This window comes from Puma concolor, chromosome D4, assembly GCF_028749965.1.
Source record: "Puma concolor isolate L17-30 chromosome D4, mPumCon1.1.hap2, whole genome shotgun sequence".
In the NCBI taxonomy this organism is placed as follows: Eukaryota; Metazoa; Chordata; class Mammalia; order Carnivora; family Felidae; genus Puma; species Puma concolor.
The window spans coordinates 94411086-94477581 of NC_141679.1; the positions used below are offsets into that span (position 1 = coordinate 94411086).

The 66496-nt window shown below is 58.7% G+C and overlaps 5 protein-coding genes across 9 annotated transcripts; 1 reads left to right on the plus strand and 4 right to left on the minus strand.

Moving 5' to 3' along the window:
- Positions 1-9760: 9760 nt before the first annotated feature.
- Positions 9761-11612, minus strand: LCN9 (lipocalin 9). Its single transcript, XM_086684728.1, has 6 exons — positions 11517-11612; positions 10952-11088; positions 10769-10842; positions 10356-10466; positions 9924-10025; positions 9761-9786 (listed from the first exon to the last, which is right to left on the minus strand). Exons 1-6 carry the CDS (start codon positions 11610-11612, stop codon positions 9761-9763), a joined length of 546 nt encoding a protein of 181 aa, XP_086540854.1.
- A 2697-nt stretch (positions 11613-14309) lies between these two features.
- Positions 14310-24562, plus strand: GLT6D1 (glycosyltransferase 6 domain containing 1). Of its 2 annotated transcripts, XM_025924364.2 has the most exons (5): positions 14312-14551; positions 15735-15814; positions 18627-18671; positions 23137-23274; positions 23719-24562. In XM_025924364.2, the coding sequence occupies exons 2-5, from the start codon at positions 15741-15743 to the stop codon at positions 24380-24382; spliced, it is 921 nt and encodes a 306-aa protein (XP_025780149.2). In that variant the 5' UTR covers positions 14312-14551; positions 15735-15740; the 3' UTR covers positions 24383-24562. The 2 variants fall into 2 exon arrangements, with proteins under 2 accessions (XP_086540665.1, XP_025780149.2); XM_086684539.1 differs by lacking the exon at positions 23137-23274 and having other exon boundaries at positions 14310-14551.
- LOC112860398 (lipocalin 1-like) lies at positions 22594-31398 on the minus strand. Of its 4 annotated transcripts, XR_015243242.1 has the most exons (8): positions 31173-31398; positions 30557-30690; positions 29626-29699; positions 29314-29427; positions 28546-28641; positions 27293-27882; positions 23245-23304; positions 22594-23126 (listed from the first exon to the last, which is right to left on the minus strand). XR_015243242.1 is itself a non-coding variant. In XM_025923723.2 (6 exons), exons 1-6 carry the CDS (start codon positions 31323-31325, stop codon positions 27857-27859), a joined length of 597 nt encoding a protein of 198 aa, XP_025779508.2. In that variant the 5' UTR covers positions 31326-31398; the 3' UTR covers positions 23315-27856. The 4 variants fall into 4 exon arrangements, 2 of the variants coding, with proteins under 2 accessions (XP_025779508.2, XP_086540666.1); XR_015243241.1 differs by having other exon boundaries at positions 22594-23304; XM_025923723.2 differs by lacking the exons at positions 22594-23126; positions 23245-23304 and having other exon boundaries at positions 23315-27882.
- Positions 31399-42339: 10941 nt separating this feature from the next.
- On the minus strand, positions 42340-45749 carry LOC147575173 (beta-lactoglobulin-3-like). The gene is given in 6 exon segments (XM_086684732.1): positions 42340-42501; positions 42729-42833; positions 43414-43524; positions 44506-44579; positions 45128-45267; positions 45651-45749. Coding segments are annotated over 6 exon segments (543 nt in total). The 5' UTR covers positions 45747-45749; the 3' UTR covers positions 42340-42484.
- Positions 45750-54844: 9095 nt separating this feature from the next.
- On the minus strand, positions 54845-58279 carry LOC147575174 (beta-lactoglobulin-2). The gene is made up of 5 exons (XM_086683961.1): positions 58181-58279; positions 57607-57746; positions 56921-56994; positions 55491-55604; positions 54845-54954 (listed from the first exon to the last, which is right to left on the minus strand). The coding sequence occupies exons 1-5, from the start codon at positions 58274-58276 to the stop codon at positions 54845-54847; spliced, it is 534 nt and encodes a 177-aa protein (XP_086540087.1). The 5' UTR covers positions 58277-58279.
- Positions 58280-66496: the final 8217 nt, after the last annotated feature.

Sequence of the window (66496 nt, forward strand, 5' to 3'; positions counted from 1 at the left end):
CGGCCCCCGTATCCTTTGCTGTCTCACCTTTGACAGGTCCTTCTGGGACCTCTCATGGCTCTCCTCCTGAGCCTGCAGGCCACACGCCTGCACCAGCCCCACGGTCAGCAGCAGGAGGCGCATCTCCACGGCACTATCTGTCTGGGTTTGGTGACAGCTGGGAACTCGCGGGCTCTGGTCCTGTCTACACAGCTGGGCCCCGTGGCCCGTCTATACAGCTGCATGGTTGGGGGCGAGGTCACACGGCAAGGGCTCTGCCCTGTCCCCGCAGGCCGGCGGGGACTCTTCACGCTAATGTCTTAACCTTGATCTTAATGTTGGTGAGCTCTTGTGCATTCTCTGTGGCTTTGGCACCAAAAATGTCATGTTCCCACGCAACCAGTCTCCAAAACTGAGTCCTCACTCTCAGAAGCTCAGAACGTGACCTGATTTGGGAACGAGGTCTTCGAAGATGTCCTGGAGATGGGGCCATGCTGGCCACGGGCGGGCCAGGTGTCCTTGCAGGCAGAGGGGAGGTGATGCGTCTGTAAGCCCAGGACACCCCGGATCGCCCGCCTCCCCAGAGGCTCGGGGAGGCGGGGATGGGTCCTCCAGGAGGGCGGCCAGGGCCGCAAGAACACGCCTCTGATGCGCTAAGCCGCCCGGCCCGTGGGAGCTCGGTTCGGCCACGCCGGACCTGAGCCCAGAGGGGACAGCGGGGCCACACGTGGAGCGGGAGTGGCCGCAGAGGCTGGGCCGCAGCGCAGCGCTGACCCCACACGACCCGGCGGAGCGGACGGCCCGTCCGCGGGCGCCGCCACACGCGTGGAGGGGAGCCCACCCGAGCCCACGCGCTCCTCTGTGGCCAGGTCTCCCGCTCGTGGTGCGCATCGGCGGTGCTGGCAGAGAGTTGTAGGCTCGCTCGGCCTTCGTGAATTCCCGGAACCGTGGCTGCTCATTTCCTTGCTTGAGCCATATACGTCCAGCACCCGTGTGACCCCAGGAGACCCCGCAGGAATGGCGGGGACTGGACACTGCCCCTGCAGTTTGGGTCAGAGAAGTCCGGACACTTTGGGGCCCCTTACAAATGCCGAGGTCCACGGAGGAAAGGATATGGTTTGTTTGCCGGGACAGAAAGGTCCGCTCCTTCCCTGTGGGCCAGGCCGGGTGCACATTCTGTCCCAGGAGCCCGCAGAGAGATGAGCGGGGCACACATGCAGATTCAGGGCTCCCCCTCCTTTCTGGGACTCCCCTGCCCTGGCCAGTTCCCCAGGCTGCCTCCAACATTGTTCTCTGGGTCCTCCAGCCGGTAAGATCGAAGGTTTCTATGTGAGTGTTAGCCACCCAGCCTCAGTTGGATGGGGCCTGGGCTCAGGCAGAAAGCTGGGGGGGAGGGGGAGGGGAGAATGGGGGGAGAGGGAGGGAAGGGGGTAGGGAGGGAGAGGGGGAGGGGAGAGGAAGGGGGGAGGGAGAGAGTCAGGGAGAGGAAGAGAGGGAGAGGTGGAGGGGGAGAGGAGGAGGGAGAATGGGAGGGGAGGAGTTGGGGGAGAGGGAGAGGAGGAGGGAGGAGGAGGGGGAAAGGGAGAGGAGGGAGAGAGGGAGGGGAGGAGTAGGGGAAGGGGAGGGGGAGGGAAGGGGGAGGGGGGAGGAGGAGGGAGGGGGAGGCAGAGAGGGGGAGGGAAAGGGAGAGAAGGAGGGGGAGGGAGGGAGAGGGGGAGGAAGAGAAGGGGAGAGGGGGAGGGAAAGGAGGAGGGAGAGAGGGAGGGGAGGGAGGGAGAGGGAAAGGGGGAGGGGGAGAGGGGGGAAGGGGGGGAGAGGGAAGGGGAGGGAGGGAGAGGGGGAGGGGGAGAGGGGAGGAAGAGGGGGAGGGGGAGGGAAAGGAGGAGGGAGAGAGGGAAGGGGAGGGGGAGGGAGAGGGAGGGGGGAGGAAGAGGGGGAGGGGGAGGGAAAGGGAGAGAGGGAGGAGGAGAGAGGGAGGGAGAGTGAGGGAGGGAGAGGGGGAGGAAGAGAGGGGGAGAGGGGGAGGAGGAGAGGGGGAGGGAAAGGAGGAGGGAGGGAGGGAGGGAGAGGGGGAGGAAGAGGGGGGAGGGAGAGAGGGGGAGGGAAAGAGGGGAGAGGGAGGGGGGAGGGAAAGGGAGAGAGGGAGGAGGAGGGAGGGAGAGGGAGAGAGGGGGAGAGGGGGAGGGGAGGGGGAGGAGGGACAATGGCAGCTGACCCGGGGCTGCTGCTTCCAGTGTCAGCTGTGTTCCGTTCCGCCGTCTCGTGGTCCCTCTCCTGTCTCCTCTCCTGTCCCTTCAGATGGCCGTCTGTCTCTTCCCTGGCTCGTCGGTCGGCTCGTTTCCCTCTCCACGCGCCCCGTTGCCGCCCCTCCGCGTCGTCGCTGGAAGCAGAACGCGGACCCACGGTTTAGGGGGACGTGGTAGCCGGCGGGTGCGGAGGACATACGGGGTGGCCCGCTGGGGGGTCGGCTGGGGGCTCTGGGCGCGGAGCCCGGGGGTGATTCGGAGCCGTCGGCCCGAGCACCTGGACGGTAGGAGGCCGGCCGCAGCCAGGAGTCCGTCCCGGACGCCCCGAGCGGAAGGAGCGCTTCTCCAGCAGCCTGGGCCTGGGTCCCAGCACCAGGTCGCGCAGGAGGCCCCGGAGAAGCCAGTGCGGGGCTCTGGGTCTCAGGGCGCCCCCGGGAGGAGAGCGGAGCGCCACAGCCCCCTCGTGGGGCTGTCGGAGAGAGAAGGGGAGCCAGGCCCCTCCGCCTCCCCACGGCTCAGGTGGCCCCTGACACCCCGCCCCCGTGACCGGGGTTGGGAGGAGTCACGGGCAGGCCCCGCCCAGCCTGGCCCTGCTCTGGAGCCCGGGGAACCTGCTGCTGGCCCGCCCCCCTCCTCCTGCCGGAAGGCAAGGCGGGCGCCCGTGAGTTCGGGCCCTCTGGGGGCAGTCGTGAGAGACAGACCTGCGGTGGCCTGTGTCAGGGAAGGCTGTGCCGCGAGAAGCGTCCTGGGTTCACGCCCTGGCGCACCCAGCAGCCCCGGCCTCATTTCGGGGGGGGGGGGGGGGGGGCGGGGTCTGAGCGGTGCAGCCAGGAGCCCGTGTTCCGGGGGCCCCCCCAGGGTCCCTCTAGATGGTAGTGCTGACTGGATCTGCCACCGCGCTGACTTGGATCCATGACCAAGTGCCACGAGCTTGGCTGCCAGGGGCGGGGGCCACCCAGAAGGACCTGGAGCCTCTTGTCTGAGGACAGAAGGGAGCGGGGAACGTCCCCAGGCCCGTGCCTCCGGCCGGGGGTCTGCTCGCTGGACACCGAGCTCGGTTTCCTCCCCGGGGCTGGAGCCAAGTATGCCCAGGGCGGCTCCAGTCGCACGCGTGTCCCCGGTGGGGCGCAGAGGGGCCCCTCGCCGTGGCCTCCCTGCCCGAGGCCTTGCAGCGCCCCGGTTAAACCCCAGTGTCAGGCAGAGCAGGACTTGGAGCACGCACGGCCCGCTGTCAGGGCGTCCGTGCTGTCGCCTGCGAATCTGCCGTCCGTCCCAGGGGCCTGAGCCCTGAACTCCTTCCCGTCCGTCATCCCCACGTGCCCCGAGGGACCCTCCCACACAAGGGTCCGTGTCTGTCGTCTTTCTCTTCTGGGCCCAGCTTGGCTGCACCTGTCAGCCGGCCCTCAGCCCAAGGGCTTTCAGGTGGCCCCCACCAGCCCTCTGGGGGGACCGGTGCCACGTGCGAGACCACCCACCCTCGTTCGCCAGACCCTTCGCGTTACCTTCCGGGGCCTGTGACGGGCGTGGGGCTGGCAACGTGGATGACGAGGAGGCCGCATACGTGCCTCTGGGGACTTGGGTCTGTGGGTGAGGTGGACGGACCACGGTTAATGCCTCTGCCCACCCTTCTCCCTGTGTCACGGCCTTGACCCTGCCGTGAAGGATCTCTGCGGCAGGGCTCCTCTCTGGCCCCCTCCCACCTGGCCCCTGCTGGCCATGTTCACTCTGGAAGCTGAGCTAGACCCTGCTCACAAAACTGAATTCAGTGGTTGCAGGTCGACCTCTGGGAGCAAGTTATCGAGAGGCTGTGGCCGGGCCTGTGGCTTGGGGGCTGTGGGTCCTGCGTTCGGCTGACCGGGATCCTGACAATGCGGCCTCTGCTGGTGGGCGTTGCTGGGGGACTGTGAATACTGGGGGCCAGGGGACAAAGGTGTTGTCCTTGACCAGACTCTAGGCGGCTGCTCTGAGCCGTTTCCCAGCTGGGCCTCAACCTTGGCCTCTACAGACGTGAACAAGCACCGAGAGGCCCCGCCCCTGGGGGACCCCGGCCCCTAAGCGCCTCTCTGGCCGTGTGTCCTGGCCAGGACCCCAGATGTCCCCCAAGGGCCGGGTGAGAGGGAGGGAGAGGTCCCAGTGCCCCCCCCCCCCCCCCCCGGGGAGGTGCGCGTCCGTGTGTCAGAGCTACGGGGACCTGCCTGGGACTCTGCCTCCAACGTGGCCGTGAGAGGTTTGCCCCGGGGAAGGCGGTGCTCACAGACATCTGGGCTCTAACCTGAGGCGGCCCTGCCCATCCCAATGCTCTTTATAGGATGTCCATCTGGAAACTTCCCTGTGGCCTCTGGGCGCAGTAGACTGCTTTCCCGACACCACCTCTGGGTTTGCCGCATGTTTGCACAGCCCAGGGGGGCTCGGCCGTCCACACTGCGGCCCCCCGGGTCCGTCTTCCCTGTGTGCCGTCCGCCCGGCCTGGCCCTGGTCCCCACAGCCCGGCGTTTGCCGGGAGCGCTAAGCGGGGGCCAGTGCCATCCGCCACCGCCTCCAGCTCCCGCCCCAAGTGCTCAGCGGCGCCCTGACCTCTCTGGACGGCCCCACGTGGCAGCCGTGGCTCACTGAGGGAGGGGGTGATTCCAGGCACCTTCCTTGGGAACACCTGAAAAAGTCCAGGCTTGGGAGGGCTTCAAAGGCAGGATATCAGGCCGCTGGAGGTGCATGAGGTCACGGGCCAGTGTCCCCCCCCCCCCACCCCGTGGCAGGGGCTCAGGGAGGCGTGGCCTGAGCTGCAGGTCCCAGCAGACACTCCTACTTGAGCCATCCCAGCCCTGCAGCCAGGGGAGGGTCTGGCTGCTGCATGAGGGAGCGGTGCCAGGCCTGGGGGTGGCACTGATTGGTACAGGATGGGGACCTTTGCTCCAGTGAGCTGTCCCTCGCCCGCCCTCTCCCATCCCCCAAACAAGCACCTGATTTAGTTGGACAGAACCGGCCGTCTCTTCGCCTAGCGTGGGAGGTTACCTGTTCGCCGGATGTTACTTGTTCCAAAACCCCCTTTGTCCTGGACGTGCGCGTGTTGACCTGTCAGGTCCGTGTCTGGCCCTCCTCCTTGGCCCTCTTCCCAGCAGAAGTGTCCCCAGCCCAGACCCAGCAGCCCACACGAGGCTCTGTTCCTGGAAAGGAAAGAGTGAGCATTCGATGGGCTGCCTGCCTGGCTCGGGGTCTCCTCTGCCCTCAGCCTCACCCGAGCAGGGACCGGGGTCCCCGTGCCCAGCGTCCCCTCTGCCGGGGCCTCCACCCCTCCGGGGTCTCTGGGGAAGCAGGAATGAGGCGGTGGGTCCTCATTATGCACATCAGTGTTCTGGATAAAACCCACCAGGAGACCGACCTCCTGCCTTCTCTCCTCCGAAGCCGAGAGAGGAGGATGCAGCCTTCCGGAAAACCGTGGGGGCAATCAAAGTTGAAAGAAGACCGCTCCGTGCCTGCAAGCTCTGCCCACCCCGTGCACCACTGTGGGGCGGGAGGGGGGGCAGCCCTTCCTTCCTGTCCTCCCCCCGCAGGGCCGTGCGGTCTGATCCCTCTGTCCTTAGGTCGCAGGACCGTAGAGCTGTCCTGGGGCTTCCCATGCACACGCTGGGCTGGCACAGGCTGCTCCAGTGGGGATCCGTGCCGCCGTGGGGAGCGGTGTCCCGGGACACCCCGCTGGTGTCCTGACCGATGCCACTGGGCGCCCCGCCCCGCCTTGGCTCTGCAGCCAGCCGCTAGAAGCGCGACGGGACCGGTGCGGTCGGCGGGCAGGTGTCGTCATGGTTATGGACGGCCTTTCCCCTGGAAGTAAAGTCGTTTTGGGTCAAGCACGTTCCCCTTAGCATCACACTGGCATTCTAGGGGTGACGGGGTGACTTTTCTACTCACCCTCCTGGAACAAGCCTGCTTAATTTTGATCATGCCAGACTCACCCCTCAGGTCCCACTCACTCACTGCAGGTGGACCTCAGCTGCCCCAAATCCTGTGGCAATGACGGTTTCTTGGTGGTTCCTTCATGCCCCGCTGAGTCCTGCTTTCCCCCCAACCCCGAGACCATGGGCCCGGCTTCCCTGCCCACTGCGCCTGGGCTCTGTGCTCCTCTGGACCTTCTTCTGGGGTGGGCGGGGCTCCGTGGTGGCCCTGGGGTCTCTTCAAGCCCTATTATCTGCCACGTCCTAGCATCCATCCCGGGAAGCCCCCGTTCTGATCCCCAAATGCGACTTCCCACGTGAGCGGGCAGCTTCCTCCTCCTCCAGGCCCCGCAGGCTGGACTGAGGTTCTGGGCAAGGAGCCGGAAGGCCGGGCGGGCCGTGGGAGTGTTGGGTGCGTCTGGCGCCTTTGGAAGGGGCACAAAGCTCTCCGTCAGCCGCCTGGAGCGCCTGAGCCCTGGTCCTAAAGCAGCCGACTCAGCTGTTATGAACAGACACTGCTCCCCCGGGGACCCCGGAGAACGGGCCCCCTGAGGGTGGCCGCTGGCTTTCGACCTGTCCTGCTGACCCCAGCCAGGGCCATCCAGCCCGTGTCTCCATCCTGGAGATTTCTGGATCAGTGGGCTGTGGGGAGATGTCAGGCTGTGCTCACCTGTGGACAATTGGGGTGCTGAGGGGCCAAGAGAGCCCCCTCCTTGCCCTGTCCGGCTGCCCTCCCTGGGGCTGTGTGGCAGCCGGCTAAGCGTCTGCAGAGCACGCGTGGGGAGTTTGGTCTCTGCTCTGAGGGGCGGCAGGGGAGGTGGGGGAAGCCCGGTGGGCAGCGAGGGGGCAGCGAGGGTGGTGGGGCCTGGGGCTGGGCCCCAGGGTTGGGGACCGTGCAGAAGGAGCCTGTTAGCATTTTCTAGGCTGACTTGGAAAGAAAGACAGACACTTTCTCTTTTTCACCTTGTATTTGGAGTGAACTGTAGGCTCACAGGCACCTGTGAGAACAGATTCAAGAGACCCCCGGCGCCCGTCCCCTGTCCTCCTGATGCTACCGTCCTGCACTCCGTCCCCTCCGCGCCCTGCCCCCGCAGACTTGCTCGTGCGCGTGGAGTGTGGGTTGTGCGCTCAGTTCTGTGCTTTTCCCTGGCAGGGAAAGCCACACGCCCTACCGCAGTCCGGATTCGGGGGGACCCCCTCCTGTGGCCCCTTTAAGCCACACCTCCCCACCCCTAACCCCTGGAGGTCACGGAGGGTTCCCTGTTGCTGTGGATTTGACATTTTGAGACCGTTCTACACACGGATTCCTTCTGGGGCTGCCTGCCTTCCCCGACCCCACGGCCTTGAGGCCGTCCAGCTTGCGCCTGTTCACGCGGAGCTGTGGCCCGTGGCACGTTCAGTCACCCTTCTCCCGAGGGTGGCTGCTGGGCCGATTCCAGGCGGGGGACGTGGACAGGGCTGCCACGGACGTCTGTGTCCAGGTCTCGTGTGCGAGCCTCCCTAGCTCTGAGGTGAATACCCGCTGGGCCATCGCTTGGAGTCCCCAGAATAACCACGGAATAGTGGGGACTCTCCACGTATCCGCCGTACACGGGGTGCGTGTCCCAGCTGCGCAACTAATGATCTCTGAGGGATGACGGGTCACCACCTGTCCCTCTCTGCTGGGGAACCGCCTTCCATCCGACTCCCCTACCGGAGGTGCCCCAGGCCCTCGCTCCCCAGATGAGGCACTCTGGGGGGACCAGTCCCTGGGAAGGTAGGGGGCGATCTGCAGTGGGACACGGCTGGCCCTGGAAAAGGACAGTTCAGAGAAGGAAACTGTGGGTCCCCCATGTATGTCCGTGTTCCAATCCTAGTGTCCAGAACCTGTGAGTGTGACCTTATTTGGAAAAAGGGTCTTTGCGATGTGATTACAGTAAGAATCTTGAAATGAGATCATCCAGGATTGTCCAGGGGGCTCTAAATGCAATGAGGGGCGCCTGGGTGGCTCAGTCGGTTGAGCGTCCGACTTGAGCTCGGGTCATGATCTCACAGTCTGTGAGTTCGAGCCCCGCGTCGGGCTCTGTGCTGACAGCTCAGAGCCCGGAGCCTGTTTCAGATTCTGTGTCTCCCTCTCTCTCTGACCCTCCCCCATTCATGCTCTGTCTCTTTCTGTCTCAAAAATAAATAAACGTTAGAAAAAAATTAAAAAAAGAAGTCACAGCTACTGTTAAAAAAGAAAGAAAGAAAGAAAAAAAATAAATGCAATGACAAATGACCTTATCAGAGACAGAAGAGGAGAGACACAGACACAGAGGAGAAGCCCTGTGAATATGGAGGCACGGGGTGCCTGGGGGGCTCAGTTGGGTGTCTGACTCATGATTTTGGCTCAGGTCATGATCCCAGGGTTGTGAGATCAAGCCTTGTGTCAGGCTCTGCATTGACAGCTCGAAGCCTGCTTGGGATTTTCTCTCCTTCTCTCTCTGTCCCTCCTCTGCTCTCTCTCTCTGTCTCTGTCAAAATAAATAAATAAACATTAAAACAATTTTTTTAATGTTTATTTATTTTTGAGAGAGACAGAATGCGAGTGGGTTAGGGGCAGAGAGAGAGGGAGGCATGGAATCTGAAGCAGGCTCCAGGCTCCGAGCTGTCAGCACAGAGCCCGACGTGGGGCTCAAACCCACAAACCATGAGATCATGATCTGAGCCAAAGTTGGTTGCTCAACCGACTGAGCCACCACCCAGGTGCCCCTTAAATTTTTTTTATTAAAAAAAATTTTTTTTAACATTTATTTATTGTTGAGAGATAGAGACAGAGTATGAGCAGGGAAGGGGCAGAGAGAGGGAGAGACATAGCATCCGAAGTAAGTTCCAGGCTCTGAGACGTCAGCACAGAGCCTGATGTGGGGCTCAAACTCACAAACTGTGAGATCATAACCTGAGCTGAAGTCAGACGCTCAACCGACTGAGCCACCCAGGTGCCCCATATGTATTTTTTTAATGTTTATTTGTTTTTGAGAGAGAGAGACAAAGCGTGAACAGGGAGGGGCAGAGAGAGAGGGAGACACGGACTCTGAAGCAGGCTCCGGGCTCCGAGCTGTCAGCGCAGAGCCCGACGCGGGGCTCGAACTCACGAACTGCGAGATCATGACCTGAGCAAAGTCGGACGCTCAACCGCCTGAGCCACCCAGATGCCCCTCAAAATAAATAAATAAACTTTAAAAAAATGAACATGGAGACAGAGGCCTGAGGGACACCTGGAGCCCCAGAGGCTGGAAGAGGCAGGAAGGACCCCCCCCCCCCCAGTGGAGCCTCCGCAGGAGCGTGGCCCTGCCTGGCCTGGACCTCGGACCTCTGGCCTCCACTCTGGGAAGAATGAGTTCTGTGGCTCTGCGCCCCCAGTCTGTGGTCACCGGCTAGAGCGGCCTCGGGACACTGACACAGGGTGGGCTTCTCCCCACAAGGCTCCCCGCCACTCGGCGGGGAAACCCTGCAGACAGGGTGAGGGGTGGGTTTGGGGAAGCGGGCCCCCTCCTGCCCCCGGCCTCCTCCACGGCGCCCAGTGCTGCCTCAGCCCCCACGCCCGCCCTGAGGCCAAGCTCACGCACCGTCAGGCCTGGGTGGGCGTCTCTACCTCCTGTATTTGAAACAGGCATCTGGGGAGACAGAGCCGGGGGTGGGGGGGGGTCTCAGATGGAGCCTCTCTGGGGCCTCCACCCCCAGCCCTGAGGCCCCGGGACTCTCCGGAACACTCCTGGCCCAGGGCTGCTGGCGCAGGAGGCGGGAGGCTCGCCTTGGTTGCCGAGCCTGATGATGTTCTGCGGACCCAGTCCGTACTTTCTGCAGACTTTTTCAAATCTGTCCAGGAAGCTGGGACCCAGGTCCGGCACCCGTCCTGAGGACGCAGCAGCAGGGGCCAGGGTCCCTCACCGCTCCCCTGGGACGGTGTGTGGAGAAGGTCTCGGGAGGGGGGTAGGGGGACTCAGGCAGTGCTGAGGCCGAAGGGGGGGGGGGCGCCTTGAGCAGACGGGGCGTGCAAGGTGGGGGCCCAGACGCGGCTCGGAAGCCTGGACCTGGGAGCCCCAACCCCACCCTATGATGTGATTGACTGTGGGTGCTCTGGCAGGTGGGGACCTCGGGACGTGGCCAGACCCCCACCGGCCTAGGGCCTGTCTTCAGAGGAGGGGGACCCTGAGGCCCGACGGGAGGGGTCAGGAGGCGGTACCATAGAGTGCCAGCACGGTGGTCTGTGTCCCGTTCCTGATGTTCCGGAGGTGGAAGATGATGTACTGTCTGTAGTCGGTCTCCGAGAGCAGCACCGTATTGTCCCCCTCATCTGTGTGGACACTCGGCTCAGAGCGACCCCTGCCGGCCGCCGGCACCCAGCACCCACGGCTCGTGGGCCGGGCGTGCTGAGCGGCCGTGGGTGCGGACGGTGGGCCGGTGGGCCTCGGCGGGGGGAGCGGTGTCACTCCGGGCGGGGGTCCCCGGGCAGCGTGGGTGGCAGCGGCGTGCGCCCCCTCCCCCGGCCCCGGGCTGGCGCACCTGCCCCCCTAGGGCCCCGGGCGGGGGCCGAGGGCCCGAGGAGACGCGGCGCTTTGCCGCCAGACGGACGGGGCAGCGCCCGCCTCCGCTTACGGCTGATGCTGTGCTCCCCGTCCCTCTCCGCCTTCTCGCAGACCATGGCCACGTGTTCGCACTCCCCGTGCACCCTGCGAACCAGCGGGGCGTGAGCTGGGCGGCCTCCCTCAGCCCCCACCCGGCCCCGGGCGCGGCCTTCTCTCCCGCGATACGGGTGCGGCCGGTTCGGTCAGCACGCACATGGTGCGGAAATGGAATCTCAGACGCCCGTCCTCCAAGCTCTCGATGTTCCGGATGAAGACCCTCAGGTCCCCGTTTTCCTCGATCCGCTTTATGTCGTCGGAGGCCATGGACACCGGATACCAGATCCCTGAAACCTGCAGGCGAGGCCCCACAGACGCACGAGGAGCCCGTGTGGTATGGCCCTGGGGCTTCTTGGCAACTCTTTCCTGCAGGCCCTGGGTGTATGGCCTCCCCCTCTGCCCTCCCAGAGCCCCCCCCATCCTCTCAGGGACTCCCTCTGCCCTCCCAGGAACGCCCCCATCCTCCCAAGGACCCCTCTGCCCTCCTGGGGACAGCCCCTGTCCTCCGAGGTCCCCCTCTGCCTTTCCAGGGACACGTCCGTCCTCCCAGAGACCCGCCCCTCTCCTCCCAGAGACCTCCCCCTGCCCTCTCAGCTGGGGGAGGAGAAGCAGGCCCCCAGGAGCAGCGGCCCGGTCACAGGTCAAAGACCCTGGATGGAGGGAGGACAGACGCCCCGCAGCCCAGCCCCCGGGAAAGGCCCAGACTCGGACCGCAGACCCACCTTGGCCATGTTATAGTTCTTCTGCACAATGGCCTGGGGGTTGAGCTCCTGGGCGGAGACGAGGCTCAGCCCCAGGGTCAGCAGGAAGAGAGCCATGGCCTCTGGTGGGGGCCTCACCTGCGGCCCACTGCCTTTATACCCCTTTCTGCTCCACGGTTGCCACCCCTCTGTGCCCAGCACAGCCTGTCCTCCCCACCCTTCCTCCGAGTGCCGGGAACACAGCCAAAGGCCGCCTCCGCTGCCACCCACCCCCGCCCCTCATGCATGTCCTTGAGCCTATGACGGGAGCACCCTGGAGTCCGCCTGGACGGAGTGTCCAGCCAGGTCAGAGGCCGCAGAGGGAGGTCGGGTCGGGCAGGGTGGGCGATAGGCACCCTGGGCCGGAGCCCCCGCGGGCTGCAGAGGCCCCGATGGTGCTGGGGCCTCGCTGGCCTCTCTGCGCCCCGGGGGGCTGGGCAGCAGACGGCCCTGCAGTTCCCATCCCCGCCCGGCCTACGTGTCTGGGCCCGAGAGCATCGTCGTGCCCGTGCAGCTAAGCACGCAGGGCGCCGTGCGGCCGTCCCGGCCGTGACGATGCGGCCGTGGACTCGGAGTGAAGGTCCACGGAGCCCAGGAAGTGCCGACTCCCAGGAGAGGGGCCGGAACGAGACAGAGGTTTTGAGGTTTGGGGTCTGGAGAACAGAGAGGGGGGTTCGGACGGATGTGGGCCTGACCCCTACCCTGCCCCCTCCTGGCCAGGGTCCAGAGCAGTGGTGGAAGGCCCCCCGTCTCCCTGTGCTGCGTGCGGGCACAAGGCTGGCTGGTGGTCGGGGGCCGGGGCTGAGCAGGACGTGGGACCCCCGATCCTGTGTAAAACACCAGGTCTCAGCGTATGCACTGATGGGCTACTTTTGTTTCACTGAGCACCTGCCGGGTCTCCTGGCAGAGGGGGAGGCAGACCAGGCAGGTGGTGGTGGTGGCGACCGGGGCCTGCCTGCCCTCGTGGGGAAGGGCCCCCTCCCTGGCCGTCCCCCGTTACGGCCGGTTCCGTCTCCACGCTTCTGTCCTGTTCAGGTGTGTGGCTTCTGGAACACGGCACCCGAAGTAACGGGTCCCCGCCCCGCCCCCCATTCCGCTTCGTTGTTCGTTATCGGGCTCCGGTTCCCAGGGGTGCCCTTCCCTGTCTGATTCACCCCCGAGGCGGCGACTTCTCCCTCCGACCAAACCCGGCCTCCCTCGGTCCCTCGGCAGGTACAAAGTGATCTAAAGGATGTTAAGTCCGGCTGTCGTCGGAGGAGGGGCTTAGTCGGGATTCCCTAAACCGGGTGAGTCCCGCAGCCACAGTCTCAGGGACTCCTCTGAGAAGGTGCTGCCCCCACGGCGTGGTCTCAGGTACGAGTCCTTCCATCACTGAGCAAAGGCCAGGCGGGGACACGAGGCAGTGCGAGGGCGGGGCGGGTGCGTTCGGTTCATGACGGCGACTCCCTCTGACCCTTGGCTCGGGGACCTGTAGCCCCCTTGAAGATGGGGGGGACGCTGGCGGGTGGAATGTGCCGGGTTCCCCTCTACGAGAGAAGCCTCCCCTCACCCAGACCCGGCCCCCTGCGGCCTCAGCCTCTGCCTGACCCGGCCCCCCGCGGCCTCAGCCTCTGCCCACTGCCCTTGTCTTCCCGGGCCGCCTCCGCCTCTGGACACGGCCATCGACATTCCGCTCCGCAGACACTGGACGGTCACGGGCACAGACGTGCTCACACACACACACGCACGCACACACCATCACACACGTGCACACCCACATACCCGCACTCACACACGAGCGCACGCCCTCAAGTGCAGCTCGGTCTCCTGCTTTTCTTCGCAGTCAAATTTCTCTTAGCACAGAACTCAGCACCTGCTCGAACGGAAAAATTGGGAGAAAACATAAAACGAGCCAAAGCTGGTCTTGACTTTCAGGTGAAGGCAGTGTCACGGGGGCCGGTGGAGGGAGAGGGGGGATCCGTGTTCTAGGCCAGCCGGGGCTGCTGGGAGAAGCAGGCTCACCCAGGTCAGGCTCTCCGGGGACGGGCGCCGGACGGCGCCTCTCCTGGGGGACGGGCAGGCCCCTGCCCCGGGTCTTCTGAGAACGCCAGGCTGGCCGCCCAGAGGCAGAGTGCGCAGAGACAGGCGTGAGCAGTCGGGGGTGCCACGGGGAAGCTCGGGCACACGGGAGAAGCTTCCACGGGAGGGCGGAGTCAGGAGCCTGTGAGTGGGGCGGGGGGGGGGGCGCCGGGGACCCCCACCTGCACCGAGGCCGGAGAGCACGCCGTGCCCACATCTGCTTCCCGCACTTCGGGCCCCCTCTGCTGTGCGGGCACACGACTCTGCGGTGACGAGTTGTTACGCAGCCCCGGGGAGTGGAGACGCCACACATACGTGCTACTTTCCCAGTAATAACAACGCCTTTATTTCCAAAGGGGAGGGTAAAGGAAGACGCATGTTACGACCACAGATCAGGACGCAGGGGTCACGCGTGACTGTGATTTCGTTGTTCGCTAGTGGACCTGACCGGCCGCACGGCACAGGAACGTGTCACCTCTGTGGTCGGAGAGGGGAGTCCTGCATAGGCTTGCTGGGGAGCACAAGGGACGCGCTCCTGGGCTGGGGTGGACGTCACCTGCAGGACGAAGAAAGAGAAGCGGGCACGCTCTTTCTGCCGTGTGGGTGAGCACACGCACCATTCAGGACACCCCGCGGTGGGTAAGGGTTGGTCCCTAGAGAATGAGGAGGGAAAACGGAGGAAGCAAAAGGCAAAGGAGCACTCAGAAATATCCTCTGCCTTTCGGATGGGACAAGGTCCCGTCGTCTGGCAACCGTGAGAAGCCCCCGCTGGCAGGTGCGTCATTATGACTGTGACTTCCTGACGTCCGCATCATCAAAGGGTCCGCCGACGTCACCATCCACGGCAGGCTGACCATCCCCGAGAGCAGGGCACAGGGTCCCGCCTGTGATTTCACAAAGACCCGGAGACAGAATGCTTGGGAAACACCCACCTGGGCTCTTCCATCCTCCTGGCCGAGGTACAGGGACCCTTTTGGGGGGGGTGTGGAAAAACTCGAGGGGTTGTGGTAACAGTGGCACCTGCTTGGAGCGGTGTCACCGGGGCACATGCTAGAGAGACCCCTCCGTCCCCCTCTACCTGGCATCTCTGACGCCCTTGAATTCGAGCGGTGGCCCGTTGCCCGTCACGGGCGTGAAAGCCGTGTCCAGGGCGGTGCTGTCCAAGCGGACCGTCTGGCGGAAGAACAGCATTTGCAGCATCCACTTTTCTAGTGGCCACGTTGTCAAAGGTAAAAGGAACAAGTGGATTAATTTTCACAGCATATCGGCACTTAGTTCGGTAGAGCCAGCCTATTATAATTTCAAGATCGTACCAATGTGACATTATTAAGGAGATCCCTTACTTCCTTTCTTTCCCCCTGCGTCTGCCTTCAGTGTGTTTTGTGCACTCGGGGGACAGCTGAGGTCAGAGCAGCCGCACGTGGCTGGTGGCGACTGAGCTGCTCAGCGCGGATCGAGAGCCTCTTGCCCGTTAACTGAGCGCTCAGAAGTGAGGCATCAGAGGCCTCCGCTCTGCTTCGGCCACGTAACCCTCCAGACGTGTGAACAGAAACCCCGCGTAAACCTTCCAGTGTGAGCTCGGGGGGCTGGCTGGAGCCGAGCTCCGTGTTTCAATGTAGGGCCTACGCTTTGGGCTTTAATCCCTGTCTACAAGCACCGACCTTCGCGGGAGCTCGTAGTTTTTGTTTAAACCCCCATTTAGTCTTGGGACAAATGAGCCATCCTACTATCTGTGCGAGAAAAAAGAACAAGAGTTCTACTCCGGGGACACACCACGCCTCCTAGTTCAGGAAGACTTCCTCTCGTGACCTTGCTTTACTTTCCCAGCCGTGACGTGGGGGAGATTTCACGCGTCTCTTTTCTGCCACGCGGGTGGCATTCGCTGAGCAATCGAGGAGGACCACGGCCGCTGCACTCGGTCCCGGGGGGGGGCACCCGGCGCCCCGAGGAGCTGCGAGAGGACAGAGCCCCCCGCCCCCACCCCGGCCGGCCTGGTGCTGCTGGCCGAGCGTTCTGGAAGCAGGGGCTGTGGTTGGTGTCCCCATGTCTGCAGATTAGACGTTGTAAACCATGGTTGCACGTGGCAAAGGCGTGTGAATGTTGACTATCTGACATCTCCTCCTCTTCTCCTTTTTCGCCCAGGAGACGATGAATTTGAAGAGAAAGATTGTGGTGCTGGTTTCATGTGTGTTTTCCTTCCTGCTGCTGGAGCATCGTCTCAGGTAAATAGATGCCAGGGAATCACAACCCGTAGTGACTGGCACAGATGGGGTGGGGTGCTGGGTTTTGGCCAGACGTTGACAACACTCTGGAAAGTTCCCTTCCCTCCGTGGGACGAAGCACCGTGAGATGGCTAAGGGTTGTTTCTGAGGGAGCAGCGTTGACCCCAAGCACCTGCTCCCGGGAGCTTTTCCATTCTTGACGGAGGGGAGGCAGACGGTCCAGAGGCTTGAGGCAGACGCCCATCGGGAGTTTGCACAATAAAAGTCATGATGGAAAAGGGAAGCAAGGCCGACGATAGCACGGGGCTGCTCTTCCAGACAAAGAGTCCCAGCCTGTGTCCACGATGATCGGCGTCCGAGCCACAGCGGCAGGCGTGGCCCAGGGGGCGCCTCTCTCCCGATCCTCGACCCCTCCCCACTCCTCACGACGGCCTCAGGAGCAGGGCTCTCTCCCCACGAGCTATTGGAAAGGCATCATATTGTGAGAAAGAACATGTTTAAACATGAAGCCCTCACAAAACGCACATCTGATAAAAGGCTTGTGTCCAAAATATGCAAAGAACTCTTACAGCTCAACAACAAGGAAACAACTAATTAAAACGGCAAATCCGAAAGGACAGCTCACCCAAGAAGCTACACAGGGAGCAGACGGGCACATCGTGTGTCACGACACAATTGCAGATCAAACAAGGAGCCCCCGCCACACGCCCGTGAGAACGACCCGAATCCCGAACCCAGCAACACATGCACCGGCGAGGACGCGGGGCAGCGGGATTCTCGTTCACGGCAGGGGCCACGCAACACGGGGCAGCCACACTGAGGACCGTCTGGCGGCTTCTTCCAGACCTAAACACAGTCTCTCCAATTACCTAGCAATCATGCTCCTGAGAATTTATCCAAGTGGTCTCAACACTGTGTCCACAAACAACCGACACAAGGTGTTTATAGCAGCTTTATTCGCAGTTACTGAGAATTAAAGCGACCGAGATGCCCTGCAGGGGTGAGCGGATAAAGTGCGGTGCATCCAGACCAGGCGATGTTATGCGACACTAAAAAGAGATGAGCCACGGAGCCACGAACACACGGGTGAGCCTTAAATGAGGGTCACAAAGAACAGGAAGCCAATCTGAAAAGGCCATGCAGTGTATGTTAAACTCACATGGCGGGGGTGGGGGGGGTGGTCCTGTATCTTGTCTGGAAAACCTCCCTCCAGAAGGGGCATCTCGTGGCCAGAAGCTTTGTTGTATAAAGACCCACAGGCGCCTGGGGGCTCAGTCGGTGAAGCGTCCGACTCTTGATTTAGGCTCAGGTCATGATCTCATGGTTCGTGGGTTCGAGCACTACGTTGGGCTCTGCACTGACCGTGTGGATCCTGCTTGGGATTCTGTCTCGCTCGCTTGCTCTCTGCCCCTCCCCTGCGCACACTCACTCTTTCTCACCAAAAAAAAAAAAAAAAAAAAAAAAGACCCTGCAGATTAATAGCCAGGCGGTTCCAGTGGTGATCAAGCCAGAAGGGATGGAAAACCAGAGACAGAAAGGTCCCAGAGGCATCCAGAAAGTCAGCTTTCTTGCCTACCAGCTCGGGAATATTCTGCACAGGGTGCGTCTCCGTTAGGCGTGTGTGTGTGTGTGTGTGTGTGTGTGTGTATGTGTGTGTGTGGTGGGGGCAGGTCCAAGGAGAGGGGTGTTCAGGGAGCAGGACAGAGATGACAGTCCCGCATCGCAAGCTTTGTTGTCCCTGGAGCCCGTGGGGAAGCCAGGAGGACCACACGTCCGTGTGACAGTTTGCTGCTCGGTGATTAGAAGACGCCAGTGCAGGTTTGTGGGGTCCGTAAAGTCGGCCGCATTGCAATCAGCTGGGTGTGTAGGCACACAGCGTGGGTGGTCGGGCCAGACCGGGCGGGGACGGGGGGCGGCAGGGAGCCAGGCGCCCTTCCCTGCGTCCCGTGGGCTCAGGCCCTCCCCCGCCCACCGGGGACGAGGCCGGCTCCGCCGTGCGTTGGCCCCTCTCTCCGGGGTGGTGGTGTCTTTAGGTCAGGACCCCCTCCTCAACCAACCGCGTCTTCCACTCCTCCAACGCTCGGTACGACCCCAGGAGCCCGTGACACCGACATTCTAAAAGAAAGGCCACTTTGTAGTGAGTTGGCCGTTTGTCGCTTTGTGGTTTTAGTGCAGCTCGGCACTGGCCGTCTGGATTTTGACAGTCTGATCCTGGAGAGTCCGATAATGAAATTGGGGTGCCCTCTCGAGCTTCTTCCCTTACGGACAGCACGTCCCAGCACTACGGGAGCAAGCCACCTAATGTGCTCGTTAAAACACCACAGAACTCGAGGTGAATCACGTACTTAGATCAAAACCAAAGACAACAACTGATTCCTTCTCCAGCCCGTTCACACTAACACGGCAAAGCCACTCCGCGGGGGACGAGGGCGCTGAATCCGCACAAGGCAGCAACACACGGACAAGCCCTTTCTTGCCTTCCCACTGTGGCCATCGCCTCCTCGCCCTGCCCCTCTTCCTGACCACGTGTCCCCTTCCAGACGCGCGGAGATAACTCCTCTCTGCGTGGCTCACCTGACCCCCAAATCGGGTCGGATGGACCACTTACATACCCAGAGCCTGTCCCCACCGGCAGCCCCTAAGCCTGGGGGCCACTGGTCGCCTCCTCAGCTCCCCCAGGGCAGTGTGAAGGCTGTAGGGCCACAGCCGTGGAACCAGTGCCGGACGGCACCCACCACGCCACAGGAGCTCCGTAAATATTTGCTGAACAGATGGGTGACTTATAATAACTCGGTTTTCCCTTCGCTCGCAGGCCTCCCGCAGAAGAACTCAGGCTCTCAGACTGGTTTCATCCTGGGTAAGAATGAACACGCCCACCCCCGCACGAGGATAATAGTGCCTAGTTTGGAGCCATAGGCCTCTCCCGGTCACCCAATCATAGCTGCCCCGGGAGGCTTCCTGCGGCCGGAGTTGCAATTTTTAAGGCCGTCGATATGGGCACGTGGTACTTGGTTTAACCGTCTTGGCGTAGTGAGTGACAGACTGTCTTTGGGGGTGGCTTGAAGGTGCCGTGATGGCCCCTCTCTATTTTGGCACCCGCGCTGGGGAGCCCCGTCCCCGTCTGTAATGGCCAAGGGGTGTTGGACTTCAGGGCCATGCACCGTCAGGCACTCAAAGCGTCCAACTCAAATTAAAAAAAAAAAAAAAAAAAGAGGTGACTCTCAGTAAGAAAAGTAAGTGTTCCGGCATTATAACTCGCCCTGGACTGGGTGCTCTCTCTGGCTCTGCAACAATCTTGAGCCAGACCTCCCTCCCCCCACCCTGGGTATGTTTCCTGTTTCTCGTTATGTCGTTACGGTCCTTTGTTTAATGACTTTTATAAAGTCTGTATTTTTTTTTTTTTTTATTTTAGGGAGAGAGAGAGCACAAGTGGGGGAGAGGGGCAGAGGGAGACAGAAAGAGAGAATCTTAAGCAGTCTCCGTGCTCAGCGTGGAGCCCGACTCGGGGCTCAGTCTCACGACCCCAGGATCATGACCTGAGCTGAAATCAAGAGTCGGACGCTTAACGCGCTAAGCCACCCAGGAGCCCCCTAAAGTCTGTTTTCTTTGTTATTTATGGTCTCGCTGAAATCCCTGGTCAGTTAGAAAGAATCAGGTTTCTAGACTGCCACATTCTTGAAATGATCCGTTTGTCAACCCGAAATTACCAGACAGGCAGAGAAAAAGACAGTATGGCCTGTACACAGGGGACATTGCCCCCAGAGAAGACAATAAAAGTGCCCACCCCCCCACCCTCCGTGTGGCCCCAACCGTCCCCTTACAGACTCAGTACAGTGTCGTGGGCCGTATTCCCTGTGCCGTACTTCTCGTCCCATGAGTTGCTTTTCGTATTACCGGGGGTTTGTACCTCACTCCCCGTCCCCTGTTTTGTCAATGCCTCCCCTCCCCCCCCACGGGCAACCACCGGTTTGTTCTCTGCATTTAAGGAGTCAGTTTTTCTGTTTCTTTGTTCATTTGTTTTGTCAGATTCCATGTATAAGAGAAATCACTTGGTGCTTGTCTGTCTCTGACTTGTTCCGCTTAGCACAATACCTTCTAGCTCCTTCCGTGCCGTCACGAATGGCGAGATCTCATTCTTTTCTGTGGCTGATTAGTACCCCATTGTGTGAACACACCACATCTTCTCTGTTCATCTCCTGATGGACACCCGGGCTGCTTCCACACCCTGGCTGTCGTAATCAATGCTGCTATAAACATGACGGAGCATGTAGCTTTAGAATTAGTGTTTTCATTGCCTTCGGGTAAATATCCAGAAGTGGAATTACTTCTGTTTTGAAATTTCTGTTTTAGACTTTTTTGAGGAACCTCTGTACTGTTTTCCACAGCGGCTGCACCAACTCACATCCCCACCAACAGGGCCTGAGGGTCCCTTGGGGCCACATCCTCGCCAACACGTGTCGTTTCTTGTCTTTTCGCTACTGGCCACTCTGACAGCCGTGAGGTGATACCCCGTTTTGGTTTTGATTCGCATTTCGCTGGTGATGAGTGATGTCGAGCATCTTTTCACGTGTCCGTTGGCCGTCTGGATGTCTTCTTTGGAGAAATGTGTGTTCAGGTCATCTGTCCATTTTTAATTCTTTAAAATTATGTTATTATTATTATTTTTAACGATTTTATTGTTAAGTAGTCTCCACGCCCAACTCCAGCTCACAACCCCGGGATCGAGAGTCACACGCTGTACTGATGAAACCAGCCAGGTGCCCCCATCTGTCCATTTTTTTTTTTTTTTGGCAGATAGAGTGTGTGCGCAAGTGAGGCAGGGGGGCAGAGGGAGAGGCAGAGGGAATCGTAAGCAGGCGCCGTGCCCAGCACAGAACCTGATCCCACGACCCTGGGATCATGATCTGAACCAAAATCGAGTTGGACGCTTAACTAACTGAACCACCCAGGCACCCCTCTATTTTTCTTGCTGGATTGTTTTTTGGTGTTGAGTTGTATGGGTTTTTAAAACTATTTTGGATATTAATCCCTTATCGGGCATGTCATTTGCAAATATCTTCTCCCATTCAGTAGGTTGCGTTTTCATTCTGTGGATGGTTTCCTTTTTTGTGCCAAAGCTTTTTAGTTTGATGTAGTCCCAGCTGTTTGCTTTTGCTTTTGTTGCCCCAAGACTTAATTCAGCTCTTTCGACTATGTGGCTAATAAGCCCACGAAAAGATCCTTGACATCATTAGTTATCTGGGAAATGCAAATCCAGATCACGGTGACATACCGCTTCACACCCTACGAGGCGTAAAGACTGCACGATGACTAGATTCCGAAAGTTAGACCACAGGAGATGTTGGTGAGAAAGCAGCAAGTTTGGAACTCTTGCGAACTACTGGTGGGAACGTAAAATGATGCAGCTGCTTGGAAACGTTTGGCAGTTCTTAAAAAAGTTAGCCGTGAAATTACAATACGACCCAGAAATTTCCCCTCTAGGTACACACCCAAGAGAATTAAAAAAAAAAAATGTATGTTTACAGAAAGTCTTGCGTAGAAATGTTCATAGCGGTAGCATTGATAGTCGCCGAAAAATGCAAACCACTAAAATGTCCATCGACTGACAAGTGAATAAACAAAATCCATGCCTTAGAATATTATTTAGCCACAAAAGAAAGGAACTACTGATCCATGCTACAATACAGAACCTCCCCACGAGCAAGCTAAGCGAAAGAAGCCGGGCACCAAAGACCACATGCGGCATGATTCTATTTGATATTTTTTTTTTTTTAACGTTTATTTATTTTTTTGGGACAGAGAGACAGAGCATGAACGGGGGAGGGGCAGAGAGAGAGGGAGACACAGAATCAGAAACAGGGTCCAGGCTCTGAGCCATCAGCCCAGAGCCTGACGCGGGGCTCGAACTCACGGACCGCGAGATCGTGACCTGGCTGAAGTCGGACGCTTAACCGACTGCGCCACCCAGGCGCCCCTGGCATGATTCTATTTGTATGAAATTCCCAGTATAAGCAAATCTACACAGACCAATGGTGGATTAGTTGTTGCCGTGGGTTACAGGAAGAGGGGGGAATGGGCAGGGACTTCTGGTGGGTACAGTGGTGTATCGAAATATTTCATTTTTTTTTTCTGGAGGCAACTGCAAATAGCATTGTGTTTTTAATTTTAGTTCGTGCATGTTCCTTGTTGGTATATGGAAATGGATTCATTCTGTGTGTGTGCTGATCTTGTGTCCCGTAACCTTGCTGACTTCACTTGTTAGTTCTAGGAGATTTGGGTAGATTTTGTAGGATTTTATATGTAAACAAATCATCTGCATATAGGGATGTTATTATCTTCTCCTTTCTAGTCTGGTGCTTTTATTTCCTTTTCCTACCTTATTGCAATGGCTGGAATTCACATAACTCTGCTGACTGTGAGCTGGTGAGAGGGAACATCCCTGCCTCATTCCCAGGTTTAGTGAGAAAACATTCAGTCTTGCACCGTTGAGTATGATGTTAGCCACAGGAATTTTGTAGATGCTCTTGATCAAGTTAAGGTAATTCCCCTCTATTTCTATTTTTTCTGGGAGTTTTTCATTTCTTTCTTTTCTTTCTTTTTTTTTTTTCATCATGAATGGGTGTTGGACTTTGTATAATGTTTTTTTCTGTGTCAACTGATATGGGCATCTGACTGTTCTTTAATTTCCTGCTGTGGCAGGTGCATCAAACGGTTTTCACATGTTGAACCAGCTTTGCAGGCTTTAAGTGCTGTTATTGAAAGCACATCTAACGTCTCTCTCCTTTTTAGACTTTTTATTTCTGCCAGATTGCACTAATGGACCTCATGCAAGAGGGGGGAGTTTAGAGAAAGCACCTTCTGGATCTTCTAGGGAAAGGGGAGGGAGAGAAAAAGAGGAGAAACAGAAGATAAAGCACAGGGCCGCAGAGGTAGTGTGCGTGCAGCCCTGGCTTCAGGCAATACCAGAGGCCGTTCTGACTCTGAGCTGCCTCAGTTCAGCTGAGCCGGAGCTCAGAGGAGGTCGTCCCTGGGCCCAGAGGCAGGTGGCGCGGTGACAAAAGCAGCAGGTGCTGGGTCTCGCGTACTGACCCACATGTGTCAGCTCTGCGGTATTAGGCAGCTCGCTCCACCGATCTGTGCCTCTGTTTCTGCACACCAAGAACAAGGACCATGATTGTGCTTCCCGCACAGACCACTGCAAGGACCGAATGAACACCAGCACGGTGCCCGGCACGTAGTAAGGGCTCTGTAGGCGTCAGCCGGTGTCGCTTGGACGGCCTCCGCTGGGGCACCGGCTTCACTGGCTTCTCGTCTGTTAACAGGAAACGCCCTGATGTTGTCACAATCACGGACTGGCTGGCCCCAGTCATATGGGAAGGCACCTTCAATAGACAGGTCCTGGGGAGATACTACGGGAGACAGAACCTCACCATAGGCTTGGCTGTCCTTGCCACTGGCAGGTAGGGGCCATCGGTTTGCCCCGTTTTATTCTGGAAAAAAAAAAAAAAAAGAATGAGTGCCCGGGGACCTTCTACCTCCAAAAGGCTGCCCGTAGCTGCCCACAACCACCGTATGTGGCTGTCCTGAACAAAAACAAAGACTCCTTCCTTAGCCGGGTCGTTAAAGCCACTTGGCTGCCTTTTTACAGATACCATGGAGTTCACATTTTCTTTCTTCCCAACAGTCGTTCCAAAACTTTAAAGGCTTTTTTCCCAGACCCTCCAGGTCAATATGTCCTTTCTCACTGACCAGTGCCATCGAAACTATAGACCGGGCCTGTCTCCCCTTTCCTGCTGGGGGTCCTGGAGCGTCGGTGACTCATAAGTTAGACGTTTGGGGACGTGCGTTCCTCTCTCGCGAGCGTTCGGGGAGCGGCTTCCTCCGTGCACGTGTGTGTTTTGCAGGACTGCGGACCAGTACCTGGAGCTGTTCATGCGATCAGCGAATAAGCACTTCATGAGCGGCTACAGAGTTGTCTTTTACATCATGGTGGACGCCTTGTCCAGGCTGCCGGACCTGGAGCCAGATCCTCTCCGAACTTTCAAGGTCCTCCCCATCAAAGGAGACCGGTGGGGTGACTTTCACCTCACACGCATGAGTTCCCTGGCTGAGCACATACTAGGGCACATTGAGGACGAAGTCGACTTTCTGTTCAGCATGACCGTCAACAGGGTCTTCCAGAACGACTTTGGGGTGGAGACCCTGGGCGCGTCCGTGGCTCAGCTCCATGCCTGGTGGTATTTTAAAAACAAGGACATCCCTTACGAGAGGAGGCCCAAATCGGCAGCGTGCATCCCGTTTGGGCAGGGGGACTTCTACTATGACGGCTCGGTCATCGGTGGCAGGCCCCTGGAGGTCTTAACCCTCATCGAAGGTTACCTGCAAGGGGTCACTCACGACCACAAGAATGGGCTGAATAGCACCTATGAGAGGCACCTGAACAAGTATTTTTTCATGCACAAGCCCACCAAGCTGCTGTCTCCCGAATACAGCTGGAACGCGGCACTCCGGCCCCCCGCGCAGGTCTGGTCGGTCAAGGCCACGCGGCTCTCCCACCGGTACTTCTGACCTGCCGGCTCCTGCGAACGCCCGGCGGCAGGTTCCCGGGGTCACGGGCGTCCTGATGCTTTCCTGGCTTCCGGGGCTGGCGCGTGCACACCACCCAAGGGAAATGTTTCTCCTTGCCGTTTGGAACTGTCCAGTTTGGTCCGTGCAGGATAAAGAATAAAAATGACTATTTAATGTCTACTCACAGTGACGTTGGGACCCATGTACTGTAGAGAGCCGGGACGTCATTTCTGAGGCATACAATGATTTATTTTTTTTTTAATTTATTCATTTTGAGAGAGAGAGAGAGAGACAAGTCAGGGGAGGGGCAGGGAGCGAAGGAGAGACAGAATCCCAAGCAGGGTCCTCATTGTCAGCACAGAGCCTGATGCGGGGCTCAAACTCACAGACTGCAAGTTCATGACCTGAACCGAATCAAGAATCGGATGCTTAGCTGACTGAGCCACCCAGGCACCCCAAAATGATTTTTTAAATGGAGAAGGATTGTAGCCCAGAAAAAGACATACACACCCAAAAGGGCAAAGGGTTAAAATACAGAGGAGACGTTCATCAGCTCACAGAATATGCATGTGCCTCAGTAGCCAGGAGTGCTAAAAGCGAGGAGGGGGACGTGGGTGGCTCTGGAGGGGGACGTGGGCGGCTCTGGAGGGGGAACTGCCCCCCCCGTGGGTGGTGGCATGCCATCGTGGAAGAGACCACTGTATGTTTAGGGCAGGGAGGGCTTAGAGAGTCCCTACGGGGGCTGGAGGGCCCGAAGCTTTTCTTTATGGGACAACAAAGAGGGTTAGACAGCGTCAGGCCTGAATTGTGTCCCCCAGTTCACATGTGGAGGCCCTGACCCCAGCACCCCAGCACATGACTACCTGGAGACGAGGTCTTCACAGAGGTGATGAAGTTACGGTGAAGTCACAAGGTGGGCCCTGACCTTTTGAGACAGGAGACACGCACACACAGAGGGGCGACCGTGTGAGGACACGGGAGAAGACGGCCGTCTGCACGCCAGGAGGGACGCCTCGGGAGGTAACGGCCCCGCCCCGCCTGGATCTCGGACTCCAGCCTCTAGGACGCGCGGGATACGCGTCTGAGGTTTGGGCCTCCGGAATGTGGGTCCGTGTGACGGCCGGTGAGCCATACAGTGAGGGTTCCCCCAACGGCAAATAAAACACTGAAATCCTGAGGATTGGTCCCCGGAGTAGAAGCGGGGGGCTGGGAAGGCAGGCACGAGGCTGCCGGCTCGTCCCCGAGTCCACCTGGGGCCAAGCCCCGTCCATGCCCCTTCGACCACATCCTGCCACACCCACTCCTGGGTTTCACCGAGTGGCTCTCACACAGAACTCTGTGAATGTCTCCAAACGAAGAAAAGAGATGTTCTGTGAGCCACAAGCCCCGCATGCATGACACTTAGCGTTAGCGATCTCAGGTCAGGCCTGAGAGGGGGCCGTGCGGTTCAGTACCTGACTCGAGCAAACTCGAGCGTTTCCCCGACTGGTGGGCAAGGCCGGGGGTCTTACCGGAGGGGCTCTAACCTCCCTCTGATGAAATCACGGCATTGGAGACACCGTGAGTTCCTTGGCTTCTCTGGGACAAGGGCAGGTGAACGTGTTCACGCCTCAAAGTTTCAGGCCCAAGAGCAGGTCTGTCCACAGGACACAGAGGCCAGGGCCATCTCTCCGAGCAAACGCGAGCACCCCCACACAGTGGGCGCTGACTCAGCTGTGGAAAAAATGGAATCTTGCCGATTTGGTAAGTAAAAATAGCGTATCTTTCTCTGGGATCCTTATGATGTCAAAGCTCCTTTTATGCCGTAGGGACGGGCTGTCTGTGTGTGTGCCACTTTTCTCACACGGGGGCCCCGGTCATAGGCTCGGATACATATCTTCACAGATGTGACGTCAACCCCTTATCGAGCTTGTCGACGACACTGAGTTCAGGTTTATGCGTAATTTTGGCGAGGACGGTTTTGATGCGCCGAAAACATAATTACCATCTTTTCCCTTACTATGTGTGGGGTAGGATCTCATCCCATCCCATCCGTAGGGTAGGATGCATGGGGTGGGATTCCATCCCATTCTTCCACACGGTGTAGAACTCTCAAGGTTTCTTGCTTATTTGGAATCAATCAGGAATTATTTTGAGATAATGCAAAGAGTTAGATATCAAAACTTATTTTTTTTCTCTAAATATGTTGGCCATTTCCCCCAACAATGTTTATTGAATAAATAATGCCCCTTAAGACAGGCCCTTTGTACACCACATTGAGTTATTATACTTGTTAGGGTTCGTTTCTTGATCTTTCTTCTGTCCCTGAGCTAACTCCCCACAATTGTAATCGCTGTACGTTCATATTTTGTTAGAATAACACAGTATTTGCATGACTTCTCTGTCAAACATTTCAAAACTTTTGTTCCTTTTAGATTCTGGTTTGCAGTTTGGGGTAAGGATCCCACTGGAACGTTGACTGGATTGCTCGGATAGATAGGTTAATTTGAAGATTATTAGATATTTATGACGTTGAAGGACTCTGCGGGAATATCCCATATCCATTTACTCAAGTCGTTTTTCAGCGTCCCAGAGTAAGGATTTAAAAATTTTTTCTCCCCATACGTTCTGCAGATTTCTTGCCGAATGAGCAGGAAAGCATCGTGTTTCAGCACCTGTTCGTCTCCAGGGGCTGAGGGAGCCACAGCCAGACATCCGCGCCGGCGGCCAGCTCGCCGTCATGCCGGCCTCACGTGGCCGTGGATGTTGCCTTGCTGCGAGGCGTGGGTCTGGGAGGCCCTGTCTTTGCCCAGGGCGTATCTGGGGCGGGATCCGGTCATACCTGTCTCTGGCATTTCCAGACGGTAAGTATGGAGGCCCCTGACCCAGTTTCCTGAGAGCCTGCCCTGCAGCGGGTGGTCCCCGGCTCACCTGGGCAGAGGGGGACGCCTTCCGTCCGGGCACTGCCCTCGTAGTGGCCTTGACTTCCAGGGGACGGCGCTGTCTCATCTGTGGTGCAGGTGCACGGGCCTGTGTTGACCTGGCTCCTCTGGGGAGCACGGGCTGGTGCTGCGCTCACTCGGCGCCCTCTGACCTGGGCGGGGACTCGTTGCATGGGCTCACGGGGCCCAGGGCACCTCTCTGGAGTCATCCTAGCAGGACCCAGGTGGCGGGAGCAGGTCAGAGGGTACAGTCCAGCCCCTCGCAGGGTCGTGTCCCTGAAGGGACTCCACAGGTGGCCCCATCCGCCAGACTGCAGTGCTGTGTTCGCTGTGGCCCAGACTTCCGGGGGCCACCTGTCCCCTCCTAGAGCGTTCTCACGCCCCTGGGCCGGGCCGGGAGAGGCTGGGAGGCGGACAAGGTGGGGGCCAGGCCCAGGCTGGAGGGTCTGCCTCGGGGGGTTGGGAGGCACCGGAGCAAGCAAGGTGGGGGAAGCGGGGAGAGGCGAGGGCAGGGGGCAGGAGGGCCGGGCAGGTAGCCTCGGGCGGCCCTGACCTAGGCTTCAGCTGGGGGACACCGGGCTGTGGAGGGAAGAGAACAGGATGGGGATACGCCGAGGCTTTGTCCGTCCACTTCGAAATCACGCAAACACAGCTCGCGGCCCGTCCCTCTCTGGGATCACCTTGCCTTCTGCCATCCAGCACCCAAGGCAGCCACGTCCTGCCATGGTCCCGGGGCCCTCGCTTTGACCCCCAGACTCCACGACCCCGCCTGCCCCTCAGCCAGCCCCCCTCGTGGGTGACCCACAGCACGGCCGTGCTCCCCTGCTCTGGGCTCTCTTTTCCCAGCAGATCAGGGAACTGCCCTGTCCCCGCTGCCCTGTCCCCACTGCCCTGTCCCTGTGAAACCACACAAGGTCTGGACAACGTGTCTGTCTCATTCCATCTACATGCATCGTGCCCCCCAAACAGCCTGGCCTGTGTTTGTTGATGGACTGAATGACGCACAGGGAAGGGAGGGTGAGGGGCCCTGCTGTGTGGCCTGGGCCTTATTTCTAAGCCTCTCTGAGCCTCAGTGTCTGAACCCCCGGAGTGGAGACGGATATTGTGCCCGGGTCACCACGTCACAGGGCGCCCAGCGCAGGCCCGCCCACATGGGCCCCGGAGAGGCTGGCCGTGGTTTTCTGTGCCCTGGTCTTATGCTCCCAGCGCGGCCCGGCGTCGGGGAAGCGTCCACGCACTCACCATCGAGATTGAAGACCGGGGCTTTGTGCAGCCGGAGCTCCCTAACGTACTCCAGGTACTTCCCCAGCCACGTGGGGTCCCCGGGCGTCGTTCTGGCTGGAATCACGGGGTCGGGTGGGGGCGACGCCGAGAGCCCACGGGCCCCGACCTTTCTCAGGGCCCCTCCTCCTACCGTCTGGCTGGTTGCCGCGGTCTAGCCTTGGGCCGCCTCCCCCCTCCGAAAGCAGGTCCACCCTGGGCAGCCCAGGTGCAGCCCTAGCCCCTCGGGGGAGGGTCCCCGGGGGTCCTCCCTTCACCCCGCAGCCTGCTGCCTGCGGGACCTGGCCGCCCCCTCCCCACTGCCCACCCCCTGGGCTCTGGCTCTGGTGGGGCCCATCCCCGGGACAGCCCCTCCCCTCCGTCTGGTCTGGAGGACAAGGTGCGCCCCCCTCCCCACGAAGCCCACCCTCCACACCCTCCCACCCTTCTCCACATGGCACTTCCACTTTCTGGAGCCTGATGTGACTCAGTGGCTTTTAGGCTCATAGGCTATCTCCCCGGCGAAGACAGGGGAGGGTTTCTGCTCTGGCGCAGTGTCCCCGCTCCCAGGACACAGGCGAAGCAGGCGGGAGATGGGCCGGATGAATTCCTGAGGAATTGAGCGGTGCGGGCAGGGATGCCCGACCTGAGGGGCGCCCACAGGGGTGCAGCTCTGAGCGGCCCGGGAGCCGCTGGCAATAAGCACGGGGCCCGGCAGACGCCCCGGGGTCGGGGAGAGCCACCACCTACCCAGCAGCGCCCACAGGCTGGTGACCTCGCCGGCGTCCTCGAGGCGGACGTAAAGAACGAGGTTACTGTAGTCGGTGCCGACGAAGCAGACGTGCATGCTATTGCCTCCCTCCCCTGTGGGAGACCCCGGGCGGTGACAGGTGAGCCCCCTCTCCTCCGCCCCCAGACCCACCCCCGGGGCAGCGCTGGGCACCGGGAGGGCGTCTCCCTCCGGCACGGCGCTTCCCCCGTGACCCTGGTGCAGGGCATCGGGCGTCCCCTGCCCTCCCCTCGCCCAGCACGGCACCCGGGCCGGGGGCCTGGGCCACTCACAGGAGCCTTGGAACTGGCCTTGGAGCCCAGTCGGGTGGACGGTGACGTTGACTCCTTGGCACACGCCCTCTCCTCTGGGGAAAGAGGAGGGAGCGTTCCGGGGTCACGGCCTCTCCCTGTCTACTGGCACTGGACGGTGCCGGCTTGGGCTCTGCCCCCGGGGGCATCGGAGGCGCCCTGGCTGAGGTCCCAGGTGTCCACCTGAATCCCTCGGCTACCTGGGTTCCCGAGGGTCACCCAGCAGGGAGGAAGAGGGTGGGCCCCTGAGGTGCCTGGATGGGGCTAGAGGGTAGGAGTGAGGAACCAGGGGCTTCCTGGTTTCTGGAACGGAACCAAAGCCCCCGGGACGACTTGCACCTGTCTGTCCTTGGCTCGGAACCTCCGGTCTCTGGGTGGGTGGCCTGGTCCTGGCCGTCCCTGGTCACCTGGGCTCCACACGAAGACCAAGCCTTTTTGGCCCCCTGCCCCCCGGTCTTCCTTTCTCACCTGGGGTGGGCGGGGGTGGGCTGGGTACCAGCAGACCCTGGGGCTGCACAGGCCAGCGCCGTGGTGTCTGTGGCCCAGCGCAGGCAAGGACGTGGCTCTCACTGTCATCAAGGCCACCGGTGCAGAGTGTTGTAAGTGTCTCTGGGTTCAGCACGGCTGGTCACCGCTGTAGATGTTCCTGACCAACTGACCGCGGTGCTGCCCCGGCCCGTCCAGCTCACAAGGCAGGAAGGGACGCCGGCGGCCGAGGACCGGGCCCCGTGTGTCTCCCCACGGCCCCTGTCTAAAGCTTTGGGGCTTCTAAGGTGAAACCTCCTACCTCTCAGGACGGTCTCGAGCCTGCAGCTCGGTGCCCCGTGTCCCTCTGGGTCTAACCCCTGGTCCTTGTCCCCTGGGAGGCCCCTGGGAAGACCACCCCGTGAGGAGCTGCAGGGGCCACGCTTACGTCCAGAACAAGACGAACGTCACATCCTCATCCCGGGTCCAGATGGAATGGAGGCCGAGCCTCAGGGGGTCGGCTGGGGAGACCAGGTGTGCACGGCTAGAGGCCAGCTGGATGGTCAGCCAGCGTCCCTCCACCTGCGGGTGTGCGGGGTGGGGGGGTCAGCGTGGGGGACAAGTGGCCCGTCCCTGTTGCAAACGCCCTTCCCTGTCAGGCTGCCCTCTGGGTCCCCTGGGCCCCTTCCTGCTGCCTCTCCCTTCCCTGCCCCCTTCAGCTCCTCCCGTGTCTGGTCCAAGCTCCGTCCTCTGTTGGCCTGGACCTGGGAGGTGGGGGGGGACTGTCCTGGGGCCACCACCGAGGCCCGGGGTTGCTCCTGCCAGCCAGCACCAGCCACGACCCCCGCGGTGGTGGGCAATGGGCAGGTCCCTTCCCGTCCCAAGGGTGACAGTGCTCAGCTGGGTGCCCGGTGGCCTGGGCAGATGCTGGGCCTGGGCTGGGGATGCCCCTGCCCCTCACGTGGCCTCTCTCCTCGGCTCCTGCTGGCGGAGTGCCACCACGAGACACCAGGACCCTCATCCCCGTCCCAGGGCCGAGCTGGGACCCGACCCGTCTCGGTTACCTTCTGGGCATTAAAGCCTGGCTGTACGGGCACCTCTTCTAGTGTCTGCTGGGCACAAGCCAGGCCCAGGCTGAGGGCCAGCAGCAGGAGTGGCCCTCTCTGGGGGACCATGACCGCGGGGCCCAGAGCGGGGAGAGGCCGGGCAGCTCCCATCCCTTCCTTGTATGTGTCCTCCAGAGGCCGCTCGTCTGGACAGCTGCCCTGGCCAGTCCTGCCGTCTGGCCCGGGCCCCTGAGCACCCAGAATGCCTCCCACAGGAGGACGTGGCCTCCCGACACCCACCTGTGTCTGAAGGGCGTGAAGGGTGTCATCTGACCTGGGGGGGCGGGTGCTGTCAGAGCAGTTTACCTACATTGCTGGCTTCCTGGAGGCGTCAGCTCACCCCAACTCGGCTCCCTCCTCCCGGCCTGTGCTCCCCTGGGGGCTCCCACCTCCCAGTCCTCCCTCCTCCCGGCCTGTGCTCCCCCTGGGGGCCCCCACCCCCAGTCCTCCCTCCTCCCGGCCTGTGCTCCCCCTGGGGCTCCCACCCCCCAGTCCTTCCTCCTCCCGGCCTGTGCTCCCCCTGGGGGCTCCCACCCCTCAGTCCTCCCTCCCCCCGGCCTGTGCTCCCACTGGGGGCTCCCACCCCCACAGTCCTCCCTCCTCCCGGCCTGTGCTCCCACTGGGGGCTCCCACATCCCATTCCTCCCTCCTCCTGGTCTGTGCTCCCACTGGGGGCTCCCACCTCCCATTCCTCCCCCCTCCTGGCCTGTGCTCCCCCTGGGGGCTCCCACCCCCCAGTCCTCCCTCCTCCTGGCCTGTGCTCCCCCTGGGGGCTCCCACCTCCCATTCCTCCCTCCTCCCGGTCTGTGCTCCCACTGGGGGCTCCCACCTCCCATTCCTCCCTCCTCCCGGTCTGTGCTCCCACTGGGGGCTCCCACCCCTCAGTCCTCCCTCCTCCCGGCCTGTGCTCCCACTGGGGGCTCCCACCTCCCATTCCTCCCTCCTCCCGGCCTGTGCTCCCCCTGGGGGCTCCCACCCCCCCGTCCTCCCTCCTCCCGGCCTGTGCTCCCCCTGGAGGCTTCCATCCCCCAGTCCTCCCTCCTCCCAGCCTGTGCTCCCCCCTGGGGGCTCCCACCCCCCAGTCCTCCCTCCTCACCTCCCACTGTCCCAGGGGGTGTGGTGGGGAGTGACAGCTGGAAGGCACATAATCCCTGAGAACAGCGATCAGCACGCCTGCCAGAAACCAGTTCCGGGCGACGTTTGTTCCTATTCATGACGAGCATGTCTCGTACCCAGCACCCCCTCTCCAACCCCATGGCCACTCGGACCAGGCCGCCCACCCCCCTCTCCCGGGACCCTCTGAGCTGCACGACCCGGCTGGCTGGACGCTGTCCGATGGCCACCCCCTTCAGTCTAGTCCACAGTGTGGGGTTCTTTCATGCCCTCCCCGCTTTTCTAAGAAGAAAGCAGCCTTTCAGGGAGCTGTGCCCGCTGGAGTCAGGCCCTATGTGGGTCACGGCCGGCGCGGGAACCGGTCGGCCGGGGTTTCCCAGGTGGGGCTGCGGGATCCCCTTCCATCCGCCCTCTGGGAGCAGAGGCCACGCAGACAGGCACCCCCATCCCGGGGCTGTGAGGGGACGCCCCAGGAGCGGCAGGAAAGCCGGGGGACCCGTCAACCCTGGGCTTTCTGGGGACTCGGCCGGGCTGAGCCAGGCGGCTGGTGGGGCAGGGGATGTGATGTTTCGGCTGTAGTTTTCCAGGGGTTTGATGTCAGATACAGCACGTGGGTGGGAACTCCTTCCGTAACTTGGGGTCCCATCCTTGGATCCGGGCCTGGTCTCCACCCCCAGGTGGCATTGAGTTGTTTCGGGGGTTAGGACCTCCCAGTCACATGGGAGGGCCAGAGTCCCGCTCCCAGAAATCGTCCTGGAATGCGCCCCCCGCCCCCCCCCCCCGAAGCGGGCGCAGGGGTCCGGGGGATCGCCGTGGTCCGGACGGCCGGGGGGCGGGTGTGAGGCCTGCGGGGAGCACGTCCCAGGCTGAGCTGGACCCCAGGGCGCGGAGCCCGGAGCCAGGCCGACGGAAGCAACCTCGGAGCGTCTGACCTCGTGACAGAGCCAAAGACGGGCTTTACCACTGAGCCCCAGACCCCAAAGGCGGGAAGCTTCTGGAGCCGGACGAGGGCCTGAAGGACAGCGATTGTGTCCATCGGAAGGAGAAACAGGAGAACGGCCCAGAAACCCTGACCATGAAGGGGCTGGCGCAGCTGCGGGCCACAGCCTGTCACCGAGCGGGCCTCCGGCACACTCCAGGCAGCCGCGGGCACAGGGAGATGGAGACTGTGAGGTTGACAGACTTGTGGAACTTAGTTCCCGTCTGGGGGCTCCTCACAGAGCCACACAAGTGACAGGTCACATGCTGCCCGTCCGTCGGAAAGGGTGGGCCGCCAAGCTGTGCGCTGGGGGTGGGGCTGCGTGAAGGGAGGAGGGAACAGTTTCCGGTGGGTGGAACAGCATGTGTGAGACCCCTGAGGCAGGCGGGGGATGGCCGACTGAGTGAGGAGAGGTCCGAGCGGCGTGGGAATGCGGACGTTTGCTGAAGGTGCGGATGCTCCGTGAGGTCACCGAGGCCAGGTCACAGGAGCCCCTGGACCACGTGCACAATGTGGATTTTGTCTGTGTGGTGGTGGCTGGTGGAGGGACACAAGCGGGGTGACATTCTGGCGATGTTCCTGGGCTGTGAGGCTGTGGGGGTCGCCCGCTCTCCCCAAGGCCAGGCTGGAGGGGAGGGGGAGGTGAGCCCAGGCGGGAGGCCAGCCTCCGAGAAGCGAGGCAGCCAGCCGGCCTGGAGGGCCGAGGTCAGAGAGAGCCGGGAACGGCGGTGTCCAGATGCATCATTGTGGAAGCCGCTCGCGGGGGGTGTCGCGGACTTTCCCGGAACGGGCTCTGTCCTGTCCTTTCCGAAAAAGCGAAAAAACTTACGCAAGCTGGAAACGAAAAGACCTTTCCTCTGGGACAGTGAGGACAGCGCACAGAGGCCCGGGAGGCGCCGGGGCGTGTGTTTGGGGGGCTAGACCAGACCTTTCCGTCCCTCTCTCCCTCCATCCCCCCCCCCCCCATCATAAAGCCGTTGACATCAGAGGTCAAGGCCGGAGTGTCCGCTGAGCTCCGGGCCTGCTCGGACTCTGCCCCGAGGCTGCCCTTTCCTGTGGCCACCTCCTCTCTTGCCCTGGGAGCCGCAGGACTGTCAGCCCCCCACCCCGTGGACAGGCTGCTGCTCTTACCATCATGATGCCCACCTGTGTCTGACGGGGGAGGTGCTGCCCGGCCCTGCCTTTCCGGGGCCCGCCATCACCCACAGACACAGCGAGACCACCAGCTCCTGACCACAGAGAGCTCACTCGTGCCTTCACCAAAGGAGTGTCCCCGCGGGCAACCCCGGGTGGGCCCTGGGATCTCAGGTGACAGCCCACAGCTCCTCTGGGCCTTCCTCTGCCCTGGGAGGGGTCTAGGGTGTGCATCCTGGGGTGGGTCTCGGGGACAGGACGGCCGTGCTGGACAGGACGGCAGGCACCTGGGCGGGTGATTCTGTGCTCACACACGATGGTCACCGTGCACGCCTGGCCTTGGTGGCCCCGGGACCGTCACGGCCATGTCGGAGGCTAACCCAGAAAGCCCTGGTTGCTTAAACGCGTGGCTGACGCATCCTGGCAGACTGGAGATCAAGCCCGCGCTGTGGGAGCCGCCGAAGGACTCTAATGAGAGTGATAGTCCAAAGTGGCTGCTTACGGGAGGGTTCGAGGGTGGCCTAGAGTTTCCTGAGTTAAGGTGCCGCAGGACGTTTGAGCCACTCGGGTAGAGTGTCCCGCCAGTCTCTGTACAGCTCGGCCCAGGGTGTGTTTATGCACTAAGAGGACTCGGGTGCCACCAAGTGGCCATCCTGGGGACATCAACGCCCGTCACCACGGAGCCACCAGTATCTTTTCCTTCTGTGGGAGCAAATCTCTGCATTTGAGTTCAATCTTTCCGATTTCAAAGTGAGAAAACCCACGAGATGTGTTGCTTAGCAGTGAGCTGACACTTTCCCCTTGGGTTTGAAACTATTCATTCTGTGCGCGCTTCAGCTCCAGTCCTGCCGATGCTTCTGGTAAGTCACTGATTTCCTTCTTGCGTTAGGGTAACAGAGAGGGCGAGGCATCCGTCTGCGGCGACACCAGATCGTGAAACCCTGGAGGCCGATCCGTCATCAGTGTGGCTGGTGACTCCACCCGTGAGGTCCCGGAGCCACATGCCCCCTGAGGCCCCGGAAGACACAGCCCTGAGCTGCTCCCGAGCTTGGCGCTTAAGGCGGGAAACAGACTTCGATTTTTTAAAAGATAGGGACGGGCCACGGAAAGGACCACAACAGGGCTGTCTATGGGAGTGTGGGTCATGGGGACTGGTGTTCTGTGATGTGGAAGACCTTAAATTTCCTCACTGCATCCAGCCCCTGGACAAGTCCCTGGGACAGGCAGAGTCACCGCCCTCTGGGAGCCCAGCTGCCTCAATGATGACACTTCGCTAAGGGCAAAAGGCGATCTTAGCTTGACCTCATCCCGACCTCCGGGATCCTGTAAGTGTCCTTTATCGCGTAAAAATCCCTTCGGACACGTCCTTCACCTCTACCCCCCAAGATATAAGGTAGCAATCAGACTCCAAGCGTAAAGTCCCCTGATACGCATCTGAAAGGTCTCATGACTGAGGGTTTGCTAAACGGTAATACGTGACCTTTTCCCAACAATAGTGAGCCCTCTCAGGGCCCTGGAAACCTTGCTCCCAAATCCCTTGGAGGCCTGTGCTGTCCCCAGCCCCCTCCCGACTTGGCGGTGGGTAAGCAGTCGCTTCTCACAGCTCTTCCCGCCCACGGACCTGCCCCCGTGCTTTAATAAATCACCAAAGATGTCTCAAGAATTCTTTCATGAGACTTTTTGTCGCACAGGGTTTCGCGACTGTTTGCTCTGAACCCCAATATGTCCACCTCCTTCTGGAGTGGAACAGGTGTCCCGTTGTCACAGCTCCCCACCCAACCCCCGACCAGGCAGCTCAGCTGAAGGGTTTCTAAGGGAGCAGCTGACAATTAGGCAGAAAGTGGGCAGTAGCAGAATCTCCAAGGTGCCCCCCTGGCTAGTCGAGCAGAGCCGGGCTGTGATTCGGAGGGAAAAAAAGGCTCCTTCCTAGGAGGAAACCCGTGGAGAATGAGACAAGCAGAGGCCACTGTGTGCTGGGAGCCTTGCCTGGGCTTGATCACAAATTAGGAAGGGTTTAGCATGGTTTTAGGGATGCCCCACTCCGGATTTTAAAAACTGCAGTTTTAAAAATTCTCCAGACAGCAAGGTCAGTTGGGTGTATTTGTGCGAATCTATTTCTGGGTCCTTTGCTCTGTTCTACTGATCTGTGGGTCTGTGCCTCTGCAAATACCACAGTCTTGATTGTTTGAGTTGTATCATAAGATTCAAAATTTGACAGACTGTTTCCATTTTATTGTTTTTTCTAAGTTATTTTAGATACTCTAGTACTTTGCCTTCCCATATGTATCTTAGAATAATCTTAACTATGTCTACAAAACACCCTCCTAGGATTTTGATAGGAATGGTACTAAAAAACGTATATCAACTTGAGGAGAACTGACGTCTCTGCTATGTTGAGCCTTTCAACTCATAAACACAGTAAGTCTGCTTATTTGGATCTTCCTTGGTTTCCTTTAGCAAGATTGCATAGTCTCCACCATACAGATTCTGTATATGTCTCATTAGATTTACATTGAAGTGTTCCACTTTTTTGGGAGTGATTATAAATGGTGTGCTCTCTCTCTCTCTCTCTCTCTATATATATATATATATATATATATAATTTTTTTTGAGAGAGAGACAGACAGACAGACCATGAGCAGGGTAGAAGGGCAGAGGTGGGGAGAAAGAATCTTAAGCAAGCTCCATGCTTAGCGTGGAGCCCGACTCAGGACTCCATCTCATGACCCTGGGATCATGACCTGAGGCGAAATCAAGAGTCAGACACTCAACCAACTGAGCCACCCAGGCGCCTACAGATAGTGCTGTTTTTTTATTTCCGTGTCCATATATGCGTTGCTAGTATGTACAAATGTAATTGATTTTTGTATGTTTATCTTGTATCCTGCCACGTTGGTGATCTCATTAATTCTAGGAGATTTTGTTTTTGTTTTCATTGATTCCTTAAGATTTTCTACATAAATAATTGTGTCATCTGCAAATAGAGATACTTTCATTTCTTCCTTTAAGATCTGTATGTCTTTTATTACCTTTTCTTGGCTTCTTGCTCTGGCTAGAGCTTCCTGAGCTCTGATGAATAAGAGAGTTGGGAGCAGGTGTCCTTGCCACGTTCCTGAGTATTCACCATCCATTCATCATTGATGAGAGTCTTCTTCATTGCCCGGTAAGTACCACGTTTCTAAGTTTTATGTAGATGCCTTGATCAAGTTGAAGAAGCTCCCTCTATTCCTACGTTTCTGAGTTTTTTTAAAAAATCGTGAAGGAATGCCGAATTTTGTCAGATGCTTTTTCTACGTTGATTGATGTGATCATATAATTTTTCCTTTTCCTTGTTAGCCTACTAATACAGAGGGTTACACTGATTGGTTTTCAAGTGCTGAAGGAGCCCTGCATCCCTGGCATGAATCCCACTTTGTTATGGTGTATAATTCTTTTTTTTACCTTGCTGAATTCCATTTGTTAATATTTTGTTAAGAATTGCATCTCTATTGATAAGAAACATTAGGCTGTAGTTTTCCTTTTAAAAAAAATCTTTGTGGGCTTTTGGTATCAGAGTAATATCAGCTTTATAAAATGAACTGGAAAATGTTCTTTCCTCTTTTATTTTCTGCAAGAGGTTTTATAGCATTCACACTAATTCTTTACAAATTTAGTGTCATTCTCCTGTGAAATCACCTGGACCTGGAAATGTCTCTTTGTGGAATTTTAAAATTGGGAATTCAATTTTCTCAATAGGTGTAGGGCTATTCAAATTATCTAGTTCATATTGGATGAGTTGTGGTAGTTTGTATTTTTCTTTTTTTTTAATTTTTTTATTTTTTAAAATTTACATCCAAATTAGTTAGCATATAGTGCAACAGTGATTTCAGGAGTAGATTCCTTAGTGCCTCTTACCCATTTAGCCCATCCCCCCTCCCGCAACCCCTCCTGTAACCCTCAGTTTGTTCTCCATATTTATGAGTCTCTTGTTTTGTCCCCCTCCCCGTTTTTACATGATTTTTGCTTCCCTTCCCTTATATTCATCTGTTTCGTCTCTTAAAGTCCTCATATGAGTGAAGTCATATGATTTTTGTCTTTCTCTAATTTCGCTTAGCACATACCCTCTAGTTCCTCCCATGTAGTTGCAAATGACAAGATTTCATTCTTTTTGATTGCCAAGTGATGCTCCATTGTATCTATATACCACATCTTCTTTATCCATTCATCCATCGATGGACATTTGGGCTCTTTCCATACTTTGGCTATTGTCGATAATGCGGCTATAAACATGGGGGTGCATGTGTCCCTTCGAAACAGCACACCTGTATCCCTTAGGTAAATACCTAGTAGGGCAATTTCTGGGTCGTAGGGTAGTTCTATTTTTAGTTTTTTGAGGAACCTCCAGACTGTTTTCCAGAGCGGCTGCCCCAGCTTGCATTCCCGGGTAGTTTGTATTTTTCAAGGAACTGGTCCATTGCATCTAAGTTGTCAAATGTATGTATACAGAAGCATTCATAGTATTGCCTTATTACCCTTTGATTCCTGCAGTGGCTGTGATGATATCCCTTCTTTCATTCCTGAGTTAAAATTTGTATCTTCTCTCCTTCGCGCTTTGTCAGTCATGCTAGATGTTTCCTTGCCAGTGTTTATGCTTTTCCTTTCTTATGACTGTCTTACTGTGCTAAGACGTTCAGCATGATGTTGAAGAGGAAATCTGGCAGAGGCCGACCTTACTTTGCTGTCAATCTTAGGGGGAAGCAGTTAGTCTCTCACCATTAAGAATGATGTCAGCTGCTTCCTTCTTTTTTGTTTTGTCTGTTTTGTTTCATTTTGTTTTGCTAATGATCAGTTTAGGGATGTTAAGGGTTGCATTTTTGGCTTCCTAGTTGAGTGACTTCTGGCCAATGGGTGGGGGAGGGGGGGGAGGGGGTGCCGGGTGGGATGTGTGTGCCTTTCAGGGAGGAGCATTGAACAACGGTTTGAGGCCCTGTGGGTGTCTGTGTTTTCCCTGTAGCGTGGTGACCGGCAACCTCCTGGGGGTGGCTGTTTGATCACCTGGATCCTTGAGTGGCCCTGAGGTGCAGTATCCCTGCTAACCTGTGACGGGAATTGCACGTAAACAATCAATAAATCTGATGTTTTCAGCCACTGAGATTTTCAGTTCATTTGTTAATGCAGCATAAACCAGCTTCTGTTGAATGACTCTCTTGATATGTGAGAACTTTGCCTCATGAAAGGGTATGATATTTTTGAAATATGTATATATATTTTTTAATGTTTATTTATTTTTGAGACAAAGAGAGAAAGCACGAGCAGGTGAGGGGCAGAGAGAGAGGGAGACACAGAATCGGAAGCAGCTCCAGGCTCCGAGCTGTCAGCACAGAGCCCGACGCGGGGCTCAAACTCACGAACCGAGAGATCATGACCTAAGCTGAAGTCGGACGCTCAACCGACTGAGCCCCCCAGGCGTCCCGAAATATATTTAAAAAAATCAATTAAAAGTGCTTATATGCACATGTCACCCTTAATCTCTTAGCCAGTGAGTTTTTGATATTTCCTAATATGGAAATGTCCTTCACTGTCTGGGTTAAATCATGGTGTATTGAATTCATTGTTGGATTCAGCCTGCTAATAAATTATTCAGACATTTGTCTTTGTTGCAAAAGGGATGGTTGTCCTCTCCTTTCTTCTCTTGTGCCCTCGTCCCCCAGCTCTGTTATAGGAGAATCCAGCAATTTCCCACCCATCTATGTCTACACCCTGGAAGGACTGCGTGATCCAGGAACCATCTGATGGCAGTGTGCTGGTTCAGAAGATCTGGAACTGTTTCTTATTTTCTATAGTTATTGTTCTTTTAAAGTTTTCTTGGTAAAAATTAAACATAGAGATGTCATGCAACCCAGAAATTCCACTTGTGGGTACTTATCTGAAGAAAATGAAAACACTAATTCCAAAAGATACACGTACCCCACGATCACGGCAGCACCATTTACGATGGCCAAGATATGGCAGCCGCCCAAATGTCCTCCATAGACGAACGGATAAAGAAGATGGGTGTGTATGCAATGGAATATTACCTAGCCATAAAAGGAGTGAAATCTTGCCACTCGTGACAACGTGGATGGACCTAGAGTGTATTATGATAACTGAAAGACAGAGAAAGACAAGCACCATTTGATTTCACTCATATGTGGAATCTAAAAAACAAAACAAATGAAGAAACAAACCGCGAAGCAAAACACGAAGTCATAAATACAGAGAACAAACTGGTGGTTCCCAGAGAGGGGGAGGCGGGAGGGGGTTGGGCAGAAGAGGCGAAGGGGGTTGAGCTGTGCCAACTTCCGGTTATAAAATAAATAAGTCACGGGGTGGGAAGTACAGGTAATACAGCCCATAATCCTGTAACAACCCTGTGCCGTGACAGGTGGTGAGCATTCTGTAGGGTACAGCTGCTGAATCACGACAGTGTACCCCTGAACCTAATAGCATTATGTCAACTGTTCCTCAATTAAACATTTTTTACAAATTTTGTTCAAGTTTTCCTTTTAGCCAATATTGGTAATCGATCTTTTTCTAGAAATGTTCCGTTCCATCTATATTTTAAAAACTTAAGGGGCGCCTGGGTGGCTCAGTCGGTTAAGCGTCCCGACTTTCGCTCAGTTCGTGATCTCGCGGTCCGTGGGTTCGAGCTCCGCGTCAGGCTCTGTGCTGACATTTCGGAGCCGGGAGCCTGCTTTGGATTCTGTGTCTCCCTCTCTCTGACCCTCCCCTGTTCACACTGTGTCTCTCTCTGTCTCAAAAATAAATAAACATTAAAAAATAATAATAATAAATAAACGAAAACTTAATATCATACATAAATTGTCATGTATATATAACATATATAACTGGGCACATATATAAACATGTGTATATATTGTTATATGTAAACTTTGTTATTTGAAAATCTCTGTTTCTGTGGCTCTGTACGTTAAAGTCAGTGGAAAACAAGTTTCTTTCCACCTCTGCTGCCTTCGCCCAGACCACGACCCGGGGGAAATCTCTGTCGTATCATCCAGGGCAGAGCCACGCACTCACGGGCACATGATGCTTGAAGCCCCGGGACTTCCCAGTGGTAGCCATCGTGCTCAAGTTCCTGGAAGACGACCTGGAGGGTCACAGGCCGCATTTTGCAGAGAGCATGGAATTGGATCGGAAAGTAACTTACTGACGGTTTTCTGTCAATGTTGACTAGGTGACATGACCAGCGAGTTTTCATTTCTCATCCTTTGTGGAGTTTGGGTGCTGCCCTGCAGTATGAACTGGCAGGCTGCCCCTGTGCCCTCTTATCTCCTTCTTCAGGTTGAAAAGAGCCCCCCATCATGTGTGCTGGTCCCCAAATGTGATGGGCTGTTCAGGTGCAGAAGCCCGAACCCCGCCCCTGCCTGCGCCTCACCCCCCACCATCCCCACTCATCCCCAGACACGCAAGGCCAAGAAAGACCCAGGCAGACTGTTCCCTGCTTTATTTCTTTATTGCTGGAGGGGGAGGGGCTCAGAGCAGGAGACCCCAGGCTGGGCGCCCCCCCAGGAGCCTAGGGGCTGGACGAACAGGTCCGGCAGGTCCGGTCCCTCCTGAGTCCCCCTGACGGGGCTGGAAGGGGTGTCATCCTCTCTGGGCCCTGAAACGGACCAGGGCACCCCTGTGATTCCTGGGGAGCCTGTCGGACCCTCGCCGGCCCCTCCCAGCCTGGGGGTGAGGGACGGCCTCTCCACCTCAGACTGAGTGCTGGTCACCCCACGCCCTTGCCCAGAAGAGCCCATGGGGACATCCGCGTGGGGGCTCGACCGGGACACAGGAATGACATCCCACAAAGGCCATTCGAGAGAGTGGACACACAGCCAGCCCGGCCCCCGCGGTCAGCAGGAGAGACGCCGGGTTCCAGCCATTCCCGCAGAGGGGCCAGGGCCCGACGGAGGGGAGCTGGGGGTCCCCCGGGACGCCCCCCACCCGTGCACGTGCCCAGGACGTGGGGGCAGGGCTGCTACGTTACCCCAGGAGGCGGGTCGGGCAGGAGCTCACCTACCTAGACGCGGCACTGCTCTGCAGGAGGAGAGAGAGCCGGGGGGAGAGGTCACAGGTCGCCGGGGCAGCCCTGGGCCCAGAGGGGTGGGAGGGGGACCCCGCCCCAGGGGCTCTGCACCCCCTCCCCCGGGGGCCCGGGGAATGGGGGCCACCGTGGGAGACGGACGCGCCCCGGGCTCATGGCTGTCCGACGGGTGAGCCGCACGCAGGGTGAGAGCAGGGACGCGGGGTGTGGAGGCGGTCACCTGCCACCTGGGTCGGGTCAAAGAAGAGGCGGACGTGCACGGGCAGAGTCTGGAGGGCTCTGTCGAATTTCTCCATGACCTCGTTGTCGGCCTTCAGGGTCCTGGCTGTGGGGGGCGGTGGGTCAGTCCCTGGGCCGCGGGGCTTTGACGGCCTCGGGGAGCCCCGTCCAGGGAGCCAGAGCAGAAAGCACACACTGGCGTCCTGAGGTCAGCCCCCGGGGTGGCCTCCGGGGCTCAGCCCCCCTGTCCTCCAGGGTCCCCGCCCCACCCTCCCAGGACGGCGCCGGGGGCCCTGCAGGGACACGAGGCCAGGACCCACGTCCCCGGGCGGCTGGGGCTCGCCCGCAGGGCTGATGTGCTGGCCAAGAACGCGTCTCTAACCGCACACAAAGCGCTTCATTCAGGCAAAGCGGCCGCGTCTCAGCCTCCTGCTACCAGATCTTACCGGCTTGCGTTCCGTTCAGAACGTGACAGGTTTAATGGTGCTTTTGTGGAACATCACCCCCAAGCAAAGCTTCTACTTAGCAGTCATCCTCTGGCCGAGGCAGGAGCACTAAGCCCAGCCCCGCGGCCTGGATCCTGGATCCCCGATTCCCGAGGCAATGTCAGGGGACTTGGCCCCCACCGGGGGTCCTCAGCGCCCCCCCCCCATGCAGGGCGACCCCGGGCCTGCTCAGTGACGTACTCAGGCACTGGCACACGAGGTTCTGCCCGGGGGCGTCGGTGTTCTCCAGGCAGAAGAACAGGTAGTTCTCGTAGTCGGTGTCCAGCACGATGAGCTCGTTCTCATCCAGATCTGGGGAGAGAGAGTCCCGGGTCTTCCCTCCAGCAGGAGGGACAGCATGGGTCTCCTCAGGGCGGCCCCATGGCAAGGCCGGGGTGGGGGGCTTCTCCTGCACCCCCACAGGGCACAGGGGGCTGCGAAGCCCTGGCTGTTAACTGTGGACCCCCCGCCAGAAATGCTGTACCTCCTGCCAGATGGGCTCACTCAGCACTCAACCCCGGAGCCCCCACCCCCGTGTCCTGGGACCCAGAGAGGTTAAGAAGTGGGGCTCCACACTGATCTTGAATGAACGGGGCACCTCGGAGAAGAGGGGCGGAGCCGTGGGATGCATGGAAACGGGGAGTGGGGGTGAGTATGGGCCGGAGGTGACGGTGGCCCTCGGGGGCCGTGGGGACTGCCAGCTGCACAGCTCGGTGCCACACCCCCACCCACGCAGCTCTGTGCTGGAGCCCCTGGGGCCGGTCGGCAGCCGTCGCACGAAGCCAGGCTGGAGGGCTGGCCTAGGGGGGGCAAAGTGGGACGCAGCCCAGGCTGCCCGCTGGGGACGGCCGTGGAGGAAGCGGCCCCTCCCACGGGGCCTTCTCATTCTGGACCTGGTGAGGAATGCGGGAGCGAGCACGGGAGGGAATGACCCAACGGGGGTCTAGGAGTGCAGGAACCAGGGGGCAGGCCGGGCGTCATGGGGCGCCCTGAGCCGTGGGAAGCAGGAGATGTCCTGGCGCAGGCGGCCTGGGAGGCGGTGCAGAGGACAGCCGGGTGCGGGTGCCTCCCAGGCCCGGCCCACAGACAGCGAGCTGGGTCTCATGGCCGTGGGGGTCAGAGAGGCCCAGCAGGGACCTGCCCACGGCCCTGAAGGCGGGAAGGGCAGTGCGAGCTGGCACTGAGGACCGTGTCGCTCTTGTCAGCACCCTGGGGCCGGAGCACGGACCCCGCCGTGCTGCCCGGGAGCCGCCAGCAGGGGTGTCCAGGGTGGGCCGGGGGCCCGGCACTTACAGCCGATCTTGAACTCAGCAGGGAGCTCGGTTTTTTCTGCCCAGACCTTCTTCTGCACACACCTGCCGTGCTCCCTGAAAGAAGGCCGTGTCTGCGGGCCGCCTGCACAGACCTTACCGTGACAGAGCCGAGCTGTGGGTGGGGAGCAGAAGCCTGGCTCTGGGAGGCCTGGGCGGCACTCGGCAGGTGACCCGGTGGGACAGGGCCACCCCATGAGAGGGCGGAGGGAGCCAGAGGGAGCGGGGGCGGGAGTGCCCTCGCCCCAGCAGTCAGCACACAATTGTGGGGTTTGTGTCCTCCTCTCTGCCCCCCACACTGACCCAGCTCTCTCCCGTACCCCCACAACCTCTCCAGGGCGGACAGAGCTCGTGGCAGGAACGACCCAGGCCCCCAGGGCCCCAGCCCCCAGCTGACCGGCCAGCCTCCACACGGGCCTCTCTGAGCACTGACCTGCGGCCGCCCTGTGTGGTCGGCCCGTCGGCCCGGAGCCCTGGGCGGGGGCTCCGAGGCCACCGGGAACCACCCCCACGGAGCCAGCTCCCGTCAAGACCCTGCCCGCCCGCCCATCCACCCTGGGCCCAGGCCCTCGCCGGCCCCCAGCCCGGGGGCCTCGGTCACCCACCATTTGCGCAGAATGATCTCCAGGTTGTCCCGGGGCGTGGGTCTCAGCTCCTGGACGTACACTCTCAGAGGGGCGGTCTCCGAGTCCAGGAGGGAGATGTCGCTGGCCGCCATGGCCATGGAGTGTCACGTCCCAGCCACCTGGGGAGGGGGCCTGAGCTGCCATCGGGGGCGGGGTGGCGGCCCCGGCCCCACAGCACGCTCTCCCTCCCGCCCCGGCCGGGGGCCTGGTCTAAGTGGGGTGGCAGCCAGTGAGCTCTGGGCGACCCCCCTGCCACCGACCAGACGCCCCTCTGGGAGCCCCCACACTTGAAATGACATCTTAGGTTCCCAGGTGGCCTTAAAGGACAGGTTGTGCGAGTTCCATGGAACCATCTGGACCTTGGGCAAGCAAGGGAAAGCCGCCCTGAGGGGGGGAGGGGGCTCCCAGCGTCCTGGCTTCCACCCACACTCTTCAGAGGGCCGAGGCCCCGCCCCCCGCCCACCCTGCAGCTCACCGCCCCCTCCCCCAGCCGTCCTCGGACCTTCTGCAGGTCTAGGCCGTCCATGGTCGGGGGGACGGTGGCGGCCTGGAGGCCACACACGAGGGCCAGGCCCAGGGCGAGCAGGAGGCACTTCATGGCTGCGGCTCGGGTGGCGCTGAGCTCCCGGGACTGAGGAAGGCCAGGCTGCGGTCACGGGCCCTTATACGGGGGGGGGTCCGGGGGCCTGCGAGCCATGTGGTTCCCCGAATCCCCCGTGACTCATCCCCAGGCCCTCAGGGGGCTTCCTCCACCCGCACAATGGGAGGCCTTCTTCCTGCGGAGCGAGCGGGAACAGGACGGTCCCTGTGTCCCAGGACGGTTCCTGGTAGGCCCCCGAGGGGGCAGGGTCCGGGGTGTGGGACCAGGCTGGTCTCCAGTATCAGGAACACTTCCTGGGTCACGATCTTTGAGAACAACAGGTCAGAGTCAGCACTGGGGACAGCTGTGTCCTGGAGGGTGTGCCCTGGAGCCCAGCCAATGGCCGGAGGGCCCCACGCCAGCCCCAGGGTCCGGGACATTGTGACTGCGTGTGGCTGTCTGTCCCACACGAGGAATAGACATCACCCCTTCACCCCCTCTCCTCCTGCAGGCGCCCACCACCTCCCGGTGCCCCCACGTGCCCGGCTGGTCAAGGCCTCCCAGGTCTTTCTCCTTCGGATTCATTCTCTCTCCTGGGGCATCAGCGACTCCACGACCCACGGCCACGGCCTTGGGAGGATGGGTTCTCCTCCCGGTCACCCCACCGCCTGCAGGAAGGGGAAGGTGCCGCGGGTTCAGGCGGGGTCCGAGGACGGGCCTGGCCAGCAGTGGGCGCTCTGCCGAGTCACAGGAGTGGTCGGGGACCACGGTGATCTGCAGGGTCACCCAGCCCACGGGCTAGGTCCCTCTCAGGGTGGGGCGTGCCTGGGGGCAGCACGAGGGGCGTCCATGGGTACGTGCCATCAGGAAGCCCACGGGTCTGCCAGGCCGCACCTCTGAAATCACCCGAAGCACTTCCTGTGGCCCCTCGTGCCCGGGAGCTCCAGGTGTGCGGGCGCGGAGGGGAGTCGAGCGGTTACAGAAGAACGTGTCCCGCCGATCAGGTTGCAAACCAGCACCCACAGGGGGACGCGCGAGCCCCGTGCGCTGAGCCAAGGGGTGAAAGGCCACCACCTGACGTTCAGACGGTCAACCTGCCCGTCCCCGGGAGGCGGGCATCGGGATGGAGGAGGAGCGCGGAGGGGGACAGCCCCCTGCCCTGTGCCCTCTCCCGATGGGGTGTCTGGAGGGCACCTCCCCCACAGGTGGGGGCCATCCGGGTGATCCACGGGCAGCAGCAGCAGCTCGGGTGGAGGCCCAGGGCTCTGCTCTCTTTCCTGGAAAGGCCACATGTCACTGCATGTCACTGTGCCAGGAAAGAGCCCACCCCGCAGAGAGATGGCAGGTCCCGGGCCACGGGGCTCCGGTTCTAAGGGCGGGAGAGGCGGTGGCTCAGGCCGGTGTGGCCCTCTTGTGACAGCTCGTGCAGACCTGCCTCTCCGTGTCCACGATCCTCCCTGGCAGGTGGCCGGGCTCAGTGTGGCTGCCGCTCCCGGGGGAGGCTCTGACCCCGGACGTGGGGGTGTCTGTTGAAACTCTGAGGAGTGGCCTTGAAGCCAGGCGGGGTGGGGTGGACATTCTTGCTGCCTGTCGGTGGAGGATCCGGAACGGTCCGGGTGAGGTGGGCGTCCAGCAGCACCTCTGTGGGGCGTGCGCCAGGCACCGTGACCCTTCCGGGCCCTCCCCACGCCCTCCCCGCAGTCCCCGTGACAGCCTCCGGGGTTCAGCGTTTTCCTGTTTTCCGGGGAGCAGCAGGGAATGCACTGGGTTGAATGGTGTCCCCCAAAACTCACGTCCAAATGTGACCTTATTTGGAAACAGGGACTCTACAGATGTGATTTCTGTGGATGAGGCCCACGTGGGAGTAGGGATTACTGTCTCATGTCCTTTTAAGAGAAAACAGGGGCAGAGAGGGGACCCAGGGAGAAGGCCTGTGGCCACGAAGCCAGAACTTGGGAGGGATGTGTCTACAAGACAAGGGATGCTGGGACACCCAGCAGCTCCAGAAGCTGGAAGAGGCCAGGAGCCTCCCCTGCAGCCTTCGGAGGGAGCACAGCCCTGCCCACCCCTTGACTGGACTTCGGGCCTGGGAACTGGGAGAGTGGTCCTCTGTGGCTAGCAGTCCCCACCAGCGGGGGGTCCTTTGCGACGGTGGCCCCGGCTACTAGCTCCAGCAGCTTCGACCGTGTCCACGGTGACCCGGCTGCGAGATCGAGGCCGTACTTGGCTTCCAGGACAGGGTCGTGGGGGTGTCAGCCTGCAGAAAGCAGATGTCCCGTTTTCTGGTGAGTTTGGGAAGCGCTGGCCCCGCCCTCCGCGGGTGACATCCCTCTCGCGTTCTCGGAGATTCTGCCGCGTCCCTGCCAACATGGTGCTGCAAAGCGTGCTGTTTGGGATGCACCTGGTCATAATTTCTGGAATACTCCTCAGAATGCTATTTAAAAAAACACAAAGAGGGGCGCCTGGGTGGCTCGGTCGGTTGAGCGTCCGACTTCCGCTCGGGTCATGATCTCACGGTCCATGGGTTCGAGCCCCACATCAGGCTCTGTGCTGACCGCTTGCTCAGAGCCTGGAGCCTGCTTCGGATTCTATGTCTCCCTCTCTCTCTGCCCCTCCCCCGCTCATGCTCTGTGTGTCTCTCAAAAATAAATAAAACACACACACACACACAAAAAAGGAAAAAAAAGTGATCGCTGGCCTCAGGCGGTTGGCGTTGTCCAGTCTGAGGGGAGACCCAGGCCCCGGCATCCAACTTTCCCCAGATCGCTGCCCCAGTGAGTGGGACGTGGGAGGGGACTGGCCCCAGGCCCTTGCCCTCCTGTCGGGACCCCGAGGTCTTTAGAAGTGGCCGGAGGGCAGGCCTGTGACGGCAGAAGCAGGACATTACTTTTCTTAGGATGAACTCTTGGGGCCAGGGAGGGGCAGTGGGCTTTCACGCAGCTGAGGACGTGCGTTGATGCCCCGCCCTGTTTCCCCGGGACCTGTCCCTGCAGCTGGGCCTCAGTGGGACCAGCGGGCAGCCTGGCACCACGAGGGCGAGTCTGAGCTTTGCCGGGCACGAGTGTGGTGGCCGGCACCAGGTGTCCCCAAGCATGCACCCTCGTGGGTTAACTTCCATCTGGAAAGAACACCGCTCCCGGCGGGGGCTCCCTCCCTGCACAAATCCTAGGCAACCCAACCCCCACCCCCGACACCGGCACCACCGCTGGGTCCCGGACGCCGCCTCCCTGAGCCTCCAGAGCCCCGGGGACTTGAGGTGCCCGCACTCACTAACGTTACTCATGTCAGTAGCACAGCAGGTAAAACACAAGTCGCCAAAATCGTCTCAAATGTGTCACCGACAGTGTGGCCAAATTACTGTCACCATAGAAGACCGGATGGCAGTTCCTTAAGAGAGTAAGCAGATTTCACAATTACCGTGTGATCCCACAGCTCCGCCACAGACCCCAAAAGGTCTGAAGGCAGATTCTTCTTTTCAGTTTCCTTGCTTCCTTTGAAAGAGTGAGAGGGAGACAGAATCCCAAGCAGACCCCATGCCGCTCGGCGCGGAGGCTGACGCAGGGCTCGATCCCACGAACCACGGGACCACGGCCTGAGCCGAAACCAAGAGTCAGATGCGCCACCGACTGAGCCTCCGGCGCCCCTGAGAGCAGATCTCGGAGAGATATTTGTGCCTCCCTGTTCACGGCAGCGTCTTCGCAGCGGCCGAAGGGGGGACACGGCCCACGTGTCCATCGACGGATGGAGGCATAAACCACACGGTCCGTCCACACCGTGGAAAATTATTCCGCCTTCGAAAGGAAGGAAATCCTGACAGCTGAGACCACGTGGACGCAGCTTGAGGACATTATGCCGAGTGAGATATGCCAGACGGGACAGATCGAATCCCGTAGGATTCCACTTACGTGAGGGACCCAGAGGAGTCAGGTCCGTGGAGATGGTGGGGGGGGGGGGCCGGGGCTGGGGGAGGAGAGGTATTGTTCTATGGGTGCAGAGTTTGTATTTTCCAAGATGAAAAAGCCCTGGAGATGTGTTTTTACAGCAGTGTGACTGCACCCAGCGTTAGCGAGTTGTGCACTTCAGAACGGTTCGTCTTAGGGAGAGAGAAAAAGGAGGAAAAAACCCCACAGACACAGAAAGCGGGAGGGGGCCGGGGGGGCTGCACGGTTTGGGGGGAGCTCAGTGTGTAACGGCACAGAGTCCAGTCTGGGAAAATAGACACGTTCTGGGGACGGACAGAGGGGACGGCTGCACGACCGCGTGAATGCGCCTGACGCCCCCGAACGGTGCCCTCGAAAGTGCTAAACTGTTGTGATTCACGCTACGTGTATTTTGCTGCAATTAACAAAAAAAGTCTAATTGCCACGCACAGCCTCCCCTGCCCCCACCCCCCGCCCAGTGTGCTCCCCATCCTTTTGGAAGCATCCGTCTCGGGAGGGGGTGTCACTCTTGTTTCCTCGGAGGCCGCCTGAGCCCCTGGTCTTCCGCAGAAAGGCCATGCGGCCTAGCCTGCTGCCTCCATGTGGAACATTCTGTGGTTTGCACCAAAGCTCAGTGCCCGGTGCTGGTGCAGCCTGGTTCTGAATGAACCCTCGGGGCACGGGGCGAGCTGCCAGCGGCCCCAGGAGCGCACACACTCAGCGCCCAAGGAGGCACCGTGGCCTTGCCGGCTTCCATAGATGGTTTCTGTATAACGGTTTGCGGACACGGTCTCAGAGCAGAGAGCAGAGCGCCAGACCTGCTTCGGGCAGGGGGAGGGTGGCTGCCGCCTGGGAGCAGGTGCCGGCACAGGCACGCCCAGGACCCACAGCACAGACAGAGCCACTGGTGGACGGAGCGATCGAATGCCTCTGAGGCTCCGGTGTGGGGACAGGACAGACAGCGACCCCCCGGGAGAAGAAATGGGTGAAGGTGTTCTGAGTGCCCTGTGCAAGAGGCCGGGGGTCAGGCCCCTCCCAGACTTAACAACGTGGACCCCCAAGGTCCTTGCTGAGCTCAGTCAAGGACGAGGAGAGACACCGCACAGAACAGCCGGGTGAAAGGGCCACAGGTGTGGAGGAGGCAGAGACCGAGGCCGGGAGGCTGGGAGGCCGGGGAGCGCCCACCGGGAAACGCGCCCGAAGAGAGTGGGGACCCTCCACAGTTATTAAGCCCATCGTAGCAGTGATCCGAGTGTGGCCCCGCGACATCACCAGCTCCGACCGCCTCACCGCCCTGCTCTCCTCTGACGTGTTCGAGTACAGGGTCCAAACCCAGAACGGGAGGCAGGGTACTCCCAGCCCGTCCCACGGACCCGTTCACCCTCCGTGTCACAGCAAGACAGGGAGCGACAGCCTCCCCCGGAAGTAAGTGCAAAACGCCCTCGGCTAAAGGGCAGAATGTGGCACCCAGCAGCGGCCAGAGCATCGGAACGAAATCGGTTTTTACCTCCGGCCACCGTGAGGACCTTCTGACACTGCAAACTGCACACCGGTGCCATTTGTAACCTCAACAGGCTAAAAGAAGAAAGACGACTTGGTCAGCTTAGCTTATGCAGAAATCACACCTCTTATGGTTTACCAGCAACTCTGGCTCAAAAACACAGCCCGGCACAGGACAAGACAGGGCAGGGCAGGACAGCCCAGGACAGGACAGGACTGCCCAGGACAATGGAGTAAAACCTTTCAGCAAAACAGGAATGGAAGGGACGTCCCTTGACCTAACAACGCACACGAGCGCCCAGTCCCCAGCACAATCTCTCGCTCCTACAAATGCTGCCGTCGTTCTCTTTGTGCTTCTTTACATGTGATTTGTCTGTTTGTCTCCATCACGGATTTCATTTATTTATTTATTTATTATTGATGAGACAGAGACAGTGCGTGCACGCGCATGCAAGCAGGGGAGGGGCAGAGAGAGGGGGGGACGGAGAACCCCAAGAAGGCTCCGCACCGTGCAGCTCATGAGCCATGAGATCACGACCTGAGCAGAAACCAAGAGTGGGACGCTGAACCGACCGAGCCCCCCAGGCGCCCCCGGTCCCAGGGTCAGGCCACGTGAGTGCGCTCTGTCCTGGTGGCCCTTTTGTCCGTCGTGTTTCTCTGAGTTCTGTGAGCTGCTCTGGAGACTTCCTGGCCCCACCCCTCCCCTGCGCTCGGTAGCCAGGCCGTCAGAGCCTGCGGGGCCCACAGGGGGTTCGCCTGGCGTCTGCAGAGGGGCGTCCCGGGGTCTGGACGTCGGGGGTGAGAGCCGTCCGGCTCTGAGGCCATTGGGGCCGCGCTCTGTGTAAGCGGGTTTGTACCCGCCCGTGGCTGACCGCGTGGCTCCATTTCCTCCACTTACCGCCCCCGGCCTCCCGCATCCCTCGGCCACTCGGGGCAGGTGCAAGCCCCCAGCTCGGAGCCTGGGGTGTCTGTCTGTCCGTCCCCCTTTCAGGCCTGTCAGTCTTCGCTGGGGGCGTTCTGCAGCTGCTCTGTGTGGCGCGTCCATCGGGACTGCCGTGTGTCCGGTGAGCGGGTGGCCTCGTGCTCAGGGACCTGTCATCAGAGCAGTTTCCTTTGCCCGAGGAGGTGTGGTTGGTGCTGCGGTAGCGGGAATGTCCGCCGTCCCGCGAATGTCCGTGGGGCGCCCTCTCGTCGTCTTCTCCCTCGGGCTGTGATGCTCCTGGTGTCCCGTGTGCCGGGTGACCTCCAGCTGCCCCCCGGTCACTCTGCCTCTTCAGTCGGAGACCCCGGGTCCTGTTGAAAGTGTCCCAGGCAGCAGCAGCGGCGGCGGCTTCCGGTTTGGGGGCAGCACGCGGTCCCGCCAGTCTGACGTTCACAGCGTGCCTTTGCCGGCGTGGCTGGCGTGGGGCTCCCGTGGCCCTGCCGGCGCTGCCTGAGGGGCAGGAGCGATTCTCCAGCTCAAGGCCACGGCCCGGCTCCGCAGGGGAGGGTCGTCTCAGGCCCGGTGTCCTGAGGAAGGGGAGTCCGTCCCGGCGGCTCGCGGTTGGAGGGGCCCCCGTTGGTCCTTCTGGCCACAGGCACTGGGCTAGCCTGGTGTCATGGGGGGACCCCGGTTTGATCCAGGTGGGCAGTGAGCCACCCTGGGCTGCCTTCTGTCCTGGGGGGAACCCAGAACTAGCTGCCACTGCGCTGTCCTCGGATCCCCAGGTCCCAGACCAGACTACCCTGCTCGCCCGCCTTCCAGAGCTCTCTTTTTGGAGTTTATGTTATTATGTTATTAACCAGGTAACCATGGCGGTGGCCGGAGGGGCCCGGCGGGAGGGGCAGCCGGCCCTGAGGTTGGGGCCTGAGGCCAGAGGGGTGTCAGAGTTGTGGTCACGGCAGCGGGGCCACACCACCACGCGGGGTGTGCAGCCGAGCTCAGGGTGCAGGAGCTGTCCTCCCCCGTGTCCTACCTCCCACTCCCTGCATTTGTTCCTTCAGCCGTCTCCACCTACGGACGAGACCAGACGCGGAATGGACGGCAGGGGCCGGGCGGGCTGGCCTGCGCTGCCCTCTTGACTCCAGCACCCGCGCCTCGCCAGCACGTGGCCCTGGTGACCGCGGACGCGTGTGGCACACGGGTTCCGTGCCCGGCGCCCCCAGAAGCGAGCTCACTTCCTTTCCACCCGCCCCGGGTGGGCCGGATCCCATCAGTGGTGTCTCCGGGCCCGAACCCGGTGTTGCCCTCAGATGGGGCTTTGTGTCGAGTTCAGAGCTGGGCTGGAGCCACACGGCCTGGGTCGACGTCCAGGTCCCCCTCTGACCGGGCTGTGTGGACCTGGAGGCTAGTTGCTGCTGGGACACCCTCCCTCGGTGTGTGGACGGCAGTGGCTGCCTTCCAGGGCCTTGGTGACGGTGGAAGGAAGGCCTACATTCAGCCCCCAGGCAGGGGCTCAGGGTGACCGCAGGCCGGCCCATTTCCTGTTCCCGTTTCTGTCCGGGCGGGGGAGGGGGGGCAGGTCCCCTCTGCAGTGGCTCCCTGGGGGACCCCGGAGCCCTAACAGGGGGGCGGGGGGGGCTCTGCTCTTTGATGCTGGTGTCTGTGGGCCTGTCGTCCACACCGCAGGCCGTGTGCCCTCTCGGCCCTGGAGCTCCAACCGCCCCCCCAACACCGACCTTCAGGCTGGTGGGAGGCACCAAGACCCCTGAGACGTTTCTGTGTCAGGAAAGGTAACGGAGCAGTTGGAACCCCGGCTGCACGGCCCCCTCAGCACGTACGGCTTCCACGGTCGTGTGACCAGAGACGCCACACGTGATAACGGGGCATCGTGTCTAACACCCCGCGGGGACCCCCCCCCCATCCCCACACGCACAAGGCCAGGAAAGACCCAGGCAGACTGTTCCCTGCTTTATTTCTTTATTGCTGGAGGGGGAGGGGCTCAGAGCAGGAGACCCCAGGCTGGGCCCCCCCCCCCCCAGGAGCCTAGGGGCTGGATGAAAAGGTCCGGCAGGTCCGGTCCCTCCTGAGTCCCCCCGACGGGGCTGGAAGGGGTGTCATCCTCTCTGGGCCCTGAAATGGACCAGGGCACCCCTGTGATTCCTGGGGAGCCTGTCGGACCCTCGCCGGCCCCTCCCAGCCTGGGGGTGAGGGACGGCCTCTCCACCTCAGGCTGAGTGCTGGCCACCCCACGCCCTTGCCCAGAAGAGCCCATGGGGACGTCCGCGTGGGGGCTCGACCGGGACACAGGAACGACATCCCACAAAGGCTATTCGAGAGAGTGGACACACAGCCAGCCCGGCCCCCACGGTCAGCAGGAGAGACGCCGGGTTCCAGCCATTCCCGCAGAGGGGCCAGGGCCCGACGGAGGGGAGCTGGGGGTCCCCGGGACGCCCCCCACCCGTGCACGTGCCCAGGACGTGGGGGCAGGGCTGCTACGTTACCCCAGGAGGCGGGTCAGGCAGGAGCTCACCTACCTAGACGCGGCACTGCTCTGCGGGAGGAGAGAGAGCCGGGGGGAGAGGTCACAGGTCGCCGGGGCAGCCCTGGGCCCAGAGGGGTGGGAGGGGGACCCCGCCCCAGGGGCTCTGCACCCCCTCCCCAACCCGGGAATGGGGACCAATGATGAAGGATGACGCTGTCCTGATTTCTACAGAACCACTGATGGGTCCCAGAGCTGGGACAGCAAGCCCAGGAGGGGGCGACCGAGGGCAGAGCTAACCCTTCCCCTGGGTCAGGTCCAGGATGATCCGGATGTGCACGGGCAGAGTCTGGAGGGCTCTGTCGAATTTCTCCATGACCTCGTTGTCAGCCTTCAGGGTCCTGGCTGGGGGGGCGTGGGGGGGGGCAGTGGGTCAGTCCCTGGGCCGCGGGGCTTTGATGACACTGGGGAGCCCGAGGTCCCCCCCGTCCAGAGAGCAAGTGCAGGAAGGACACACTGGCGTCCTGAGGTCAGCTCCCGGGGTGGCCTCTGGGGCTCAGCCCCCCTGCCCTCCAGCATCCCTGCCCCTCCCCCGGCCCAGTCCCAGGACAGCACCGGGGGTCTGCATGGACACAGGACAAGAGGGCCCACAGCCCCCGGGCCATCAGCTGTCCTGCCGCATCAGGACACCGTGAGTCAGCTGGCCAGGGAGTGTCCTGCTGGCCCAGCGCCCACGGTCCCCTCGGGAGCCCTGGGAGAGAGCACCAGAGAACAATGGTAGGGTTCCCCGTGTGGACGACTCCACATCGGATCACACCCCAGGACCTTTGCTAACATGAGCCATGGAGGCCAGGAGGCAGCCCTGCTCCCTTCCTCCCACCGGGGCCCCCGGGGTGCTCACAAGCCACGCCTTGGAGGGTGGCCCCGTGGCGGCTACGCACCCAGGTACTGGCACATCATTCCGTTCTCCGTGCCGGGCGCTGGGGCCTCCATGCAGAAAAACATGTAGTGGGTGTAGTCAGTGTCCAGCACGGAGATCTTTCTTTCCCCCTGGTCTGGAGAAGAGGCCGGAACAGAGACCTGAGATCCGGCCCACGACCCCCCTCGCCACCTCGGGCCTCCCCTTCACCTGCCGTGCATTTCCACGGCCCGCACCTGGCAGGGACCCCGCGGGGGGCCCTCCGAGAGGCCCTGGCTGCGCCGGACCGGCACCCCCTGCACTTGGGCCGAGACCGTGGGCATGTCTTTCAAAATCCGCATGGCAGCAAAGCCTTCTGGGATTTTCTGCCCTGCTTGGCCCAAGGCTCGTCCCCACTTCTGGCTGTGCCCTGCATCCTTTCGGATATTCGTGCACACGCTCAGGCGCTAAGACCCAGGTGACCCCCCCCCCCAATTCCTGTGACAGGTGCCCAGGTCCTGGGAGCGATGACAAAATAATCCAGAACCGGAGCCCCACTGGAGTCGCGGCTCTACGTGGACATCAATGGGCAGAAGGAAATGGAGAATCATCGCGGCGGGTAGGGCCGTGGTGTCTGTTTTTCAAAGGTGGGGAGCCAACGGGAGCGTGTGGGGACCCCAAGTCTGTGGGGCCGTGGGCCTGGCAGGGCTCGGAGCAGGACAGCGGCGGGTGGGCAAGCAGTGTCCCTGCCGGGCACCGCCCAGCTCTTCGGGTCCCTCCTGTCACCTTCCCAGGATGACCCGAGGTGCTGCTAGAAAGCCTGCTTGTAGCTTAAGAACGGGAGGTGCTGGGGTGGGTGCTCGGTGGCCGTCCTTGGTGGCAGAGGAGGGCTGGAAGCTAGGGGGCGGGCCCGGGGCCCGCCCCGGATGAGGCCTCTAGGCCCAGGAGACAGGGCCCGGGCAGAAAGGCTGGAGTTGAGGCCCAGAACGTCCCAGAAGTAGGTTCCAGGATTGACCGGCAAATCCACAGGGTGTTTGCCCACCGGTCTGGTTTATTTGGGTATTTTTAAGGAGCCACAGGCCGCTGGTCCCTGAGCAGGGGAGTTGCCGCAGGCCTGCCCTCAGGCGTTCCCTGCGAGGACCGAACCTGCCCGGGTTCGCAGGGAACCAGATGCCTCTCCGCCGTCTTCCTACCTGAGCAGGGAGCCAAGGGGCCTGGAGGAGACTGAGCCCCAGAGGCGGGGGGCTGGTCCCCAGGCCTCATCCACCCCCCCTCCCCTTTGCGATGTAGGGTAGGAGAAGCCAGGCCTGGCGTTCAGGGCAGGCCACACACCCGTCTGACTCTTCCCTGCCGTCAGGACGTGGCGGGGGTCGGGGGTGGGGGGCTCAGAGCGGGAGGGAGCACTCTGTCCACAGGCACCTAAGGGGGGCTGACCAGGGGGTGGCCCCACAGGCACGGGGTGGGGGCACTTACAGTCGACCGTGAACACGGCTGGGTCCTCGGTCCTCTGGGCCATGATGTTCCCCTCGATGCATGCGTGGTTTTCCCTGAAAAGCCAGAGCGGTGGGGGTCACCCCCGAACCCCAGTGGAGGGACAGGAGCTGGACTCCAGGAAGCGTCCACAGACCCTGAGGACACCCAGCCCTGGGCCGGCTGTGAGCAAGGCCATGAGGTGTTGGCCGAAATGTGAGTGGCCCTGTGGCCTTGAGCAGGTGACTCGGACAAGGTGACAATGGGGTAGACGAAGCCAGCCCAGAAAGCTGCTGGGGGTGGGGGGCGGGGGCTAGCTCAGAACTGACCCCGTCCGCGGGGGGATTGGTCACAGCGCCTCTAAGGATCTCATCACCGATCACAGTGAGAATTCCTTGGGTCCCCGGCCCTCTCTCCAGGGCAGACAGGGCTCGTGGCAGGAACCGCCCAGGCCCCCAGGGCCCCAGCCCCAGCTGACCGGCGGCCTCCACACGGGCCTCTCTGCTCACTGACCTGTGGCCGCCCTGTGTGATCGACCCGTCGGCCCAGAGCCATAGGCTGGGCCTCCGAGGCCACCGGGGACCACCCCCACGGAGCCAGCTCCCGTCAAGACCCTGCCCGCCCACCCGCCCACCCACCCTGGGCCCAGGCCCTCGCCGGCCCCCAGCCCGGGGGCCTCGGTCACCCACCACTTGCGCAGAATGATCTCCAGGTTGTCCCGGGGCGTGGGTCTCAGCTCCTGGACGTACACTCTCAGAGGCGCGGTCTCCGAGTCCAGGAGGGAGATGTCGCTGGCCGCCATGGCCATGGAGTGCCACGTCCCAGCCACCTGGGGAGGGGGCCTGAGCTGCCATCGGGGGCGGGGAGGCGGCCCCTGCCCCACAGCGGGCTCTCCTTCCGACCCGCCTGCTGGTTTGTCCTCTACACTCCGGGGTTTCTCGAGTGGGATCGCGATTGTGGTGCATCAGGACTCAGGGCACATCTGAGTCAGGTGTGCCAACACCCCAAGGGGTTCTTGCATATTTGCAATAGCTGCCCTCTCCCCCTAGCGCTGTCCTGGGTGAGCTCCTTTTCGGAGTGTGGCCGAGTCATGGGTGACTCTGCCCGGGAGTGAGAGGGAGACAGGCAGGTGGTCGGAGCCAGCATTTGGGGGGACAAAGGCCTGGCCTAGCTCTATGCCTCGTCTGGTCTTCCCTTAGATCTCTGCAGTCAGGCCTTCCTGCCCTCTGTAGGCCCCCCAGCACCCACCCCACACGCCCACACCTGTCTTATATCCAGGTCCTCCATGGTCAGGGGGACGGTGGCGGCCTGGAGGCCACACACGAGGGCCAGGCCCAGGGCGAGCGGGAGGCACTTCATGGCTGCGGCTCGGGTGGCGCTGAGCTCCCGGGACTGAGGAAGGCCAGGCCGCGGGCTCGGGCCCTTATACGGGGGCCGGGGGCCTGCAAGTCAGGACCTCTGGGACCCCAGCCATGCGGTTCCCCGAATTCCCGTGGCTTATCCTCAAGGTCCCGAGGACATCATCTTCCAGGACAGCCTGAGGCCCTCTTCCAGTGCCACTGACTCCCCCACTCCAGTCCAAACAGGAAGGTCCCTGTGTCCCTGAGGCCTGGACGGTTCCTGGTAGGCCCCAGAGGGGTAGGTCTGGGGCGTGGGTCCAGGCTGGTCGCCAGCATCAGGAACACTTCCCAGGTCGCAATCTTGGGCAACAACAGGTCAGAGTCAGCACTGAGGACAGCTGTGTCCTGGAAGGTGGGCCCCGGGGCTCCACCAATGGCCAGAGATCCCTATGCCAGCCCCTGGGTCTGTAGACATCATGCCCGTGGGTGGCTGACTGTCGAGCACAAGGGGCCCACCTTGTCACATTCCTGGTCCCCTCCCTGTGTGATGCCCAGTTCACACCGTTGTTCTGAGCTTGCGTGCCCTTGGGCCAGACATGGCCACGTGCTCTGTTGTGCTCCATGAGGACCCCACAGCCACCTCGCTCCTGCGTGGCCACCTGGGCTCACAGGTCATCATTCTGGGGGCAAAGGCTGCAGTCCCAGATGTTTGGGCAGGCTAGTGGCATACAGAGTGCACAGAGGACCCTGCCCCCTAAGGCAGGTTCCAGGTGCCCCTGAAGCACGGGCAGTCAGCTCACCTTCGCTCCCTCTGCGGGTCTGGGGGTGGGGTGGAGGCTGTCATGGGAGTGGGACTTCAGGTAGGCAGAGAGGGGGGCTCGGGTCCCTGGGCCCAGGTGGACAAGTGCGTGGCCGGCAAGTTGACCAACTCCAGAGAGGAAGGTGGACGTGGGGACGCGGTGGGCAGGGAGGGGCAGGGAACTGGGACTTGGCACCCTTTCTGATCTCGCTTTTGCTGTCTGTGTAAGTAATACAATTTCTGAATCTAAAAAGGGCTCATTGTTTCTTTACCAGCGGAATCTGTCAGCCTCGCTTGATATGTGTATCTGTTACGTCACCAATAACGCTAATGAATCCACATTTGTGTAGCGGAAACAATTGTTTCTGCATTTCGAAAGTTACCTGTACTCTACACAGGAAACCTCTGCAGTATTTATCCCAGGGTTGACTGTTCAAGGGGCTCTACTGAGGTAGCGTTGAGACAGCAAAGATTCCCAAAACAGGTCACACAGCACTCTAAATGGTGTTTGAGAAAAGGAGTGACGGATGTTAAATAGATGGGCGGATGGTAGACCGATGGATAAATGGTGGATGGATGGATGGATGGTGGATAGATGGTTGGATGGTAAGTGGATAGACGGATGGTGGAAAAATGGACGAATGGCTTCCTTAACTCCTATTGGACAGGACATTTAGCGTCTCATTCTCACAATTCCTCCAACTCTCCAAGGTGCTTTCGTGTCCTTTGTCACTTTTGACACCTCCCAGCCAGCTTCCTCTGCAGGTGTCAAGAACGAGATCTAATGTGCCAAGTGCCTGACCTATATTGACCCACGGTTAGTGGCCAAGGCTGGCCTAGAGTCCAGGGCTGTTGAGGTCAGCCAGAAGCAGGTTCTGGAACCAACATCACTTCCAGCTCGCAGGGCCCTCCTAGACCCGGTGCGGGGCCATCCGCCTGAACCCAGAGTGAGCCCAACACATGCCAGATTCTGCAGAGTCCTCAGGCACTTCCTCATAATGGGTCTTTGTGTCTTGCTGGCTCCATTTTTGGCCCCTTCTGAGACTTCCCAGTAACCCTGAGTGACAGCTGGGTCTGATCGTTAACTGAGTAGGGCAGGAAGGAGGTGAACACCAGTTCAGTCTCAGGGCTGCAAGTGGTAATTAGGGCTTTCAGCTGGTGCTGATAAATATTTACAAGGAGAGAGTCAAAGTAGGACTCAGAGTCCTAAACTGGTCCCTGTCATTCCCAGGGTTTCTCCACGTGCCCAGATACGCTTGGTACCCAGAGGACAAACCAGGGGACCCTTCATGTTTTAGGACGATCAGAATTCGATTTTCCCCTCCAAAATTGGATTATGAGCCAGACTAGTCCATGGTTCTTTTTACGGCAAGAACATAGAGATTGTAGGGCAACTCTTGAGTGAAAGAGAAAATTGCAGAGGATTTAGAAAATAAAAATGAACACACAGCACATCAGATTCTGAGGGATCTGGGAAAATCTACTGTCCTAAAGATGATGTTAATGAATGAAAAGAATGACAAGGAATTGGTTAGCTATACCACTCAAAAATTAGGGGTGAAAACAACGTAACCATAATAAAGGATAAAGAAGATAATATTTACATTTCTGCAAACGTAAAAGCAGAAATTACTGACTTAGCAAATAGGAAAATGGGAGGGGAGGTGTCTGTGCCGATAGCACAGAGCCTGCTTGGGATTCTCTCTCTCCCTCTCCCTGCCCCTCCCCCACTTGCGCTCTCTTCCTCTCTCTCTTCCTCTCAAAATAATAAATAAATAATAAAGAAACTTAAGGAAAATAGAGAAACCATTACTTGGTCAAGTGGTGGTTCTCGAAAAATATCAATAAAATGGGGAAGCCATTAGGTGCCTTAGTCAAGATAAAAAGGAAAAAGAAAAAAAGACATCAAATATGGGAAATAACCGCAGAAGGAGAAAAAAGTAAAGAGCCGTTAGAAGGGAAATTTTTCTTTAACTTCATGGAATAAATGAAAAGTTGGACGAAACAGACAATTTTCTAGAAAAGCGTTTTCTGCCAGAGGAGAAGGCGCCGTGCCCAAAATGCGTGAAGGGGAGTGGGGGGCACAGGCTCCCAGTTACGGAATGAATAAGTCACGGGGATGATAGGTGAAGCACGGGGGACGCATGGGGGACATAGTGATGTTGCAATAGTGTGTATGGTGATAGATGGTGGCCACGCTTGTGGTGAGCACAGTACAACGTGCAGAGGTGCTGAATCACGATGTTGTGCACCTGACCTGAACTAACGTAATGTTGTGGGTCGGCTGTGCTTCCGAAAGGAAACACACAGAACAAAACCACTGGGGTTCTGGCACGTGGACAGCCCAGGAGAATGGATGAGAAGCCTCCGAACAGACCAAAATACACATGAGAATCACGAATGTGGGAGAACTCAGTAGTTATAGGCGGTTTCGGGAGAACAGGGTGGATAGTTGGAAAATGCTGTTTGGGTGCTAACTCATGAATTAAAGCAAATGAATTCTTGATGGAGAAAAGATGAAACATTTTTTAATATGAAATTTATTGCCAAATTGGTTTCCATACAACACCCAGTGCTCATCCCAACAGGTGCCCTCCTCAATGCCCATCACCCACTTTCCCCTCCCCCCCCCACCCCCCAGCAACCCTCAGTTTATTCTCAGTTTTTAAGAGTCTCTTATGGCTGGGCTCTCTCCCTCTCTGTAACTTTTTTCCCCCTTCCCCTCCCCCATGGTCTTCTGTTACGTTTCTCGGGATCCACATAAGGGTGAAAACACATGGTGTCTGTCTTTCTCTGCCTGACTTATTTCACTTAGCGTAATACCTTCCAGTTCCATCCACGTTGCTACAAAAGGCCAGATTTCATTCTTTCTCATTGCCACGTAGTATTCCATTGTGTATATAAACCATAACTTCTTTATCCATTCATCGGTTGATGGACACTTAGGCTCTTTCCATAATTTGGCTATTGTTGAGAGTGCTGCTATAAACATTGGGGTACAAGTGCCCCTAAGCATCAGCACTCCTGTATCCCTTGAGTAAATTCCTAGCAGTGCTATTGCTGGGTCATAGGGCAGATCTATTTTTAATTTTTTGAGGAACCTCCACACTGTTTTCCAGAGTGGCTGCACCAGTTTGCATTCCCACCAACAGTGCAAGAAGGTTCCCGTTTCTCCACATCCTCTCCAGCATCTATAGTCTTCTGATTTGTTCATTTTAGCCACGCTGTGTGAGGTGATATGTCAGTGTGGTTTTGATTTGTATTTCCCTGATGAGGAGTGATGTTGAGCACAAAAGATGAAATATTGAACATTCAGGAATTCAACTTTAGAATATGAAAAGCCTCTCTAAAGATGATCGAAGCCCTGTGACAGTGATCGGAAGCCACAAAAGGAAACGCCGGTGAGTTTAGCCACATAGAGGAAACACATTAAAATGACACCAGTAGCCAAGCAAGAAAAGCAATGATAAACTGAGGAAAATTATGTTTAACTCTTTTAACTGATAGCACAAATAAAATCTAATTTCCTTAATACATAAACAGCTCCTACGAATCAATAGAGAAATACCAAGAACTCAATAGACAAAAGATATGATTTGCTCCTTCACAGAAAAGTATTTTGAATTAAGTGAAAACGAGAACGAAATCTATTAGAATATGTGGACACAGCTCAAGCAGCACTTTGAAGGGAATTTGTGGCATTGATGCTTATTATTAGACTGCCGGAGACCAGCTCCAGCAACCAGGGGTTCCCGAAGGAAGAACGGTTTCGGTGAAAATAAAACAAAACTAAAATAAAAAACTGGAAAATAAAAAACTAAAATAAAAAGGGACACAGTCAACAGCAGTGTGTTGAACTGGCCAATTTATTGCAGTAAACGTGGCATTATATATACTAGTGATTTCCTTGTAACGTACGTCATCTATGTTTTTCTAACATTACCCAATTCTAAAATTGTTCCATTGTATAATCACCCAATAAGGAATAACATGATTGTTTTATCATAACGTTCCCTCCTGCCCTTTGCTTGTTGATTAATTTCTTTTATTGTTTTTATTATGTACCTATGTTTATCTATAATTTATAAAGTATTTGCTTTGCTGTTTTCATGAAAGGTCATTTATCTCTCAACACCTCAAGTGGAACAGTTACAGGGACACGACCTCTTAGTTGTTTCCCTGAACCATTCGTGGTTTTGAAGAACAAAAGCGTTCGCCTGGGTCCGAGGTGCCAGGAAGGGGGCCAAGAGGACCTTAGAAACCCACGCCTTACACATTCTCAGAGAGACAATGCACCTAGGAACCAATGAACCATTCTGTACTTTAATCGACGAGGTTCAATCATCATCTGGAATGCCTCCTGGGGCCCAAGAGGACCTAGGGGTCAGAGTGACCTGTGTCCATAGATACACTCCTTAGTTACCGGAGTGGGGCTTTCGGATCCATATGTCTCTGCTTCGTTGGCTGCCTTTGCTGGCAAATGCATGAGCCTATCCTTCCTGTAAGTAGAGGAGTCTCCACGGGGAATGGCAAGGGCTAGATGTAAGGGCGCACAATTTCTTGCGGAACTTTATTTTCTTTCCTAATGGTTCTTTTTCCAGAGGGCCGGTTGAGGGCAATTCCCCAACAGACAATACCCCAGGTACTTTTAAGACCAAATTACCTAAAAGCGACAGTATAAGAAGCTTCACTGTCGGCGGGCCACCCTGCAGTCACCAATCCGTCCACAGCCCGGGCCCTGCCACTCAGGCTGGGATAGCTCGGCTTCCAGAATTAGACCACATAACATGCTCAATTTAAAAATCTAAGTCTGGGGGCGCCTGGGTGGCGCAGTCGGTTAAGCGTCCGACTTCAGCCAGGTCACGATCTCGCGGTCCGTGAGTTCGAGCCCCGCATCGGGCTCTGGGCTGACGGCTCAGAGCCTGGAGCCTGTTTCCGATTCTGTGTCTCCCTCTCTCTCTGCCCCTCCCCCGTTCATGCTCTGTCTCTCTCTGTCCCAAAAAAATAAATAAACGTTAAAAAAAATTTAAAAAAATAAAAAATAAAAATCTAAGTCTGTAGCTTAAGTAACTAAGAGAACAAGTCAAAACCAGTGTAAGCAAGAGGAAAGAAATGATAGTAATAGCAAAAATCGATGACATGGAAAACAGAAAACCAATATAGAAAATTAACCCAAATCAGGTTTGATCTTTGAAAAGATGAGGAAAATGGATAAACCTCTAGTCAGACTAATCAGGAAAACCCAGATAGCTGGCGTATATCACTATTAGGGATGAAGAATGTGACACCAGCACAGATCCTATGGACTCTAGAAGAATATCAAGGGAGCATTTTGAGTAACTTTATGGAAATAATTTTGATAATTTGGACAAATGCATAAATTCCTGGAAAGATGCAAAGTATCAAAGCTTATTAGAGAAGCAATGCATAGCCAGAATTGATGTAGATCTATTGCAGAAATTGAATTTATAGATCAAAATCTCCCCCACCATCAAAATCTCAAACCACAGTTGGTTTCACTGTTAAATTCTGCTAAACATTTAAGAAAGCAGTAACATGAATCTTGCAAAAACTCTTCCAGAAACCACAAGCCGAGGGGTGACTCCCCAACTCACATTATGAGGCTCGCACCACACAGATTCCAGCTGGCTGTGTGCCATTCACTAAAGAAGACTTAAGTCTCCTTCGAGTTGAAATGCCACTCTTACCTTCCATTAAATTTCTTCACAAATTTCCCGCCAGTCTACTTTGCTCCACTGACCTTTTCATTTATTCCAACGACAACATGAGTCCTTCCCTGTCCCTCGTCCTCGTGACTGTGCGTGGCAAGAGGTTGGCTCCGCTGTCCCCAGCCCCCTCCTTCCTTCCCTGGTACCAGATCGCTCTAAATGAGTCCTCGATCAAACCCACGCCTCAAGTTCCATCTGTTTCAAATTGGATTCCAGCTGATAAGAACACCCATATTGTCACCAACACAAATGTTACTACTAGGCTGACGTTAAGATCTCTTTTTCCCTAGAATATAGTCCACACAAGATTGAGTACGAGTAAGTGGGGCACTATCGCAGGGGCGAGACCCCCGGGTAGGCACACAGCACAGTGAACATGGGGTGACCAGAGTGTGGCATCCGGCCAAGATTTCTCGATGTGGCTATTCACTCCGTCACTGTCCATGTTCCCTAATATTGGAACTGACCATGCCTCACGGCAGATCGATCTCCGTATGGCATTAAAACATGTCACTGGCCAAAAAAAAAAAAAAAAAAAAAAGGTTGGGAATTTTTCTCTGAAATGGTCAATTTATAGAAGTTAGATTCATTTGTTTCTGCTTGTTTGTCATTTTACGGCTTGCTGCCTTTCAGTTTTTATTTTTGTCTCACATTTAAAATATTTAAGATATAAACTGGTTCGAAACTTAAAATTGCATGAAAAGCCGCGCCCGCCAATTTGTTGCCTGCACACCCGCGTTCCTCGCGGTAGATCACTAACTCACTGATGTGTGCTCCTTCCTGAGTGTCTTCTCACGGGTTCCCGCGTACGTGCTCATGGCCGTCCTTTCCCACGCAGAAGTTAGCACGTAACGGCAGACGCTGGAAACCTCCCCACGTCCATTTAGAGAATTTACAGGAAGGAGTTTTAACAGACTTCACCACCTACAGAGAAGCCATTCCCCTTCGCCTTCTGTTATCTGAACATAGTTTGTTCAGAGATGTCTTCTGGGTATGAAATTCACCCCGATGCCCCCCTGTTAGATCCCAGGGGCGACTATGACATTCAGGGGCTTCGTGCTGATGCGTGGGGTGTCCTGGGTGGCTGTGTGCACTGACGCCGGGCCGGCTGACCCATCGGGCAGGTGGATCGGGAGGCGTACCTGGTGCCTGCCCCCTGCGCGGTCGTAGGGGTGAACTGGCCATCTGTGAACACCTAGCAGGGAGGAGCCCCTTGGTGCCGTGCAAGGGCACTATTCCTGGTAGGGCTTTCTGTCACTGTGCTGTCTCTGCCAGTCTCTGTCAGGTGTGAGGTAATGGAGCTGCCCACTGCTGACCTTCTGTCCCTGAAGCACCTGTCTGTCCCCTCCTGATGCTGGTGGCCGGGCTGGGGAGCGGGTGGGGGCTCTGCACCTATCAGTCTGTCTGTCTGTCTGTCTGCCTGGTGGAGGGACCTGTCTACTTTTTCTCTGGTCTTCTTCGGTTTATTTTGGACGCTTGCATTTGCTGTGGAAGTCATCCATTTGGGGTTTCAAGTATATTAGGCTAGAACCAAATAGCCAAATCCCTTATGATTCTTTTAATGAAATTTCTCCCGATCTGTGGTCATTGATTGTTCTGGAGTTTGTGGTTTTTCCCAGCTATTTCTGACAGGTAAGCTAACTGAACGGGTGCAGCCTCACCCCGCCCTCACCGTGGGGCGCAGGCACCTTTATTTTCCTCACTTTAATGC

Excerpts from the sequence above, each read along its gene's own strand:
- LOC112860398 (XM_086684540.1), bottom strand. The coding sequence starts at position 31,325 with ATGGGAGCTGCCCGGCCTCTCCCCGCTCTGGGCCCCGCGGTCATGGTC. Across the intron at positions 30,691-31,172 it reads CAGGCTTTAATGCCCAGAAG|GTGGAGGGACGCTGGCTGAC; the intron begins GTAACCGAGACG and ends GCACACCCGCAG. Across the intron at positions 29,700-30,556 it reads ACGTTCGTCTTGTTCTGGAC|AGGAGAGGGCGTGTGCCAAG; the intron begins GTAAGCGTGGCC and ends CTCTTTCCCCAG.
- LOC147575174 (XM_086683961.1), bottom strand. The coding sequence starts at position 58,276 with ATGAAGTGCCTCCCGCTCGCCCTGGGCCTGGCCCTCGTGTGTGGCCTC. Across the intron at positions 55,605-56,920 it reads AGCCGTGTTCACGGTCGACT|ACCAGGGGGAAAGAAAGATC; the intron begins GTAAGTGCCCCC and ends CCTCTTCTCCAG. Across the intron at positions 54,955-55,490 it reads AATGATGTGCCAGTACCTGG|CCAGGACCCTGAAGGCTGAC; the intron begins GTGCGTAGCCGC and ends ACGCCCCCCCAG.
- GLT6D1 (XM_025924364.2), top strand. The coding sequence starts at position 15,741 with ATGAATTTGAAGAGAAAGATTGTGGTGCTGGTTTCATGTGTGTTTTCC. Across the intron at positions 15,815-18,626 it reads CTGCTGGAGCATCGTCTCAG|GCCTCCCGCAGAAGAACTCA; the intron begins GTAAATAGATGC and ends CTTCGCTCGCAG. Across the intron at positions 18,672-23,136 it reads TCAGACTGGTTTCATCCTGG|GAAACGCCCTGATGTTGTCA; the intron begins GTAAGAATGAAC and ends GTCTGTTAACAG.
- LCN9 (XM_086684728.1), bottom strand. The coding sequence starts at position 11,612 with ATGGCTCTCTTCCTGCTGACCCTGGGGCTGAGCCTCGTCTCCGCCCAG. Across the intron at positions 11,089-11,516 it reads AGAACTATAACATGGCCAAG|GTTTCAGGGATCTGGTATCC; the intron begins GTGGGTCTGCGG and ends CCTCGCCTGCAG. Across the intron at positions 10,467-10,768 it reads CGGGGAGCACAGCATCAGCC|ATGAGGGGGACAATACGGTG; the intron begins GTAAGCGGAGGC and ends GTGTCCACACAG.